The sequence below is a fragment of the Polyodon spathula genome, chromosome 25, assembly GCF_017654505.1.
Source record: "Polyodon spathula isolate WHYD16114869_AA chromosome 25, ASM1765450v1, whole genome shotgun sequence".
NCBI lineage: Eukaryota > Metazoa > Chordata > Actinopteri > Acipenseriformes > Polyodontidae > Polyodon > Polyodon spathula.
The window spans coordinates 2552481-2624246 of record NC_054558.1 but is presented as its reverse complement, the minus strand read 5'-3'; the positions used below and the strand labels follow the sequence as shown (position 1 = coordinate 2624246).

Below are 71766 nucleotides of genomic sequence, written 5' to 3'. Positions count from 1 at the left end.
ATCTGAGTAATTGAACAGAACCCATCCCGACTCCCCCTCATCTCGTGACGGGCAGATCTACAGCAGCTCAGCGCTCACGCACGGAGTGATTAAAAGCAGTCATTACTATGCAGTGTGCGTTTGCTGTCTGCATTCAGACATGGTCACTGTGCTGAGTAACCACTGTACTCATTAACTCTTTGGGCTCCGTTTTTCAGCATTCATGACTACTGAGGTATGCATGCAAGTGTAGAAATTAAAAATATAATAATAATAATATAATAATAATAATAATAATAATAATAATAATAATAATAAATAATAATAATCAACTAGTAAAATCTAACCTTCTAAAAGTAAATGTTAAAGAAAACTATTGGTTTATGGCATTATACATTTTGACCACTAGATGGGGATGTATGCTGTTGGTTCGGTTCAGTTTCCTGCAGATAGAGTGAGAGGAGAGATTGTAAACAAGGTAGTGTGTTGAGGCTTTCGTACTGACACTAATAATCCACTATAATCTTCCTGGAATATTGCTCTTCTGTTAATCCATCGGCATCATGCTGGCAACACGTACCAATGAGACGAGATAAACAAACACACCTTGTTAACTCATTGGATCACCACGGTACCACATGAGCATGTGATTAGGACCTCAGTGCAGCCTGGAGCACTGCTATTAGAGCTGCTGGGGATTCTTCATGGGAATGCTGCTAATATAATGATATCCCAGTGGATTGTTCAAGGGGCTTTTCTGTGAGGGTTACGAGGTTCAGGGTTATTATTACTGCTGATAGTGTTTATTAATCAAGTGTTTAACAATGCAATACACTACACTACAATACAATACACTACAGTACAAGACAATACAATACAGTACAGTCCAATACAGTGAGAGGGCAAGCCAGAACAAGTGAAGGTGAACAGTTTTGTCAGGCAGAGCTGGGAATGTATACAGTAACGTCCCAGGAGAGGGGCAGTGACGTCAGCCAGCGGGCCTCGACTGCGAGCAGCGAGAAGCCAGGGACCCTTTGAAATATGAGCCTGTCTGTCTGCCTGCCTCATTGAGGAAGAGCAGGAGGAAAGAGGAAAGCTTTGCGAAACAAGGGACCTGTCCTGGACCACAGCACTGTGCCTCATTAACAAGCTGGAGGAGTCTGCAGAGGAGTCTGTGCATTGCTCCCACCTCTTTTCTCTACCTTAACGTCAGACACCTTTGAGATTGATCCAAATGCTTGTCTTGTGTAGATGCCTCCAAGGGGTAACTCTGCATGTCCAGGCGATAGATGTTCTAACAGCCTGGAGGTTACAGGAGTGCAGCACTACCCATTCCTTTTATGTATTTGTTGACTGCCTGTAAATTCAGATCGGATTACACATTAAGCACATTGTAACTACACATCATAACATTACAATCGTGTAAGAATGCATGCATTTACTTAGTAACTAGTATGCAAATGCACAGTAATTAGAGACATTATAAAGCGTTAGTTTAAAGTACTCCTGGTCTACAGCATAGACATCACTCAAAATCCATTAAGATGTTTCTGGTTGTAAAACACAGAGGACAACAAAGAACTGAGCCGGGGACTATCATGTGATCCTCCGTTGCCACGGCAATTTATCCCAGCAGTCGACACCAACAAGGCGAGTCACATGATACTTTACCACATACTCGTGTTATGGATAATGCCGACATTATCCCGATCCTTCTGTATAGAAACACGTGGGCTGTATTCAGAAAGCATTAGTTTACTAGTAAGTGTTTAAGGTAGCTGTAACGGTAAAGGATCACATGGTTTAATTTCTATAAATAGCTGTTATGTACATAATGTGTTAAAATATTATGCCAAAATGATTCCAGATTAGGATTAAATAATGTGATGTTTTATAGCTGCATATTTCTTCAATCATTTCTGCGTCGGTTTTTTTGAGTGCTTTTCGTGCTGCTCTGTCTGTCATATTGTGTGTTGGTTAAATTAGATCGAGCTTTTAAAATAAAAAGTATAAGAACTAAATTCGACATGAAAAGCGAATTGTTTTTGGCGTGGTATTTGCACTGAAGCGGGCCTCTGGAAGCCCAGGTAGACTATCTGGTTAGTGCAGAGCATTGGCGCTGTCCACGCTCCCTGGTGCTGAAACCGGAGTTACCGTCAGCTAAACGCTCATACACCGCGTTGATACACCGGGAAATGACTGGGTTATTGACTCGTTAAACTATACCTGAGGGGGGTCGTTTAACAACACTGTAAACAAATACCGTATTTCTACAGTGCATTTACATTAATAAACCTGTATTTGTAGATTCATTCTAGTGTATATTTCCGTATTATTAAAGGTACATCATTTTAAACACATATTTAACATCGAATAACTTTTACCGTAATTAAAATTATGGTATTTTTTTACGTTGCCAAAAAGGGCTGTTTTAAAAAAAAATATATTCTTCTGTTACTAGTGTCTTATAGTTAGATATAGCACAAACCCCAACCTGAACCTTTTCTGACACAATCGTGTACTTTCATATATCGAGCATAAATATTGACACATCTATGTATAATACGATGTATAATAACATTGCGGTTACTTATGAAATAGCTCCTATATAAATGCACAATCATTGGAGTCTCAATGTAGTGTTAGCGGTCAGTTCCGATAGAACTCAGTTCTACGCTGATTTCAGCTCATGATAATGATCAGAGGGAGGGACGTGGGGAGCATCTGTTGGCGCAATGGGGCTCCGGCGAGGTGCCAGCATACCGGGGTCTCTGCGCCACTTCCGACAGACCTGGCTGTGCACAGCAGTGACGTTGTTTGGTTGACATTGTAAGTATTATAAGAACCCCAGAAATCGCGTGTATGTTATATTAATTCAGTCACAACAATCCAAGAATCCCCGGGCGAAGCAAAAAGAAAAACAAATATATTTTGTTGTAAAAAAAATAAAACAATTTTTTATTGACGTGTTATAATAAATATAGAGACTTGTGCTTTGGACTGATTTATTGGGTTGAGCAATGACTTTCTGGAAGCACAGACAAACAATGCGATCAGATTAAAGATTACAACTCTGTCTTCGCTCAGTCACTCACCCCCCTCCCCAACCTCAATGCTAGTCTGCTTGCATTGAAATAAAGGACCTCTGAAATATTATTGAAAAAAGAGGTGCTATCCATTGACGTTTATCTTCAACTGTGAGTCAGCCTTGCGTCAGCCTCTGTGCCGGGTCGAGTAGAACAATTAGTGTTCTCTTACAGAACTATCTTTGTTCTACCATTGAAAAAAATAATAATGACGTACTGTTCTTAAAACACATATATACCTGTATATAAAACACCCTGATTGTATTTCGATTCATTTCGATCGTAATAATAATAAAGACAATTAACGGAAACGTGTTTTCCATGTTAAAAATAAACAATATAGGTGTTTGAAAAGAGTTGTGCTATTATTAGCTTTTAATAATATGAAGCGCGGCCGGGCAGCAATCTTTTGCGTCAGAGAGTGCTAGCGCCGCACACTGCATGTCAATTCCAGTAGAGGGTACATGTGATCCTTGCATCTTGTGCTCAGTCCTGGAAGCCAGGTTTATGGATGCGCTGCGAGTGGGTTTACTACGTTATTACGGCTTCTTCTGCAGCTCATCTAATTGATTCGCAGAATTATTTCTACAAGGAAGCCGGGCTCTCTTTGTAAGCATCGTGTTAAGGTAAGACAGACGAGAGATCGTCTTTATCTACGTCGCTATTGTTTTAGAATCACGGTTGTGTAAGTGTGTGCCACTGCTCGGCTTTGGAGAGAATCGTAGTATAAACAGAGATCATGCTTTAGCTAGGAAAGATCGGGTTGCAATAAATAAACGCTCTCGGTCTGATTTTAAAGTCCAGTACCGTTGCTAGGAAACACAGTTCACCCTCACCTTGAGCACATAAGATGCGTCGGATTTCCAAAAGGACGTACAGAGTATTGCCTAGTGCGTTAGAGAACCTTCCTCTTGGATGCACTGCAGCAGCGTGGTTTATCCAATTGTCAACTGATTACAACGATTGGTTTTATTTTACGAGAGATTAAGTGCAGCTGGAATGGCGCGATGCCTGTGGGGACAGATAAATTAAGCCATCGGCGTGATCGTTCTGTTAACTGTTGATAGGTTGATGTGGCGATCAGATTGCATTTGAATTAACGGTGCAGCAAGATTATTATTATTATTATTATTATTATTATTATTATTATTATTATTATTATTATAACAGAATCCTCACTGTCTACTTTGTTTATGTTGTTGAGTCGCGTCCCCTTTGACCTTGAAGCCTGTGTGGGATTCAAGGCTGAAGCACTACGATTCACTTACGGTTTTCATTGTTAAGATTGCAGTGTAGGTGGGGATTATTGGTGTTTAAAACTGTTTTGATTGGTTGATAATGAACCGTGCCTCTGCCCTGTGCACTCCTACTCCAACGATCGCTGTGTTGTGTTGTGCTATAGTTTCAAAGAAGGCTGGTGTGCCGTTGCTGGCAATGCGATCACCACGTTTCATTCACATGCATTCATGGCGATTTGCTTTGCATTGCAGCTTGTATTTTACTGCAGTCTTGTGGATTCGTTAAAAAGGCGAGTCCCTGGCACGTTTAACACTGAATCCCAGTCAACACCTTTGTTGTGTAAAGAAACAGTCGCTACCTCGCCGGCGCGTTTAATTTGGTTAACGGCTTAGCAAACGGCTATTGCATTACAATTGCAAGTCAATTAAGAGACACCAGTGCTCTGTAACGGAATTAATTTACCTACAGATAGGCCCTGATATCACACGCTTGCTAAATCGCTCCTGCACTGAAGACCCCGAGCTACGAATTTGAGCATTCAAGAAGATTCTCCTGCTAAAATTAGATTTCCCACATCAATATGTTATGCTATAGCTGGCCTTTCAAGACGTGAAGAGATAACCGATCGTTTTTTAAAGGTAGTTTTATTTTTGTCTAAATTTAGCACCTCATTACCGGGCCTAACCCAGTGTGTCCCTTCCAGCCCCTTGTCCCATCCCTGGTCCTAATTCATGAATTGAGTAGACCATTAGAGCATTGATCCAGCCTGGTCTTCATTCTGTAATTAATCTTGGGGTAATTGAGTAATTAAAGCGCTGCTTGGACTGGGTTTGGTTTTGAAGCCCCCGACTTCCACACGGCCCACAACTGACACGCGATGAACACCTTGAACATGCGCGAGCCATTCACACGTCATTCACAGCACGTTTTCAACACGGGACAAAACCTCATTATTTAGGTACTGTCCGTAGAACAAGAGCCCCATTCCTTGATTTACATTGGAAACAAGTGAAAGGTGCGCCCCTTGAGCCTGATAACAGCAACACATCCCTTGCCGTTTAATGCTATCTCACGTTATGGCCTTAATAACAGTTAAGTTAAAGATGCAAGTACAAAAACGACTATATAAAACTCATGTATTTGTCATGTTTAATTTGATATTGTTTGTCAGATAACACCTTTGCAGTGTCGATACAGCTATTGGTTCACTGCATGCATATAGACAACCATGCATTATGAAATTACAAGATGCTGTACACCTTTTTAAATTAGATTTCTTACAAACACGGGCTGTTTAACAGCGAACAGCCTATATTTAGGCTTGTTAATACAGAGACACTTCTCACCAGAACAGATGGTGAGGATGATATTGCGAGTTCTGTACACTGAACCCTGAATTAAATCAAAGCTGTACTTTATAATGGCTATGGTATCACCATCATTTTATTTGAATCCAGGCCTGGCTGAAGAACCATATTCCCATTCCTGGTACAAGAATTCAAGAGCACCTGACTCGTTTGTTAGCATGTCTTACTAGTGTTAGGCTGAAGGTCAGAAAATATATAAACTGGACAGATGTAGAAAGACATTACCACATTGCTTACTAGGGCTGAGTATTGCTCTTATTCAGGGGTGTCCAATCCCAGTCCAGGAGGGACAGAATTCCACTCCAGGTTTTACGGGTACAGTGAACAACTTCAGGGTCTGGATGGAGGTTTAATTGGTTCAATTAAATATAGAACCCGGTTGGAGCGAAGACCAGGAATGGAAGAACCAACATTGGCCACCCCTGCTCTAATTCAATTGAAAGGGTTTTGAATGTGCAAAGGGTTCAGGCTACCCCTTTTCCCTCATTCACAGCAATAGCAGTGACCTTCTTTGAGTCCTTTATTTTCATCTGGTTGTTATGCAAAAGGAAAATGGCTGGTTGAAAGCCGAGGCAATGCTTTGATGTCATGTTTGTAAGTCAGTTTCTTTTCTTATCCCAGTATCTTTTTTTTAACAATACAAAGCACATTTCCCACCTTATTAGGAGAGACGTCCTAGAGCAGTTAACAGTTTAGATAGCTGGAATACTGCTAATGAAATCCAGCACAAGTGTTTTATGGGTTTTCAAGGAAGGGCAGACATCCCAGAGGACAAATACTGAGCAGAATAAACCTATTTTCAATGTAACTCATATATAAATAAATGGAGTCCTCCCTTGTAAAATGATATGGATATGCATACTCTGTGACGGCCGTGTCTCCTGCTTTGTATACCGCTGTGTGTTTTGACGCATGGCTTTCCTCAGGCTGTGTTTATCTCTCTCAGTCGATACATGGAAAGGAATCACAAGTCTAGGAATGGTGACAACTGGACAGGAGGAATACGATTTTTTTTCTTTGCCTTTGCAAGTAGATTCAGCTTTTTTTCCTCAGGTGTGAGCTGCGTATTATTGTCATTTACGTATATTATTATTCTTAATTCTATGGGCTACAAGAAGTTGCCCAGACAAGATTTCCAAACAAAGCATACGCTTTATGATATATAGCATTGCACTGTACAATTATACATGCGCTCACTAAGGGGGGTAATAGCACGTGCAGAATGCCATTTAAACCCCCAGAAACTATGCAACGCTTCCAAGGACTTTCATGCAGGATATTTGGGGGGATTTTGTAATTGATTAGATGTAAACAGCGGCAACTATTGGGAGACAGAAGTCACCTCACATCCCAGCAGTGGATTAGCTGGGAACACACTGGTGTAGAAAGAGAGGGCATCGCTGTGCAGATTAAGCACGGAGCTGAGGGTTTTCAAATGCTGTGTTGCCTAGCAACCTGACAGATAATGCCACCAATGCGTCTCCTAAAAGATATTCTCCTTTTTTTTGGATCAGGGTCTAGTATGTATAATATTAAGGTAGAACAAGAAGGACACCTTAAGACAAGTAAGATGGTGTGTATTTCTTAAGACAATCACTAGAGCCTCTGTTATGTTAATAAGTTTGGAGGATCTGACCCATCGTTCTGTGCATCTCTTGGTTTTTATGTATTGCAAGTTCTAGTGCAGGGATGGAACTAAGACTCCCATTTCATCACTGGCTGATCCATTTCAGCTTTTCCTGTGTTTAATAAGACACACCTGAGCTTGTTACCTATTCACAATGGCTAATGAAGCTACTAGTTAAACCTGGAATGGGTGAGGCTGCTGTGCATTGGGGGGTGACGGGGGTGGGGGGTGTAAAGCAGGTTGCTCTCAGGGCAGGAGTGTGTCGAGGGGGTCCTGGAGTGACAGTGAAAAAGGAAGAGAGATCTCACACTCTCCCTCCTGTCCTTTATCTGCCCTTCTCTTCTCTGCTCTGCGCAACCACTGACATCCTACACTGTAATGAATATTCACATGGAGCATCAGCTCCTCACAGGCACCATCTGGGACTAGCTTTGATGAAATAAGCTGGTGATTAATTTCAGTGAATCATCACACTCTGGTTGGCAGCTCAGTAAACGCCCTGAACCTATACTTAGAGGAGGCACCATCGAAGTTCACAAAGTAATGGATTATCTAATTACAGCCATCTTCATGATCATGAGTGAAAGAGCTATTCATGTAGTACTCTAGCAGATGCATAGAAACTAGAGACACTCAATGTAAAGTGTTTCCCATTGCTGTTACATTGCTGCCTTTGCTAGCTGTTGAGAAGTCTTTATCACGTGCTACGTCTAGAACTCCCCCTGTTTCCTCTCTCTCCTCCTGGGAGCTTGCTTTCCCTGTCATACACAAATACAGAAATCTCAATTAAGAGATTCCCCAGTTGAAAAGTATAATTAGATATGTTGGTACTGGTTGGATCCTGCAGCCTGCAAGCCCTGGGGGTGACAACACTCACTCCAAGAACTAAAACAAATGAAGAAAAATATCAATTCGAATGTAAAAGCAGGAAAGAGTTTAGTTGTGATCTTTTGGTTCTCATGATTGTCCTCCAAATATTGTTTGTTTGTAGCACTAGTAGTACTGCCACTGCTCCTACTAATACTGTAAAGTCTGCTGCACAGTAAACACCTAGAGATTAATGAGCACAGTATCATCAAAGTTCATTTTTATCTTCCTCCTGCAGACGAAAGCCAACAATAAGAACAAAAATAATCCCAGAAAACTCCCTGGAGCTGCCTGTCCTGTTTCAAACCAGCCAGCAAGCCGCCACATCATCCCCGCGTCCCTTGTTGCTGTAGGTTTAGGATCTGGTCGACTGTCCCAAATGCCTAAGAACAGCAAAGTGACGCAGCGCGAGCACAGCAATGAGCACGTCACTGAGTCCGTGGCTGACCTCCTGGCCCTTGAGGAGCCCCTGGATTACAAGAGCAGCGTGCTGAACGTGGGGGGCGTGCCGCCATCTCCACGCAAGAACAAGGCCGTGGAGGAGCCCCAGGACCCGGGGGAGGAGCGGCCAGCCTGGAACAGCAAGCTCCAGTACATCCTGGCCCAGGTGGGCTTCTCTGTGGGGCTCGGCAACGTGTGGCGATTCCCCTACCTGTGTCAGAAGAACGGAGGAGGTGAGAGAGCAGCTGTCTGTACTGGGGGTCATTTATGTTGTGATTCTGAGATCATTTATCTGGTGATCTCAAGCGCTCATTAAGAACGTGGAAGCACATGTCTTATAAGTGTCAGGGATGTGCTTCTCTTGTTTTGAAATCAACACATTAATGAATGGATTTATCCAATACCTGCTGGTAAATATTTCTTAAAGACAATTCCGTCCCAGTCCCAGTCTTAATAAATCTGTTATGTCGAGCTCACAAGATAAATCTCAGGATCTCCAGACAACATTGTAACCCCTTTAAATTAGATCTTGTGACCCTGAATGAGTCATCATACACTTCCTTACAATACATCTAGAACATTGACTTGCTGGAGCAAGTCAGTATCAGAGCCTGCTATATTTTATAATGCAATACTGCATCCCCAGAGCCAGATAATGTCAGTCTGCTGTCAGTTATCTTGGAGACTGTCCCTGCAGTAATGTTAGATTTTAAAAGTATTGTGGTGGTTGAAGAAAACAGCCCCTGTGTTTCTTGTTTTATAAACACTGCAGCAATTACCTTGCGAATGCCATGGTATACAGCAGCCTTCTACCACTAGCGAGGAGATTGTTATCTCTTTCAGTGATCTCTGCACGACTGCCAGCTCTGACCTGCAAGTAAGTAATGGCCAGTGCTGGGATTTCGATGCACTCCGCTCAACTGCTAATTTGCCCCCTTGTCACACAATTAGGAGCAGATTAATGGAAAGTCTAGTTCAAGCGGTTTGCCTGCCCTGAGCATCTCCACTCATCCGTGGGACACAGGCCACGTCCACGCTGGGGAATAGGGAAATAAAATACACACAAGCGCCCCCAAAGCAGGCAGCTCTTAATGGCTCCCTCTGATTGATTGTAATGGAATCTGGGAATGATTGTTAACAGATTGGAAGACAAGTTGGCTGGAGAGCCTGTTCTTTCTTTCTTTCTTTCTTTCTTTCTTTCTTTCTTTCTTTCTTTCTTTCTTTCTACACACATCTTCCTCTTGTAATCTGTATTTTTTTATAGATACCCTTTGAAATACAAGTACAGAGACTGCATGGAATTGCTCTGTATTTATGATTTAACAAAGGCACTGTTCAGATTATATCATGCTGCTGTGTGAATTGTACAGTTTCTCCGTAGCTCAAAGTGTATCTGGAAATCCTTTACTGCATGCATAGCAGATATCTGCTGTAATGATTGCCTTCAATACAAGAGACAGACACTGAGCTCGCTGCACATGTATCCGAAAGACCCATCAATTGCAGCCACTTCCCAAAACAGCTTGGCCGGGGGGGAAATGCTGACAGGGGGTTTAATTAAAAACTGAAATGGATTACAGAGCTAAACCCCGCCGTTCTACAGCATTCCTCACCACCTCCACTGGCCGTGCACAAAGTGAGAGACAGTGGCAGCTAAGCTACAACGTAGGAACCATTGATAGCCAGCTCAGCACACCGCGCTGCTCTATGCTGTGGGTGGCTACGGGTTTGATATCTTTGATATCTTTTGTATACAGGAGTGTAGCTCATCGGTGCCCCGAGTCAGTGCTTTACTGTGTCTGGCTGTGCTGTGATTCATATATTAAATTGGATGGCATGTTTAAAGAAAAAAAAAGAATTTAATGTTTTTTTAATAGATTCCCAACAGCTTATGGCTCAATCTCTTCAGCCCGTGAAGAGCATTATTCAAGGACTGGAAGTGACGCCTGTAGCTGCAGGCAAAGCCTTGATTCCAGAAGTCACGCGGCCCTCAAGACAGACTCCTTCCTCGCTGCTGTTTATCGATGCATTCTGCCAATGCTTTTAAAATGAACCGTTGGGAATGTGTTTTTAATGAAGGAGTATGAGAGTAGCTCAAAGGGGGTGGAGGTCTGAGAATAGAAAAGTGCTTTGCAGTTGATTTGATCAATCTATCCCCTGCATGAATAAGGGCTTTATTACATGGCATTTACAGTACTAGGGAATCACTCCTCTGTGTATAGAGGTTTATCCAGGCAGGTAACAGGCTTCTCATATCAACCCAATTCTCTGTACATTTAATAAGAATTTTTTTTGTCATGTGATGAGTTGGCCCTTCGTCTCCCCGCCTCCTGTTCTTGAGGGACGGGGTGTTGACGATGAATTTGGTAGCTTGTGAAGGTCTCCTGCCTGCACAGTAAGAGAGAGAGTGAGGAGTAATCTGGAACCCGCTTCACCTCCCTGTGGATCTCCCCGCTCGTTGCAGGCGCCTATCTGATCCCGTATTTCATCCTGCTCATCATCATCGGGATCCCGCTCTTCTTCCTGGAGCTGGCGGTGGGGCAGAGGATCCGGCGGGGCAGCATCGGGGTGTGGAACTATGTGTGCCCACGGCTTGGGGGCATCGGCTTCTCCAGCTGCATGGTGAGAGGGTGGCTGGATTCTTCTTCTCCATCTCCTTTTGCTGCTTTACCTCCTCTTTCCATCTCCTTCTTCTGCTTTACCTCCTCTTCTCCTTCTTCCCCTCATTTTTCTTCCCCTCATTCTTCTTCTTCTCCTTCTTCCCCTCATTCTTCTTATTCTTCTCCTTCTTCCCCTCATTCTTCTTCTTCTCCTTCTTCCCCTCATTCTTCTTCTTCTTCTTCTTCTTCTTCTTCTTCTTCTTCTTCTTCTTCTTCTTCTTCTTCTTCTTCTTCACCATATTCTTCTCCTCTTCCTCGCTGCTGTTTATCAATGCATTCTCCCAATGCTTTTAAAATAAACAGTTGGGAATGTGTTTATAATTAAGGAATATGAAAGGAAGTGCTTCAGCGATGTGTCAGAGCCAGTGTCAGCAGTCAAGCTACTGTTTCTAACTCTCTCTCTCTCGCTCTCTCTCTCTGCAATCCACTTCTAAAAATGGAAGTGCCATTTCCTGCACTGCTCTCTCTGGCTTTTCCACAGCTTAATGAAAATCGTGTTAACACAGGTCCAAATTGAAACCCTTTATATAGATCCACCTGTCTGTAAATGAAATGGTGCTCAGTGTACTTAAATACATATAGAACAGTAACCTCTTGTAAACCTGCCCTATCAAAGACCGTTACATCTTCACTGGTCCCCTTCTATTTCTGGTCTGTTCCTGGTACACGTCTACTTCCTGGGTCAGATCCACAGGAAGTGATGTGGTACCAGGAAGAAGGAAGTATACAGCTATGGTCAAAAGTTTTGCATCACCTAGAATTTTAGATTGAGACATAATATATATGTGAACATAATCTATAAGAAACATCTTAGACTGCTGTAGGGATGTGGCAGTCTGGCTATAAGAGACCCATATAGGTGGGTCACACTGCCCTGGCGGAATTGTTTTTGTGTTCTCTGTGTACTGGCTGAGGAAGCAGTGTTATTTTATATATATATATACCCATGGTGCTCTTCAGTCTGGTGGGCAGTAAATAGATGCCACACAGGGGAGCTGAGCAGCTATAAATACATTTTAAAAAGCCCAGCTTCGAAATCCTGAAAAGGACATATTTAAATTATTAACCGCACCCTTCACTGGTGCACAGCATCGAATACGGAATATTCAGGCCAACTGGAACATCTTCATGCATTTAAATGCCTTTGCTTTATATCCAGCCAGTAGAGCACAACATTCAAATATTATTATTTGCTTATTTAGCAGACGCCTTTATCCAAGGCGACTTACAGAGACCAGGGTGTGTGAACTATGCATCAGCTGCAGAGTCACTTACAACAGCATCTGACCCGAAGGAGAACAAGGAGGTTCAGTGACTGACACACAGTGAGTCAGTGGCTGAACCGGGATTTGAACCGGGGACCTTTCTGTAACCACCAGACCACACGTGGGGTAGCCCAGTTAAAATGATTGAGTCAGGCTGGGAGCTCTATAATCTGTGTGAGTAATCAGCCTGCCTCCCTCAACACCGTCTTGGAGTCAAACTGTAGGGACATTAAGAAAGCAGGCTGAAATGTGACGTGTGTGTGTGTGTGTGTGTGTGTGTGTGTGTGTGTGTGTGGGGGGGGGGGGGGGGGGGGGGTGGGGGAGTGTGTGTGGGAGTGTCTGTGTGTGTGTGTAGGCAGCTTGTCAGCCCTGTCCTGGATCTGGTGCAGCTGCACTTCAGTCTAATCCCTCGTCTCCTCCTTGCTCCCCCTGCAGGTGTGCTTCTTTGTGGGTTTGTATTACAACGTGATCATTGGCTGGAGCATCTTCTATTTCTTCAAGTCGTTCCAGTACCCCCTGCCCTGGAGCGAGTGCCCCTTGGTTAAGAATGGATCAGTGAGCAGTAAGTGTGAGAAAGCAGCGGTGCCCTGTATAGGCAATGAGAAAAGGTTTACTGCTTGCTCTGAATGACAGCTGTTCTCTTGTGCGAGAAGCTGCTTCTCCCTGCAGCACCTGACAAACCCAATTCATCACCGGCCCAGTGCTCCCTGGAATAAGCCACACCGCAGGGACTCTATCTTGCAGCCACGGCATGCAGGATGCATTCGCCCGAGAGCTGCTGTGTGTTGACAGTCATTCCCCTGAGGCGTGTGATCGTGTCGGCTCTCGGAACTGAAGCCAGGTTGTTCTGGTCAGCACATGGATGGGTGACCTTCGGGGGAAAGCAAGTGTCACCATGTATGAAAGGGTGCTGGTGGCTTATCAGGGTGGCTCAGCGTAGTGCTGCTATAGAAATGCATTGTCCCTTATTTATCTTGGTCTTTTTGCAAAAATAGATTCGCTATTACCATTTAAACATGCGGCACACACATAATCAGAATTATAAGTAATCCATCAGATTGTTTCTGTTAGTTTTGAAGGGCGCTAACACAACCTAACAAACAATACAATAGGAAAACCGGGATGATTGAATCATTTTGCTTCTGACAAATTCCTTTCTCCGGGACGTCTGGTAACCCTAGCTGTTGCCCCAAATCCCCCCCCCCCTCAAGTGTCCATTCTTCCCACTGTCGTCCTCAGTTGTGGAGCCGGAGTGCGACAAGAGCTCGGCCACCACCTACTTCTGGTACCGCGAGGCGCTGGACATCTCCAACTCCATCTCGGAGAGTGGCGGCCTCAACTGGAGGATGACACTGTGCCTGCTGGCAGCCTGGTTGGTCGTGGGCATGGCTATGATCAAGGGGATCCAGTCCTCGGGGAAGGTGAGCTGGGGGAGCTGCCTGGGATCACTTTGCTTCCAATGCTTGATGTTTTCCCCCCAAAGAAAATAGTTTCACCTAGCATGCTGTCATTCCACACGGTGTGATTTTAACATCAATAAATGGGAACTGCATGCAGGAGGCCTGCATAGCGAATGCAAGTGTTAGAGTTTGTGCAATTATTGGATTGGCTTTAGTCAGGGTTATCTAATCCTTCTGTCTCCCCTCTGCAGGTTATGTATTTCAGCTCTCTGTTCCCTTACGTGGTCCTCCTCTGCTTCCTGATTCGAGGGCTGTTGCTGAGGGGGGCGGTGGACGGCATTGCCCACATGTTCACACCCAGGGTGAGTACACGGATAATCCTTTTCCCACACGACAAGCTCTCCGATTGAAAGTCTCGACCGCACAGACAGTGCGTGGTCGGGCAGTGCTCACAACTGTTGCAAAATCAGACTCGGGTGAAATCAATTGAGATGAATGCCGCTGTGTGACCGCGGCCGGGCTGGGTATCGTTTCAGCTGGAGAAGATGCTGGAGCCGCAGGTGTGGAGGGAGGCAGCCACGCAGGTGTTCTTCGCCCTGGGGCTGGGCTTCGGGGGCGTGATCGCCTTCTCCAGCTACAACAAGCAAGACAACAACTGCCACTTCGATGCAGCCCTCGTCTCCATCATAAACTTCGTCACCTCCGTGCTGGCCACGCTCGTGGTCTTCGCCGTGCTCGGCTTCAAGGCTAACCTCATGAACGAGAAGTGTGTCGTGGAGTGAGTACCGCCGTCCGGGCACCAGGGGGAGCCCTCTCCTCATGCTGGAGATCACACAAGGGCAGAACTGGTCAAGGGAGTTAATCAGAGAGAAAAATAATGTCATACATAAGGATTTAATGAATGTGCAATTAACAGTTTGCTGAAGTTAGTTATGCATAAGAAAAAGGCATATATATATATATATATATATATATATATATATATATATATATATATATATATATATATATAATAGATTTCCATGTCATGATATTTCAATATAACTGACTCTGTAACCATAAATCAGGCTGTAGCTTTACACTGTAACCAGTCCTGGGGTTTTCTCTCTGTTTTATCCAACTCGTTTACACAATAAACACAGATGAAAATGATCTGGAAGAACAGAATTAAAACCACTTGGTATATAACTCCAGTCTTCCCTGGCTCTCTGTAGGAATGCTGAGAAGATCATGGGCTACCTGAACTCCAATGTTCTGAGCCACGACCTCATCCCCCCGCACGTGAACTTCTCTCACCTGACGGCGCAGGATTACACCGAGATGTATGGCGTGATCAGGACGGTGCGTGAGGGCAGCTTCTCTGAGCTGGGGCTGGAGCCCTGCCAACTGGAGGACGAGCTCAACAAGGTCTGCTGGTCTGGCTTCAATAACACCATGGGTGAAGCTGCAATGCAATGGGTCTTATTTCTGTTCTGTAATGATCTAAATAGTGGTGGATCTTAATAATCTGTCTCCCTGTGTCTCTCTCCCTGTTGCTCTCTCTCTCTCTCTCTCTCTCTCTCTCTCTCTCTTTCTCTCGCGCTCTCTCTCACACAGGCTGTCCAGGGGACAGGGCTGGCGTTCATTGCCTTCACAGAAGCCATGACACACTTCCCTGGCTCCCCCTTCTGGTCGGTGATGTTCTTCCTGATGCTCATTAACCTGGGGCTGGGCAGCATGATCGGCACCATGGAGGGCATCATCACACCCATCGTGGACACCTTCAAAGTGCGCAAGGAAATCTTCACGGGTATGACACAGCAGAACACCATCCCAGCTGTAGAGCCTTCGCCTTGTTGTTTGGAACCTGCGTTGACCTTGTTGATCAGTAACTCCCCTCTCTGTCTCCCTGCTCCTCCCACAGTGTGCTGCTGCACCATGGCCTTCCTCATCGGCCTGCTCTTTGTCCAGCGCTCAGGGAACTACTTTGTCACCATGTTCGATGACTACTCTGCAACGCTGCCCCTCACCATCGTCGTCATCCTGGAGAACATCTCCGTCGCCTGGTTCTACGGGACAGAGAAGTACGAGGGTGACATCCGAGCACAGGGCAAACACAGTACCCCTCGACACACACCCCCCGGGCTATTCACAAAGCCTTCAATTCACTAACTCCAGGGGAACACTAGCTGACAGGCCAGTCTTTAACAAGCTCCTAGCTTAACAAACACTAGAGCCAGACTAGATCCAGACTACTTATACAGGTCAGATTACTACTGAAATACCAGATTTCACCAGCAGGTGTCACACGCTGACGATCAGGTCGCTATAGAAGGCCATCTTCTAAAACTAAATACTACACGTTATTTCACACTGTTTGTGGATAACGCGATATGTTTAATATACTGCAGCTTAATGTTTTGTCCTACGGATCATTGTCTTATCCTAACCTAGAAGAAATATCTCATGCAGCCTATAAGGTGGTTGATAAATTCGACTGCACAGTGTAATTGATAGTCAGCCCAGTGCAATCCTGCCGTGTTGAAAGTGAAGGCATATAAATGTGACCGCAGTAGAGGCTGGCCCTGCAGTCGAGTGAGAGCGTGCTGTTTGCATCAAGCTCTTGTCTTGCCTTAATGTGCAGGTTCATGCAGGACTTAACGGAAATGCTGGGGTTTCGGCCGTCCTGCTTCTATTTCTACATGTGGAAGTACGTCTCTCCCCTGTGCCTGGTGGTGCTCATGTTCACCAGCATCATTCAGATGGGCCTCAGCCCTCCTGGGTACAGCGCCTGGAACGAGGAGACGGTGAGCCAGTTTCAAAGCATGCATTAATATGGCAGCCAGTCAGAGCAACAGGGCGGAGCTAGGGTCTGAACCACCGCGCAGAAGTCCCGGGCTCGTCTGGCCTTGTAGTTTTAGAGCTTTTAACCTCTTTCCCTCCCGTCTCTCCCCCCGCAGGCTAGCGAGCGGTTCCTGAGCTACCCCTCCTGGGCGCTGGGGATGTGCTTCACCCTGATCACCCTGGCCATGCTGCCCGTGCCCGTGGTCTTCATCGCCCGCCAGTTCCACCTGCTCTCCGACGGCTCCAACACCCTCTCCGTCTCCTACAAGAAGGGACGCATGATGATGAAGGACATATCCAACCTGGAGGACAACGACGAGACCCGCTTCATCCTCAGCAAGGTGCCCAGCGAAGCCCCTTCCCCTATGCCGAACCACCGCTCCTACCTGGGGCCCGAGGGCCCCTCGTCCCTGGAGACGACCAACACCAGCCCCAACAGCCGCTACGGGACAGGCTACCTGATGCCCACCACGCCAGAGTCCGAGCTATGATCGTTAGGTTAGCAGGTGGCATTTCCCTTACCAACAAAACCAGCTGCAGTATTCTGGACACAGTAACTCGTCAAAGCTGCTCTACAGCCCTTGATTCTGAAAGACTCCTACCAGAGCATCTTTTTAATGATCTGTCTTAGTTCTCTTATTCAAGCTCCTGATTGGTTGATTCCCGTGAATAAGGGGGTCGTTAAACACTGGAGCCCTCACTGGGACTAATCTAGAATGAATGAGACACTGCTTCGATCATTAAAATAGACCTCTTGCTCTTTTAGAAAAGGGTATGGTTATTGCAAGTGTATTTGGACAGGTGGATTCAGATGTTTTCAGATGTTAGTGTTAATGTGCCTGTATCGTATGTTACTAGTTTTGTAACCTTACCAGTTTATGTTTTGTTCCCACAGTACGGTGCACGTGGTTTTTTCTCAAGGTAATCTTGATTAGTCTTTAACACAGGTTTTGTCTGGTACGTTCTTCTTTGGGATTGCTGTGGGAATCTCTTTTGCAGTATTACTGTGTCAGAGTGCTGCCGTACAGAGTTACTGTCTCCAGAATACTGCGCTGTACCACAGTTCACGGGAGACATGCTGTGGTGTTTTTGTAAGGGTTGGTTTGGTGGGAGAGGGAGGGACAGGAGCCCTTCTCCCCAACTTCCATGCCCCGTTGTAATATAATAAATACGTAGCTGCTAGATAGTAGGCGATCAACCATTAATGATACCCCCGTCCATCCGTCCTCTGAAGGGTTAACTCTGTTTGGTGTCTGTCTCGGGATATGTTAGTTACTTAGCTAATATGCTAACCACTCTCACAGGATCCACTGCCACGTGCTGTGCTTTAAGAGTGGAGCAATCCTCACCTTGTTCCTTCTGCAGCTTTCACATTGCAGCCCCTTCATAGCTAGCTAAGCAGTTCATAGCAATGCACAATTTCACCTTAGAGTCAGTTAACTCAGTCCAGAGATGCCTAAAGGATGGGCAGCCCAATTTCAGACCAAAACCTTTAGGCAGGATTGCAATCAGGATGCATGAAGCTCCTGTCAGTGTGCAACATCCTGCAGAATTTAACATTGGTCACCTTGCAGTGTCCCAGTACTTCCAGTGTATGCAGAGTAAAAGCACTTATTTCACAGAGCGATTCGGAGTATCACTCCCATAGCAACAGCTGCAGTGTTCATGTCTTTGATTTGAGGATTGATAATAACAATGCAAATAACAGCAAATCTAAAACATGTGCATTGTCTAGCTTTGGAACCATTAAGAAGGGTTTTGCATTTTTATCACAGCAAGCCCTTTATCGCGATGCACAAGCAATCAAGTTAAAAGCGTGAGCAGAATTCGATGTGTGTGTGTGTGTTTTATTAGGCAAGCTCTCCTACTGCATGGCACCTGTTAAACGCTCCTGTAGCTGTACATTGTGCGGGACTTGTGTAATAAAACATACAGATCACCTGTATACAGTACCGGAGGAAGGGACTGCCACCAATCCAAGATCTCTCCTGTCCTTTTTTATTAAAAGACTGTTGAATTACAGATAATCAGGTGCCCTATATTGAGAGCTAGGTAGTGCAGCACACTCTGTAACGCTTGATGCACAAAGTAAAGCCCTGAACCAGGTGTGGATTTAGCACAGTGCACACCTACAAAACCATTCCATTCGGGAAGCTGGATAGGATCTCGCAGGGCAGCCTCCAGTAACCTGCTTCAGAGGCTGGGCAGGCAGCACATGTGAACTAACCCTCTGGATTAAAGCCAGGGTTAGGACTGCCCTCCTTGTTTAGGTATTGCATTGAATTGGAGCGATCGGGCCCCTGCTTACTCTGCTCTGAACTGATCGCACTTCTCATCTTACCTGAGTGTGCCGGTTAACTGATAGGGTTTGATCTACACTACAGGGGAGCACAGCTTATTAAACACATAGCTGCTTACTCAAACTCCTATAGGCGTGTAGCACAATGTTAGCAAAACCGCCTCCTTCTGAAATTGCACTTCATTTTTTTTAAATGGAAGCCTTTATAATTTAAACCGAAATTATACATTTACATATTGCCCATAACATATTCCTGAGACACCTGCAGTGTATTGAATAGGTTAGGGTTTATCCTTGCAATTACAAGATCTTGCCACCGGGGGGCACTGTGTGTCATTCAAAATACCTATAGAAGCAAACAAATAGTAGAGTGAAACGCCAAATCTCTTGCACAGTCCAAGCCTCTGGGGGCTTTGTTAATGCAATGCAGAGCACATGTTGTGAAGCGCAGTTAAGTGACAATATGTACCTTATTATTTTACTTCACTGGAGCCCAGTGCATTTAATATGATATAGCAGCTTGAAATTATCGTTCCATTTATTAATGGTTAAGTCTGATTAACCAGTTGGTGCACTTTATCAAAGACGGGGGCACTGGAGTTACTATAGAATGAAAATAAATCTAATCCAACTACAGGTACAGAATTTAAAATATTCAGAAAATGTAACTCTCTTAAATATATTAGAGACAATATTCTGCCACCATGGGGCAACTAACATACACATGCTCTTACTGCACAACAGCAATCGCCATGATATCCTGATTGCACACTGATATGTTGTTTTATTAATTTGTAAGATGCTGGCACACAATTGTAATAATACACACTTAGACAAAAGCATTAGCTGAAATATTTCTCGTCTCGGTGCTGTTTGTAACCCTCATGTACCCAAAGCCAGCCCTTTCCCTAGTTGCTAGCAAACCGACAGCACAGATTTATAAGAAAAGCACAAGAATAGCACATCCCTGGAGACCGCACAATCTAGCACAATCGCTACCAGGAGAGGAGAGGAATCCCAAATAACAGGGGAGCCCTGGAGTCAGAAATCCAGCCTGCCAGCTGGGGAAAGGGAGCACCACCCTGGAAGAAATTCCAGACAAGTCGTGGCGTCAGGATTACAGAAACTGGTGGCTTTGACTCAGAGCACAAAGAGATGTAGACGGCAATACCTAACAGAACAATGCCTGATAGACCAAACAGAGATCAGGAATCCATCCGTACTTAACTGAACACAGTAAACTCATCAACAGCCTGCAGTGCACTGCTGAGGACCGCTGTATTCTAGTAATTACAGCTGACAAGAGTACAGCGGTCCTCTGCACAGTGCAATGCTGAAACTGAACGCTGTCTGTCATCCTGGAAGAAATTTAGCAGTTGTAAAATGATGAGATTTTGTATTAGTATAGCAGCTTACTGTTAAAAGACCCGTGCTTTTGCAAAGAAATGAACAGGTACAATGAGGCTAATTCCCATGTGTTTTTCTCCCGTTTGCAGTTGCTGTTCCCGTACTTATTCTATGCATTTGCCATGCATCCTATGGCTTAACAGGAGCTTGCCATAGCTAGTACAGCACTTATGTATTACTAGCTTTTCTCAAGGGTCTTTGTAATCTCTAAGATCACACGCCTTTGACTCAGAAGTACCCACAGTAAACACTCACACACACACACGCACGCACGCACACACACACACACAATGCCTTTAAATGAGACTAATACAATGAACTCCAGTGCCCTTTCCTCTCCTCTTTATCGTGATGCTAGATGCAATGGTAATAGTGAATCAATGAATAGTGTGTATTGTATTTCTGTCATTGTATATTTAAACTGTATATGTCTGTGTACAGTCTGTTAAATTGATGATGAAGACGATCTGTAAAGTGACAAGGTGAATATTTTCGTCCTCTGTGCTTGTACATATATATATGTATATCGTTGTATATTTGGAGATATTTATAGTTTTGTTATTTTTTTGGTGCCCTTCCTTTGTACCCCGAAGCGGGAGAGCAGCTGATGCATCGAGACTCATTCCCATCAGAGGGGAGGAGCAAGGGGCGGGGTGTGGGGCGTGGTTTCCACTGAGGGACTGCTGTGATTGGGTACATTCTCTCAGCTTTTAGACTCTTTTTAAACTTGTGGTTTAAATCCGTTAGGTGGGTCACAGATACACTGTGCGCTTTGGAATTGGTTAGGTTAAGTTTTAGGGGGTGGGGCATAAACACAAGTCGCTGGGTTCCCTCGGTTAAAACCACACCCCCGTGTTTGATTGATTAAACTCCTCAGCAGCTGTTGTATTCGGTGTAAGGCAGGGAATGCACTGAGGAAACAGTGCCCCACTGTGGCCAAAGCGTGTAGTGATTTGTGATGTGTGTGTGTTCCTGCTGAGTTTGTGTGTAGCGCCAGGCATCGTAAAGCACAAGCCTTCAATGAAACCCTGCTGTAACAGTTGAAGCACAGAAGATCTAGTCGGCCTCCTTTCTAATCAACACGAGTATTCTATATCTGCGTCTTTCATTATTCTGATTATTGTTCTTTTACAGTATTTAAACAACGTGTGGACAATTACTTAACAATATCACCAAAATAAAACAAAACAAACAAACAAAAAAAACTGTCAATAAAGAAAATTGCTGTTCTTATATAAATACCCTGTGCTGTGCTCTTTTTTATGATACAAAAGAGAGATGTTGGCTTTCAAATAATAACAACTCACAGCTCTCCAAATCTCTCCAACCGGTCCCAACCGGATCAATCTACATGCAAAATGTTTCTATCGTACATCATGCATGTGAAACCATATCGCCTGAAGACCTGACATCGAACAGTCGTGTTAGTGCTTCTGAAATAGTCTATAATAGTTAGTGTAACTGATACAAATACCTCTGAAAACCAAAGCAATCAAACAGATGTGTGTCCTGCAACACAGAAAGAATCCGGGAGGCTGTACAGCAGCCTGCTCCAGCTGTGGAACCTCTGTTAGGTGATGACGTCTTGAATTAACGTAATGCATTATGAGAACACCAATTAGTTAGGCCTATACGGTACATTCAACGGCAATACACTTCAGACAGCGGATCTGTATCCAGCGATGACAGCTGTCACAAATGCAAACGCATATTCTCCCAATGGAATTTGCAGAAGAGGATTGCTGCAGACGATGCTGTCGCTCAAGATCACCCAGCACCTGGTAGTTTTCTCTTAAACTATGGCAAGCTGCAATCAATGCACAGTGCTGTATAACCATGGGAACACTGCTAAATGAACATGACACATTGTAAGAGATGATAGGAAGCATTGATAACAGTGTCAATGCACTTCTGCTGTATCAGCAGCATGGTGCAATATTGGTACCAAAGACATCACTGGTGGTAATGCTGATGGTTCAGCTTTCCTTTGGGTAATACACTAGGGGTATTTTTCAAAGTTGTCTGTAAGGACAAGTATACAGTCATTATCATTATTATTATTATTATTATTATTATTATTATTATTATTATTATTACAAGTGAACATGTAAGAAAGGTGAGTCTTTTAAAAACCCGGAATCAGTCCAGTGGTGTTGGAGTGGCTAAATTAATGATAAGTCAGTTGATCAGTTTGCGCACCACCTGCTCGCTCTCTCGCTCTCTCTCTCTCTCTCTCTCTCTCTCTCTCTCTCTCTCTCTCTCTCTCTCTCTCTCTCTCTCTCTCTCTCTCTCTCTCTCTCTCTCTCTCTCTCTCATTGTAATCGCAATGGGCGTTCACTGACATTGGTGGAATTGCGCTGCTGTAGTACTGCCCTGTAAAGCACAGTGTAACACACATTGTGACCACTAGATGGCACTTTTGGACCACAACAATGCAATTGTTTTGGAAGCGCGTGGTTTACTGTGCAATGAAAGGTATGCCGGGTGTGCATACAATGAAGGTTTATGTGACTGTTTTAGCTACTGATGGCACCCATCATCCGTGCCAGACTTCTGTGTGAATCGTTTGAGGAGCATGACAGCGATTTCAGGCATGTTCCCTGGCCATCATCTCTGGATCACGGTCCTCTGTCGACCAGTTGCATGAAACATCAAAGACTGAATTAATAAAGCTCCTTCAAGACACCTTCCAGCACCTTGTGGAGTCAGTGCTACGACGTGCCAAGGCTGTGATCAGGGCAAGCACTAGAGCAGGTGTATACCTCACCCTGTCTCAATAAGGTTTTCATCACACATTGATAATGCAGACGCTGTCTGTTGTGCGGGATCAATTCTGTTTACAGCTGCTTCACAGTTTGCAAACCTTTGTTGACCTATTTCATGGTCGCAGTGTTTGGTGGAATGTATCACCCTAGCAACCGATGACAAATAATAATAAAACAGAATTGCTGTATTCAGATCATTGGTGTGACAATGAGGCAGGGCTTCGAAGAACAGGGAGCCGTGCAACAATTCACAGGCAAGAGCAGCACGGGATTTGCACATTAATATGAGAACGAGAAAGACAGCCTGCAAGACTTCACCAGCTTCTTACTCTATCTATCTATCTATCTATCTATCTATCTATCTATCTATCTATCTATCTATCTATCTATCTATCTATCTATATGTATATGTGTGTGTGTATATATATATATATATATATATATATATATATATATATATATACGATTAATCATCCAATCTACGTGATCGATTCGTCTATTGATCCCACCTGTTTGCTAGTGATATGAAATTGTGTTGAAAGACAATTACAAGCGATACAGAGTATTGCTATAATGCTATTTACAGCAAATGTTTCACAATGCCAGCTAATGTTAAATATACACATATTTGCTTGCATGTAATTGGAAGTTTAGCCAAAGTGAGTCATTTCAAATATGAGCCTCTCTTGCTGTGTTTAATACTGTACTGACATGCAGCAAGGGCTACCTGTTAGTCCCCTGTGATAAAAGAGACCATGGTACTTGATCTGCTTCTTAAAAACACAATTGTGACCACAAGCTTCTAAATATAGGAACCCCTCACTAACCCCTCATTAGTAAACCTTTGCAGATTTGACACTTCTCCCCGCTATTAAAAACACCCAGGCATGTGCGTTGCAGCACAGAACTAGAGAGCTGAATCAGCCCAGAGATGGGGACTGGCATGAGACACTGAGACGATGCCTGTCAGCAGGGGCAGGGGTCATACACGCGCTACTGAAGCCCAGGATCTAGAGACAGGGCTCTGTGTTATCTGTCAGGCTGCCATGCGGACTGGAATACAGATGTGACTCTGATTGGCTTAGCTCTTCAGCTCCCTGTAACACACTGCATTTTGAACGGCTAAATGAGGAGGGTACAGCCACTCAATCAGGATGTGCAATCCGACTCCCGTCATGAATACCGATCACTCCGCTGGAGCCCTTAATGCTTCCCTAATGCCAGCCTCCAGCTCTCCCGGGCAATGGGCTGCGCTGGCTTGGCGTGGTTTATCTCCTGGGTGAAGGGGTCATGAAACAAGTTGAATGGGAACTGCAGTCTGCTAGTTACCGGCACAGCCCTCCAAAACAAATCTCTCATTCATAGAAGCCCAGAGACACGGTATGGTTTCAGATTGGTTTCCATTGATAGATCAGGAAGAGCTCATTCAATGGTTTCAGTGGGTCCAATTCACAAAACTGCAAGGACTGTTTTAAGGAATGTTTTCACAAGGACGGTTTTTCAAAGACTGTTTCTAAACATTCTCATGGGTTAAACGGTGCCTTGAAAAAAGCCAAACATATAGAATAATGGATGGGGTGCAGTGAATAACCAGGCTGGAATTGTATCGAGGGGTTTGGGCGACACCACAAACCACGAGAGTTAAATAGCTAAGAGATTTGAACAGGGTTTCAGGAACTACAAACGTAATGAGCACGTTTTTTAATAGGGCCCAGTGTCTTATACGTGCACTTGACATGGAATGATCTTTCCCAGACCTGTGCTCTGGTCTGCGTCTTTGAAAGAGTTAAGGGTGGGTTTGCCGCACCCCAGAGAAGCATGCACAGACGAGCATCAAATGATCTCTGTGATATAGATCAAGCCCTGGATAAAAAACTCTTGTTGTTTTTTTCCTCTCCCTCACATTGCTAGCATGGACCGGCCCCTCCAATCTAGTTCCACAAGCAGAACATCAGAATGCAAGAGAGTTCCATCACCAGCACTCAGACAGGCTGTCGAGAGAGCACTGTGTCTTATTACTCTCCGCGGCTTTTAGAAACATTTCGCGTGGCTTTTAAAAACCAGTGTAATAAATTGCCTTGAATAGGCATCTTTGTCCTCCTGTACAAAATGCATCCTGTCATCTTGCCATCAGACAGTAAGCAGCCTTTGTGAAAATGCCAGACGCCCCGAGGAAAACAGAACTTGCCATGTGAAACAAAGAGCTGCTATCTCAGATTGCTTTTTGAAAGTATCCACACGTACAGAGGAGACATGAGTGTCAACCTTATAAAGCTTAGCTGGAAAAATCATTGTCTTGTCTGTACAATAAACTAGCCATCATCAGAGAATACTTAAAACACAACTCGGAGGATTCTGACTAAAAGTGACGGCCAAGAAGGGAATGTTTACTAGACCTTGTCTATTGCCACAATTCTTTTTGCTATCACATCTGACGCATAATAAAGATGTCCTGTAATGAGTCTAATCATATGTTTTGCTCTATAATAGAAGGGGAACAAAAGGAAGACATTAGGACCAAGGGCCCTATTCACGAAGCTTCAACTCCCCTTCAACACCTGTACAGCCTTCCTTGTAATGAAAAAATACAAATCATAAGTGATTGTAAGTGGGTTAAGTAAATGATTTCATTGTGCGCCTCTTACTCTGTCTTCAGGGACAGAGTGCAAATTTACAACCCAGCTGTCTCAGCTGACAGCCTGAATGCCTGAGAGTAAAGTCACTCTGAAATAGATGAGATGCACAGGAGCGGACGCTCTCAAGTGGAGATGGAACAATGGAGCCTGCTTGATTTACAGGTCCCAGAGCACCAGATCTGTTTTGACCAATTCTCTGTTTTGTTTTTTTTTAAATTTTTTTATATGCAGTCCAGTTTAGCTGGCTTAGTGTCCAGGCTTAATGCCAATGGACATTCATCTGGTCTGAAAACACTGGAAACAATGACGCAATCGAGTTCATTTTTCATTTATCATCTGACATTCTAAAGATGCTCTTTTGGATAATTTTTCATTTTGACGCAATGTTAACAAACTTAGTCTTCTCTACACGACGCTTCATATACCCAGAAAGGTTTTCACTGGATTTTAATAATTATTTTTAAAATTTATTTTCTAGTAAGGTTCAACTCTACTGCGACTAATTGCGGGCAGGGGAAAATATATAACCGGTTTAAAACGTCGAGATCCTGAGTTAATTTATCTTGTGATCTCGATAACGAGATTTTCATTGACGTGTGCATACACCAAAGTTATTGTTATTGTCATTGTAAACACACACACACACTCCGTTTGGCATGCATTTTTCATCCTGTTTTGATCTAGGAGTTTATTTATAAAAACGAGTATAAATAAACCACTGGCCATTCAGTTTGGAGAAAGAACATGCGATGTGCGTTTTTGTTTGCAAGTTTCCATTGTTTTGCGTACAGAGCTGCGTCATTCGTTTTCCCTTGCCTACGGCATGGACCTTCCTGTACGGCGTGCGTGCTTCCCTAAACACTGCTAATCAGTTTGTTTTCCCAGCTTCCAACTCTGAGACAGTTTCCCACCGCCAGAGCACATGCTCTGTAATGGAGTCTGATAAGGTTATTGCTGAAGGCTGAGATTTATTGCTTTCTATTTTAAAAGCCCCGCTGTGCACGATAAAACATATCGTGGAAAATAGATTGCAACAGTAAAATACACAAAGGTACAATCCCTTTTACTGTTACAGGGAAATATGTATATGTACACACTATTCTTTCATAAATGGGAATTTTCATGGGGAACTACATATTACAGGGCAATGGGTACATTTAATGGAAATCCATGATAACTGTGAAAAAGTGACAGCCTTAGATATACCTAGAGACAAGACCTGAAGCCAAGGTCTAATAGTTACAGGCTCGGCAAGAGCACAGGGGTGATGACTGCTGGAAAATAAACCGGGCTTCGGGTCCGCTCAGCTGAACTTTGTGGTTTGAAAGTGACTGGGATGGTTTATTTGAAAAGGTGTGAAGAAAACTAACCACAAATGACGAATGCGTTCTGTTTAACGTCACGATGAGCATGTGATAGAGCCGAGAGAAAGGCATTAACATTCATTCAATCTTCCATTGCTCATATGAGAAATTGGCGATTGCATGTTAAAAGGGCGTCCTTCGTGAGAGAGGTCTACACTGACAGGTTTGTTGTTTTAGTTTTCTCAGAGAAGCCCGGCTCACGCTCCAACCCAGATAGTGCCCTTGTCTGGAACCCGAGAGACAATCAACCTCATCTCTACGTGTTCTGTCTGCAGGGTCATTACAAGCCATCTGCTCCATGTTGAGCTACTTTTGTTTGGACTGTTCTCTGAAAACACTCATAAATGTACCAATAAAGCTTGATTTCCTCTTTTTTCTCATTTAAAAAAACAAACTTTGGCTGGACTGGCTCATTCCCACAGACGCTGTGTTTACAGAAGAGGCCTGAGGGGTCTGGCAGAAACATTCTGTCCAGCAAGATGTTGGATTTCTTCCCCCTGCCCAGACAAACAAGGGAGGGAGTCTGGAACCCGAGACCTTTTTCCTTTTGTCGGGAGCCAAGATCAAGAGCAGCAACTCAGTCCAGCTTTTTATTTCCCCTTCAATTTCTTCACTCTAAATTTGTTAAGTGTGTTTCCTGGAACTGTGGAGCATTGTTCTGACCCCCCCAATGCATTCACAATGTGTGCAGGGTTATCTGTAAGTGTGTGTGTGTGTGTGTCTGTGTGTGTGTGTGTGTGTGTGTGTGTGTGTGTGTGTGTGTGTGTGTGTGTGTGTGTGTGTGTGTGTGTGTGTGTGTGTATGTGTGTGTGAAAAGAAAACTAGACCTTCAGAGACACTGGACAATTAAACAAAGAGAACAGGGACATGCAAGAAGCAATGTTTCCCCTCACGTCATGGTTGGTCCCTGGGAATACCGTGCAGACGTTCCCTTGACAATGTTTCAAGCCTGCTGTGAGCGAGCCACATGTCAATAATCCCCACTGTCCATCAGAGAACCAAACGCTCCCCTAGCAAGCAAAGTGCAATACATTTAAAAGATGCTGCACACTGGACACAGTATGCAGTAGAATTCAGTCCTGGAGGATGACAGGTATTGCGTTTTTGCAGCGCTGATTTCTAGCTGTAACATTTTCTATCAGTAATTTCACAGTGAAGTTGAAAGCACTCCTGTGACCTCCATGAGCTCACAATGTCTAGCCTCCATGCAGCAGCATGACTGTATTTTCACTCTGTATATTCCTGCTTCAAATGAGCAATTCCAGGGCTGCATGAAATGTGTTCTGCCCTTGCAGAAGCCAATTAAAACGTGCTCTTCAGCATGGCACTCGAGATCCAGATCTGATGAGGCTCAGGCACTTTTATTTCGTTAATTTAAAGCAACTCACGTCCACTGCCAGTTTCTATTCAGGATGAAATACTGAGCTGGGTGAACTCCAAGACCAGGGGCTGCATTTATATACCATCTACAGCATTACAGATTCATTCAAAGTTGAAACTCCGTTGTTAATAATAACGCTGTATTTGATTCAGTGGCGGCGAAACTAGATCTCCTTGTATAGTGCTTCAAAAAAGGCTCTTTAGCAGTAAAATGGTATTTGACCTACTGTGCATTCTCATACATTATTTAGGTACATGCATTCAAATATCCCTGCTCTAATAGACCACTGACATGCCACTATGATAACCACTGTATTATCCTGTAGACACTCAGAGCCAATAGCAGACCTCAAAGCAATGGCAATCTGATCAGTGGGACTGTGGGGTTCCAGCACTGTTCACCACACCTGGTTTGCAAGCTGGTGGAGCCCATACAGGATCCACATTGTCACATGATTTCTCTTGAATCAGGAGGCACAGACACAGGCTACAATCTCAAAGCTACTTACCATAAATCATTGGCACAGTTTCTGTCACAAATAAAAACACCATTAATATTCAGGTAACACTTGAACACAATGCTATCATGCATAGTTGCAATGTGCCTAAAGTGCAAATCTTTTTGCACTGTATATGTCAGTACAGCGTTTTAGGGGTTAGGGTTAGAGTATTGTTCTTTGATATGTTTTGATTAATGGTAAGTGTTGCTTCTGTGCTCTGCTGCTATTGCCACCTCTGGGCATGAGTGTTTTTTTATAGTGAAGAATGCTTTCTGTCTTTACCCTCGCCTGAACTTAGTGTTTGTCAGCTTGACAACCACAGAAAGGATGATGATGATTTCAGTTCAAGTAAAGCACCTTTAAAGATCCCCCCCAGAAGAGGCAGTCAGCTAATGCAGGACTGGCAGTAAAATACATCTGAGTGCGTTCAGAGAGGAATACACCCCCCCGAGAGGAATACACGCCCCCCCAGAGAGGAATACGTGGGGGGGTGGGGGTGGGGGGCTCTCCTTATGTGCGGGGGGGTACTCTCAGAGGAATACACCCCCCACCCCAGAGAGGAATACACATCGAACCTGGACTGTCGCATTCTAACTTCCTCAATAGAAAATATATGATTTATTTGATTTCTTAATACAGATAAGATCATAAAAAATACATGAAGTGGAACTAATCATAATCACTTGCGCTAGTGGAGCATAAAAAATGAAATGGCCCATTGATGCCAGAAACGTCGGGTAACTGGAGGAAATGGTCTGGTCGATTGGAAGAGCCAAGCATTCAGATTCTTTGTTGGTTTAATCGTCCTTTTTCTTTTTCTCACTCAGATATTGAAAGGAATGAAAGCAGGGGCTCCAGGGGATGTTATTAAAAGGCTTCTTGGTGAATTGAAAGAATATCCGCTACAGTCACTAAGCACGCTATGAAAAGACTGGAAAGAGAGAGTGGGAGGCAGACAGACAGACTAATAGGCAAGCAAGCAGGCTGGCAGGCAGATATTGAGAAAGCATTAAACACACACACATTGCAGACCTCACAAATAAGAAAAAAAAAAACAATATAAAAACAACAAAACAAAAAGTCATAGTGGTTGTGACTGGGAGGAGCCTGACGCTGGTTCAGCCACTCTGCTGCTTTGGTAAACAGGAAGGCCTGCCCGGAGCGGAGCTGATTGGAAGGTCCTGATTGGCTGTGGGGGCGTGCCTGGGGAGCTTCTGCCTGTTTAAGAAGGCAGCAGCGCCAAAGTTGGGGGCGACTGCAACGCCACGGCTACACAGGCGGACGCCGAGCGAAAGCTTGCTGCTTGCTGACATCGCGGAGGAGAGCGTCCGCTCCCTGGAGAGAACTATGACACTCCAAGACAGAGCTCGTGAAGGCATTGCCCATCCGAGGACCTCTGAAGAGCTGCCGTGAGGATGCCGGGACTCCGGGAGCCCAGAGGCAGTCAGTTTAGGGGGTTTTAATCCTAAACTAAGCACAGCGAGGGTTAAGAGTGTAGCAGGTTCCAGGGGCGGGACGTTCCTTTCAGCGGGACTAGCGCTCGCCATTTGTGGCCAAGCTTTTATTTTGAGCTTTGTTTTGTTTTCTGTATTAAATCCAGCGCTGGGATTTCCATGTTGGTACCCCAGCGTCGGGGCCTGCAGTGTTTTTAAATCTGCACTCCTGAGCGGTGTTTCAACACCCCCTGCTCTGTGTCTGATTCAGTATTTTTCAGTGACGAGCCACGCATGTAACATTGCCCTGTTACAGTGGCGTAATTCTCCTTCTTCTGGCTCTACTCATTGGAGCTGAAACACAGCTTCATCAGACAAGGGGTACAGATAAGCTAGTGTCTGAGATGGCGTCCTGGCCAGTCCTGTCCTGCTGAGCAATGCTTCGGCTGGTAATTGAAAGGGACGGGACTCTGACAGCCTGACAGCATCGGAAAGCAAGGAAAGAGTTTCTGGGAGTGAAACACTGGATACTGGATCTGACACCTCCTGTCAATCAACTCTCCGGAACACAGAGTGTCACTTGAGCACAAAATAATAAAAAGAGAACCGAGAAATGGAACAGCATTAATAAAACAAATCCCCTCTGTAAAAGCAGTGGAAACATGATTGAGGATATATGCAACACAACAGCACTTTCCTGAGGGGAAAAAGGAACCCTGCCTTAGTTGGAGGTTGATTCATTTTGCAGGCTAATACTGTTATAAAAGTCACCGGGTGTTCTGTAATACTATAATCTAAGATACAAACTAAACTACCACTGGGTAAATGACTTTGGTGGGTCTCAGTTTTTAACAGATCCCTTTGGAACAAAGCTTACATTTCTTTCAGGAGTCTTGGCTCCTAAATGCAGCAATACCTGTGTTCAAAACACAGCCACTGTCACCTTTTCCTTGTCTGGATTGCCCACAGTGCTGGTGCCAGCAGATGCCCAGGCATTGCCCGGTAGTGTTTCTACAGCAGCTGTCCTCGCTGGCATTGCTGAAGGCAGCTGGCACGATCTAGCTTGAAAATCCTGCCTTGGCATCTGGGACCAGGCCAGCCAATCCCGGGCTTGGGAGCGAGCGACGAGAAGGAGTATTCTCAGGACCCCACTGAATTTGGTGTCTCTGCTGGTGTAAACACTTAAACAGGAGTATATGGCCAGTGACCCTGTGGGTGATTAGAATCAGGAAGAAGTTACAAAGCCTTCTTTCCCCCTCATTAGTAACGATGTGTTGTAATGGTGAGCAGGCCACTGGTAATTACAATCTCACCGGTCACATTGACTTCAAGCCTGCTTCTTTTGGTGTTGTAATTGGCTGCCAGTCTCCAGGGGGGAAATGCCTCCAGCCCTGGAGAGCTGGGGGAGGTTAACACAGAGCAGGTTTGCGTCCTGGCTGTGCAGAGTCAACACTTCGAAAATATGACCCTAAATTCCTTGTTGTTACTTACAAATAATGCACGAGACAGGAAATGTTGAAAGAAATGCATAAAGATATGCACAGAGGAAGAATGACAAAAGCACGGCATGGTTAAAGCTTGATAATAACGATACTGTGAGGGGCGGTGAAGTCCTGATGTGTTTTCACTTAAATTCCCCGACCTTGCAAATACTCCATTGTCATCACTTCAGCACCTGAGCCCCATCCACATCCACTAATGAGCACTTCATGAGTGTTTTTCTAAACTCAAAAAGGGAAGAAAAATCAAAGACAGGGCAATCAAATGTCAGCTAATGATTGCAGGGCCCATCTGGAATAAAACTGGGCTTCATAATTCATGCATTGCTTAGCGTTTGTTCGGCAGGAGAATCAGCACTGTTTCAACTTTGTCTGTCTAGTAAACAGAGCAGCCACAACCCGGCAGGGCAGGGGTTCAAAAGAGATCTTTTTAAACAATATCTGTAAGGACGCAACTGTGTCAGAAGAAGGGTTAGGGTTAGAGTTCGGGTTATATCATGCAAAAAATGACACACTAAGTAGCTTGTAACTATGCAGAATAAGGGAATTATGTGTAAGTACACGATGTGCTCACTCAGTAACTGTGATGTAAATACACAGTAATCAGAGACACTTCATGTAAAGTGTTACCCGACTTTCTTTCCGCCCGTCTGCGTTCTCTTAATTTAAGGAAGGGTAGCCAAAGCTTTCAAACCCATTCTTTCCTAGCCCTCATGAGCAGTAGCAACCTTCTCCAGGGGACCAGAGGGAATAATAGGGGGTAAGAAATTGCTTCTGAACGCTAACTTTTCCAAGTCAGAATAGACATTGTGGATGTGTGACCTGTGCCCGGGAACGGGTTAATGTCTCATCTGTTTTTCATTTGCTCTCTGTTTATTTTCTTGGCTAGTGTTTGACTGCCATTGTGAAAGATTTGCTAGCAGCTGTGCAGTAGGAGTTGTTCCGCTAGGATATTCATATCTCTGCATCCATCTGTATTCTGAGGACTGACTCATCTGACAGTGATACGTACATTTCAGCACAGTAATTAGGGCTTCACCGGGCCGTACTGTCTGGTCAGTGGCCCTGTCAGGAGCTACTTGCATAATGGAGTTCTGATGGCATCTTTTACATTCTAATTCCTGTGTTCCAAGTTCTGAATTCTCTATTCCATTCTGCATGTAATTAAGAGGTGTGACATTTAGTCTTAGTAAAATATTGAACTGCTTGCTCAGCTTGTTAAACTTGCTTTAGAATTATATTTCAGCGGACCATGTGCCATATCGTGTAACCTATACAGCATTTCATTTGAATATGTCTTAGTTGTGCTTATAACACAGACAAATGCATCAAGAGCCCTTCGCTTATTCACTGCTTTCAATAATTCATGTTTGGAAGAGGGAGTAGCGTCTTGAAAATGTGCACAGGATCACTATCCTAGGGCTAGCCCAGAAACAGAACCAAACTCCAGTCCTGACCTTGCTTTTAATTACGGGACTGTCACCGCGAGCCTCTACACCTGCAGGTGTCAGGGATAGGGGGTTTGCCAGTGATTGCTCATGTGACAGGCAGCCGTTTAAACAGAGATTCTGCACCACAATGTGCATTCACAAAAAGCCTCGGTCTGAACGGCAGGACGAGGCTGGAGACCAAACCCTGTAGAGCGGCATGCTCATGGTCTAGGAATGCTAGTGAATGGCAGCTGCACTCAATGCACACATCTTTAAAAGAAGGGCATATTTCCTATTGAAGTTTAAGGTATTCATGCAAAACACAGGAAGGTGTACTGAAGCTTCAACTGCACAGCTCAAACAAGACAGCTAGGGCAGCTGTGCAAGCAAGCAGCTTATCATTAACCCTGGAGGATACTCATTACTGCAGAACTAGAGAGACTATAACAAGCTGCTGTATTTGATTTGATTTTTTTTTGTTTCTGTCTTGTAAAGCCCCTCGCTGATCGCCTCTTGAAGTAATTAGTCATCTTGTTTATACATGTATTTCTCATGCTTTGCACTGGTACACTGTATTCCTTTTCATCTTATAGAAAAAGAATTGCTGTGAATAAGGCAGCCATGAAAGGGGTAGCTGATTATCATCCTCCCCAACAGCAGTGGCTGTATCACCCCCACGCAGGTCTTTCTTCATCATCTCCCATCTGATTCTTCTTTTTTCTTTTTAATCCCAAGATCTCCTGTTGCCTTTGCTCAGCTACCAGCGATAATTAAGGGCGCATTGAAAGGAAAGCCGTTTGAAAATGTCCATTTATTTAGAGCACTGATGAAACAACTTCAGCCTACTTATTCATCCGGGGTGTGAAAAACTGTGCTAATGATGATTTGGAGTCAGATGTATCCTGTTATTTCTCCCAGAATAACAAACAAGATCACCAGGGTCCATCAACACAAAACTAGCTTGATAGAGCCTCAATTGTTCGTTGGGAATTATGTCATTAGGAGTCCCTGGAAGCCTCTCTTAAATTACTTCACACCTGTGCTATTTGGATAATTGGGTCTGGCTTTCAAACAGCATGGAAATCCAACCCTTTGGTTTTTGGATTTTTGTGACACGGCTCTTGGCTGGGAAGAAACAAGCTAATAATCGTTGTGTAGATTTGAAAAGGAACTGGAACCAGAGCTGTTTTTCCTACAGGGATGGTGCGTTCACTGGCTACGTGGTGCAGTGCATTAATGCACTGGTCTTATTCCTCGAGAATCTGCCCTCTCTCAACTGTGGACAGCCCAGCAGACCATCACTCACAATTTATGAGCACCTGTATTCAAAATAATATCAAAGCACCTTTTCCTTTTCACAGCAAGCCTTTTTCTTCCTCAAAATGCAGTCCTGTAATCGAAGTCTCTTCAGTGGTGGAGGTGGGGGGGTCATTATACAATACATGCTTGGTTTTTCTGGGTTTTATTCACCTTTCTTTCACCTTTCTTCCACGTCTTACTGGACCAAGGCAAGTTTCCATGGAAACCAGACTAGCCAGACTGTTTCATTATTGCTCGATGCTGAAGAAAAGACAACAAACATGGAGGCATAAATGAAGGTTCTGGATTTCCTTTCATGTCACCAGAATACGGCAGGGTGTGTGTGTGAGTGTGAGTGTGTGTGTGTGTGTGTGTGTGTGTGTGGCTTTGTAACCCTGGAAACGCGCTCATCTGAAGATACATGACAGCGACATGAGGCTCAAGTGTACCCTGGCCAAGGGCAGTCTGCGTGTGCGTTTCCGGGCTGGTCAGTCTTCTGCTTTTCATTCTCCAATCAAGGTCGTTATGGAACCTATGCCATGCCCCCTCCCCTCCACCTCTCCCCCTGCTTTGAATGTAATTGAACGCTGCGTCTCTGAGATGATGACTGATCCTGTCTCTGCTGTGGAGCAGTTCTGAAGTGACGCTTCTGGTCTAGTACTCTCACAGGACATGTTTTAAAGGCGGGGGGGGGGTCAAAAATATTGCAGAGTGATCTTTTCCTGCCATCAAAATAGGACCGGGCAGTTGCCTTTGTTCTTCCTAAAAATGTACCGAACAAACAACCCCTTAGTGAGGCACGTTTATGTCCATTACCGCAGTTCAATACGATGCAAATTAGCCATCAATACTGATCACCAGCCCTTCAACTCCATTACAGTAAAACAGGAATCACACTTAAAGAGGAAAGGAATTCCAGCCTATGGCAGATTTAAATAGCTGAGTAAGACCTTCCCCGCTGCGCTGCTAGATGCTTGGTAAACAAGTTGAATTATCTCAGTTAAGAGTAAGAGTCTAATATTAGCTCACAGCCAAGCAGATCATAGCAACACAAACCTCATCTATGGTCAGTGACCACACTACTGTACATGTTATTAAAATACATCACAAGTCAAAAGCAGCGCCTTGAATTCGCCAAGGGAATCAGTGCCGCCCAACAACAACATTCACTTGAACATAGCCGGTGTGTGGAAATGTTTCGATGCAACACGTAAACGATTAGCAGGCTGGATAGGGAGCCAGCCAGCAACAGGGTTAGCAACTTCAGCCTACTTATTCATCCGGGGTGCGAAAAACTGTGCTGAATTTGAAATTGAAGCAAAGAGCCAGTCGCTCACATGAAGGCTACCAGAGGCGTGACAGGCAAGTGAGCGAGCGAGCGTGTTCTGTCGGGCGGGAATAATGACCCAAAATGAGAATACAGAAAGACTGTAGGCATTGGAGCCTGAGAGCAACCGTCACACCTTCTTCAGAGGAAGGAGAAGCAGACAGGTGTGGTAAGAACCCTTCCCACAGGCTTGGACTGCAAGCAAGGCAGATTATTATACAGGCAGCCTGATATGGTAGCACACTGACACAGAACGTTCATGGACTGTTCTGTTTATCTATCAAGTACAGTGTAAGGAATGTATTTTGAAACTTAAACAGCTGCATTCAGAGGATTACTTACCGTAGATCAAGTGTCAGTTGGTAACACCTGAGGAAATACGATGCATTCCTCCTGCGGGCATCGACACAGACACCAACACCAACTGATCAGACCACAACGTCAGCCCACCATTTTACAAACAGGTCCTTCCCAAGGCTATTTTAGCTCAGAGCTAAAAATAAGAGGGGGTTAATACAATCTCTGTGAGTTTAATTCAATACAGTTTATTGAATGAATATCGCATGGTGTTCTGGAAAGTGAGCAGCAGCAAATCCACTGATCCAAGACATCACATTATACTCAGATTACACACACACACACACACACACACACACACACACACACACACACACACACACACACACATATATATATATCCTGTAGTGAAACTGAAATATTAGACGCTGCGCTTTCTTGTCACCTGTTTGGATGCGGTATGACAAGACATGCTGTCACCATGGAGCCACGTCTCCATGGCAACTGGCTCCTGAGTCTTTTTTTTTTCTCCTTTCATTTTTATTTCAGAGAAGCTGAATGGAAAAATTGTTGGAAGGAGAGAATTGCACTAGAATACAAATTCATTCTTTGCTAGAGCTCTAATAGATTGTTAAAGAACACACACACACACACACACACGCACGCACGCACGCACACATGCATGCACACACACACGCACGCACACAAGCACGCACGCACACGCATGCATGCACACGCATGCACACACACACACAGTTTAAACACCTTGCAAACACAAGAGGAAGAAAACCAACACAAGAATCAAATCAGCCAGGCCATTTTTTCAGGAAGAACAATTTAATCTTGGAGTCTCTCTCCATATGCCTTTCCCCCTTTGAAGCAGTAATAGTCCCGGGAAATGGCAGTTAATTGAGCCGCTCCCTGGGGTTGCTGAATCCTGGCTCCCCTCAGACTCGAGATGTTTGACCCCAGACACCTAGTCTGTGTTCCTCAAGCCCGGGCCCTTGATCCTGCAGATTTCACAATAAACTGAAGACTTGCTGCAACTTCTGGTTGTCTGTCTGCTTCTTATGAGCCTCCATACACCCTCCATAGTCGCTTCACTCCATGGACCGTAGCTTTATAATGTAACCCCTCCCCCCAAAGCCAGCAAGAATCCAGATATCAGAAATTCTATTCAGTGGGACATTAATGAGTAATAAACAGCTGCCCGCTCCCTTTGATCCTCCAGAAGCCTCTCAAAGCCTTCCACTGCTCTGCAGTTACCAGGCAAACTGCTGGGAGTCCGCCGGCAGTGCTGGGAATTCATGAGGGGGGGGTTGATGGACACGCTTGCTTACTTGATCTTGCGATGAGGAGGGGTTCAAGGGGACCTGGCGGCACGTGGAGTCAACCAGCAGCAGGAAAACAGAAGACCTTTTTGTTTAGTAAAACGTGCAATGCAAGATAGCAATACCGCCCGATGCACTGCGGTGCACGCTGAAGTTAGCATGTGCGCAGTGCAAATGATTCAATGATTAGCATAACATGCCCACCCTATTCCAATAAGGACCGCCCGGCGGCAGGGTTAATTGAATCCACGAGCGGGTCTCATTTTTCAGGGCTGATGCCAATGCTGAGCCAGCTTGCCGTCTTCCTTCCTTTGGTACAGGAGAGCGCGGCGGCTAATTGGGAATCTTCGGCCCACCTACTATTTAGGATATCTGAAGGTCAGCTTGGATCTGCCTGGCGTGTTGGACAGCGGTACAGAATCAATGAAAGGGCACCGTGAAGCACAGCGTCGCAACTCTCCATCTGAAGGCAAAACTACAAGAAACTAAAAGGAGCAGACGCGACCCCACACACCGCAAACGAGCACCTTAACCTCCGTGCACATCGGCACTCAAGGGTACAGAGCTTTATCCTGATTGCATTTCACGGGACAGAATCCGTAATGGCAGTTTTCAATTTGATCCGTCTCTGTGAGGGACAGCCCGTTTGCACAGATATCATTTGCAGTTATTTCTTCATCCAAGCCCCCGTCTGTGGATAATGACAGTGTTCTTGAAATGAACATTAGCCACACCCACTTTGATACTGTAACGAGGTCACGTGTGCAGAGGAAAGATGCCGAACTCATGTCAAATTACACACTGCTGGTTTACACACTGAAAAGTTTTCACAGCGTGTTTTCCTTGTGCAGTGACACAACGCGTTCATTATTCTCCAATTCACTGGGTAAAAACACCCCAACAGACTAGTTCTGTTTTGGAGTCTGAGATTGTCTTGGTTTTTTCTATTTTTTATTCAAGTGCGTTGCCATGGTGATACTGAACACAGTTTCCATGGCGAAATGTTCCTCAAGCCGGATCTCACAACAGATTGGTTTAACACTTCTCATCCCAGGCCAATGAGATACTGGAGAGCTTGGGATAAACTACAGGGGGGGAGATAAGACTCCAGACTTCCCCTCTTTATAAATATACAGCGTGACCCAGAAACCAGGGAATGAAAAAAACTGCCAACATTGTTTAAACACATCTAAAAATGTGCATTCTGCTTAAAGTGATTACATTTAAAAATGTGCCACTATAGGCTCAAAGAGTCATCGCTGCTGAGACTTTCCCACAACATTCTTAGCTCAAGAGACACCCTGCTGTCTGGCCAGTCCTGACTGAAACCGACTCAGATGCGTGTTTATTCCCCTCTTAGCGGACCGTTGAGGATGGTGCTTCGCTGTCCTTCAGATGGTTGTGATGTCACAAAGCTTGTCAATCAGAAGGCCTCTTGCCGCTGCTGCGGGACCCTGACCCATGCTAAGAGGCATTCTAGTGCTCTGAATAGCTGCCCCTCTTGTGTTAAGGTTGATGAGTAGAGGAGGGTAGTGCTGGAAACACAAGTGCTATAAAAGGATTTCTATTATCATTTGTGACTCATTTCAAAGGACTGAATAGGAAAGTTGAATAAGAAAATGTTGATATGCATTGCATTCAAAATCTGTTTTAAGTTCTCTATCTATACATCTATACATCACCAAAATGAACTGCTAAAAATTCCCCTGCCAAGACTGAAAGACATATATGCATTCTAAACATCTATGCATTGTACATATCTATCTATCTATCTATCTGCTGTGCCGCTGCAGCTTCTCCTGGTTCAGAATCCCACTGAAGCGCTATCCACTTGCCCCACAGTGCACTTCTTCCTCACGGGTAGCGCAGTGTTTTTCTGATCGCTTATGTGTGTTTTGTCTCCTAAGAGAAGAGCCGAGTTGTTTGCCGCTGTGTGCTTTCACTCTGTCTCTGTCTCGCCCCGTCTCTCCAAATCCCTCGTCTCAAAGGGACCTGTCGAAAGAGCCTGGGAGCAGTTCATCTCCCATGGCAACGAGGCCCGGCTATGATTACCCTGCTCTCCTTACCTGTGTGATGATGTGCTCCGTCGAGGGGAGGCTGTAATGAGCACGACAGAGCCTGTGCTTTCAACTCTCTGTGGGGGGACACGACGAGCAACAGCGTAAAAAACAAACCACGCAACCACCAATACAGCATCCCGCCGGCTGGACGCGTTTTTCTGTGTAGAAAGGAGGGACCGCCATAAGCGGCTACAAATCATTTCTGCATGTTTGTTACTGAAGATTGAGTCCTTCCCTATTTAAAAAGCAATGTACCTGCTCAATGTGAAACAACAAGGTGTAACAGTGTACAGCCAGGACATAAAACAACCACCCATCAGATACAATGACAATGGAAATCTCTTTATTGGTTTTCCAGCAGAAAGACACAAGGTAGTAACGGTATTGCCGTAGACACACGTGAGACGTAACAGAGTCAGTACAATTCACCCAGAGCAGAGAGTACACATTTTAATAGGAGGACCGCTTCTACTGTAGCATCTCTATTCAATGCCTTCTCTCTGAATAGATTTTGCAGCTGGCTTCTTGTTATTGCTAAAAAAAAACAAAACAAAAAAAAACAAAGAAACACAACAGTAAAAACTACAATGTAATAAATGGAAGTGTAATTGCGACAGAGCAGAGGAATCAACGTGCTCAGGTGCGCATCGATCCAATGTGCTCAGGTGCGCATCGATCCAATGCGCTCAGGTGCGCATCGATCCAATGTGCTCAGGTGCGCATCGATCCAATGCGCTCAGGTGCGCATCGATCCAATGCGCTCAGGTGCGCATCGATCCAATGCGCTCAGGTGCGCATCGATCCAATGCGCTCAGGTGCGCATCGATCCAATGTGCTCAGGTGCGCATCGATCCAATGCGCTCAGGTGCGCATCGATCCAATGTGCTCAGGTGCGCATCGATCCAATGTGCTCAGGTGCGCATCGATCCAATGTGCTCAGGTGCGCATCGATCCAATGTGCTCAGGTGCGCATCGATCCAATGTGCTCAGGTGCGCATCGATCCAATGTGCTCAGGTGCGCATCGATCCAATGTGCTCAGGTGCGCATCGATCCAATGTGCTCAGGTGCGCATCGATCCAATGTGCTCAGGTGCGCATCGATCCAATGCGCTCAGGTGCGCATCGATCCAATGCGCTCAGGTGCGCATCGATCCAATGTGCTCAGGTGCGCATCGATCCGCAGCGTTCTGTGCAATTAAGACTGAAAAGGATTTTCGAAGCCGAAGCCAAGATGATTTGGACAAAAAAAAAAAAAAAAAAAAAAACACTGCACGGCAAATGAATTGCAACTGGGCGATTAAAAAAAAAAAAAAACATATATTTTACTGTTATGTTTTTATTCAAGCAAAGTCCTGCATCTAAATGAAACGATCTCTTTCCTGCCAGAGAACTTGAGACAGAGGATCCAGGATTTGAGTTTAGCTTCACACTCACAAACTCCACTGTAATATTTAGACACGTATTCCGTTGTATTGTATGCTCATCACATGTGCTTGATGGATGACAGGCTGTCTTTCACTGACATGCCATCTTCACAACACCTTTGAAAAATAAAGATCAAGGATCACCGGTTGGTCCATATTACATCGATTAGACAGTATCAAATACCACATGTGCAGTACAGTACAGTACATTATGTATAGCAGTTGGGTGTAGTGTTTTTTTTTAAAGCCTAATGCTGAGTTACTTCCACTTATGAGAGAAGTTCACATAGATACTTTATAATACCCCTAGTTTGAGGTTAACTAAACATTAATTTCACAGAAGACGTGCGCTGTTTTTCCTGGGATCGTGATACATATTATACAGTGTCAATCATGCAACGCGTGTATTATGGCCGAAGAGTGTGTGTTTGTACAGTATGATGTCTTCAGAAGCATGTATAGGGTCGGCAGGATAGTCCTTCAAAGTGAGAATTCAAATTCCCTCGGTTTGGTGGAAGGACCCCCCCCCCCCCCACCTCCCAAGGCACTTCATTTCTGTGCCTGTAGGGGGCTCCAGCAGACCCCAGTACCGCTCCCTCTCGTTCAGCAGCCGTGAGCAAAACCCACCCCAGTCAGTGTCGACCTCTGCTGGCTTATATTGAGAAGAAGCGAGGGCGTTTTTGCAGTTTATCTGCATTTAAAAAATAGAATCGTTAAGAAAAATAAAAATGTGTTTATGTTACAGCCCTTGCTATTGTACATACGAGGAGAATACAAATAAACATTGATATATGCTGTATCTATCTATCTATCTATATATATATATATATAGATATATATATAATTATATATATATATAGATATATATATATTTGCGCGCAAATCACATTTCCCTTTACACATATCACTCTGTCACCCCCCCGTCACCCCCTCAGTGTAATGAAACCTGTTTGAAACCAATGTGCCCCGCCTATCACTTTGGGCTGGATTCACAAAGCATATACAGCACAGCGGTCAGATGCGAATGCTTCGTGAATGGCGCCCTTAGCCCGTGAGAGTCCTCAAGCCTGCCTGCAATGATCTTGTTACCGCGCAGGAAGCTGTTAGGAGCTGTCCAGTGAAAATTTCACTCGTGATTATTTAATGGGATGTGCTATTCCAGCGCTTACAATGTGCAGTCATAACGCAGTTGCGATTACATTGCAAGATGCGAGACTAGCTGCAAGCCTGCGTTGTTCTGTTCAGTCCTGGGTTTTGCATTAGGAAAGCTGTTTCCTTTGCTACATTTTGCACGGCCTATTTATGAAACGGGATTTAAATGACCCCTTAGATCTACAAGTACATAAATCCTGCTCGTACCAGCAATTGCATGGATCGTGTCTTTGAGGGGGTGAGATTAAAAATCCAATTGCATTTATTGATTGTGTAACCGTCAATCACCACCGAAACACCTCAATCTGCTTATGACAAGAAGTCAAATTTCCCATCTCGTTAGGTTCAGAATTTAAATTGGACTCATCTCAATGGGCAGGATTTATATTTTACATGAAGTTTAAAATGCTGCTTTAGATATTTCTTACTTCATGTCGGCTCTGATTATCAAGAGCTCTTCTAGTCAAAATTTAAGAGCTGCAATCACTGTGTCCGGTAGATGGCGTAGCGGTATATACATTATATACACAATGGGATTTATCAAAAGATATACCGCAATATAAAACTGGATACATCTGTATTTAAGCAACATTTTCAGCATTTTCACAGAATTCTTGAACATACATTGTTGTCTACACTAATATGTGCAGCAGATCTTCTAAACAGATATTTTTTTATTCTTTTCTACATGCTTCATAACACAGGGTTTTCTGTATCCCATAGCTGCTAATGCTATCATCACACAGGGTTTTCTGTATCTCATAGCTGCTAATGCTATGATCACACAGAGTTTTCTGTATCTCATAGCTGCTAATGCTATCATCACACAGGGTTTTCTGTATCTCATAGCTGCTAATGCTATGATCACACAGGGTTTTCTGTATCTCATAGCTGCTAATGCTATGATCACACAGGGTTTTCTGTATCTCATAGCTGCTAATGCTATGATCACACATGGTTTTCTGTATCTCATAGCTGCTAATGCTATGATCACACATGGTTTTCTGTATCTCATAGCTGCTAATGCTATGATCACACATGGTTTTCTGTATCTCATAGCTGCTAATGCTATGATCACACAGGGTTTTCTGTATCTCATAGCTGCTAATGCTATGATCACACAGGGTTTTCTGTATCTCATAGCTGCTAATGCTATGATCACACATGGTTTTCTGTATCTCATAGCTGCTAATGCTATGATCACACAGGGTTTTCTGTATCTCATAGCTGCTAATGCTATGATCACACAGGGTTTTCTGTATCCCATAGCTGCTAATGCTATGATCACACAGAGTTTTCTGTATCCCATAGCTGCTAATGCTAGATCACACAGGGTTTTCTGTATCTCATAGCTGCTAATGCTATCATCACACATGGTTTTCTGTATCTCATAGCTGCTAATGCTATCATCACACAGGGTTTTCTGTATCTCATAGCTGCTAATGCTATGATCACACAGGGTTTTCTGTATCTCATAGCTGCTAATGCTATGATCACACATGGTTTTCTGTATCTCATAGCTGCTAATGCTATGATCACACAGGGTTTTCTGTATCTCATAGCTGCTAATGCTATCATCACACAGAGTTTTCTGTATCTCATAGCTGCTAATGCTATGATCACACATGGTTTTCTGTATCTCATAGCTGCTAATGCTATGATCACACAGGGTTTTCTGTATCTCATAGCTGCTAATGCTATCATCACACATGGTTTTCTGTATCTCATAGCTGCTAATGCTATGATCACACAGGGTTTTCTGTATCTCATAGCTGCTAATGCTATGATCACACAGGGTTTTCTGTATCTCATAGCTGCTAATGCTATGATCACACAGGGTTTTCTGTATCTCATAGCTGCTAATGCTATGATCACACAGGGTTTTCTGTATCTCATAGCTGCTAATGCTATCATCACACAGGGTTTTCTGTATCTCATAGCTGCTAATGCTATCATCACACGTTTTGTTTTTTGTTTTTTTTCCCTCAGGTGGTGTGTTTTTTAAAACAGCTGGAAACCTGGGGAGGCAGGAAGCTGCCCAAGGCTGTGTGCTCTTGTTATCCCATCCTAGTTCGTTTAAGAACCAAATGACAATTTTCAGCATCGCAAGCTGCCTTTGCTATTGATTTTGGTGCAGCTCCATCAGAGCAAAATAAGAGAGTACAGAGAGAAGGGGAGGAATAGACTCCCTCTATAGCTTAAAGGTCATCTAGTCTTTCTTTAGAAGCATAATAAATAAGGACAAAAAGCAGCGATAGATAAGTCAGATCTGTGAATGCAGTGAAGGCAGGGCCCACTGAATTCTTTAAAGTTGCTATTTTATTGGAATTCATGTTCTCTTTGGCAGTCAGAATTACTCTCATTATTGTTAAACACTGAGGATTCAGCACAGTTCAGTTTCTTCTGTTATTCATTATTTTATTCGTTTTTTGGTGCCAATTCATAAAGCTGATGGTTTTTGTTTTTTTCTCCTGCAATAATAATCTGATGGGGGGGGGGGGGGGGGTGGGGGGGGGGGGGGGGGGGGGGGGGGGGGGGGGGTGACATGTTTTTATCCTTTCTCCTTTCTAAGTGGAATTTGCACTCATTTTAAAAGGTGCCAGGGTTCTGAAGTCCTCTAAAGTCGGCCTCTCATTTGGGGGTGGATCCAGGGGGGGCAGCAATCCTATTACAGCGCGTCATAAGGAAAATCTATTAAAGTCAATCGCTGACTTTGCTGGCATGTTTTTTAAACCTCAAAAAAAAAAAAAAAAAAGAAATCAGTATTGGAATTTATCCAAAAAAAAACAAAAATCATAAACCGTTTGGCACAGCTCATCACAAGTGAGAAGCTTCTTTCATTCGTAATACTGGTTTGGATTTCTACCAGGAACCCTTCACAGCGAAGGCCAGGCAATTCGTTATGAGATCGTTCGTCCAGAATCATGGCTAATAAATCATTATGAAACACTGAACACATGTTGTGGGTTTAACTTATATGTCTGTGCTTGGACTTTTGGGAATGTAATCTGCAAATGTAGCAACACCACTTCTACATGTATTCATCTGCATTGTTTTAGCATAACGCGCTACACTGCCCCCCCCCCATTATAAAGCATCTGTCAGGAGCCAAAGTTAAGAGATTACTTCTGTACAACTTCCCCATATAACAGTGAAATGAGAGCCACAACCACAGTGCAAGAGTTTGAAAATGGGGGCAGCGCTGCACAGCGAGTGTTAAAATGGGGGCAGCGCTGCACAGCGCGTGTTAAAATGGGGGGAGCGCTGCACAGTGCGTGTTAAAATGGGGGCAGCGCTGCACAGCGAGTGTTAAAATGGGGGCAGCGCTGCACAGCACGTGTTAAAATGGGGGGAGCGCTGCACAGCGCGTGTTAAAGCTATCCCTGATGTTGTGCAGGGGCCATAGCCAGGCTCTAAACCACACGTTCTGGGGCTCCCCGCTAATGGGAAACACCAGCAGACCTTTTGGCTCACAGGAAGTTTTCCTTTCCGTTCCTCTCCCGGCTGCCTGTATCTGTTCGGACGGTGGAGTCAATGGCGCAGGAGAAATCTCCTGCTGTCAGCAGGAAGCAGGTGGCTTCTTTCTTGCTCTTTCCCCTGGAGCCGGTGCGGATTGGCCACTTGTTGTCAGGCGACAGGGGCTTGCTCACCTCTCCAGACTCTTCGTCTGACAGCACCACGCTGGCGTCGCCATTCTGCTTTGAATCTGAGAAACAAAATGCAAAGTGCAGTTTGGTGGCGTGGTACAGGACAGCCCTAACCAGGGTGCGGGTCGTTAGAAGGGTTTTGCTGGGGATTAAGGGGCAGGCTTCCTCTTAATGGGCACTTTCTAGTAATAAATGTAGCAAGGTTAATTAGATATATTATTCAAAAAAGGACTGTTTCAAAAATGCCTTAAAAAAAAATGACAAACCCATTTCGCTGATATGAACTGGAGTCGCTAAAGTCCACATAAGGAACCCCCACATTCTACATCTTCACTGAAGTGTAACCAGACCAGACATGACACATCCTTGACCCCAAAACAGTCAACATTTTCTGATAACTCCCTCTGTGCTCAACTCTGGTCAACTAGGAATATGGCTGGCCAGACGGTCTGATCTAAGTAAGTCGAACAGCAACAACAACCTTTGATCACACCTGTGCCAAAATCTAACCAGCAACCAAGCCGACCAAACCAAGGTTTTCCTTGTAATAACAGCAGTCACACACTCAATGTGTGGAGGGGAAGGAAGCTGTTTTTTCTTGTCGGTTTCTTTCCTGCCCTGTCAGTCTTACTGAAAGCAGGTACCTCTTTTTTGCCAGTTTTTCCGAGAGGTGCCAATGTTTATAGATACAGTCCTGGCCAGCTGGCATGGGCAGCAAGATGTTTATGAACTGTAAATCTCGTCGCATTCCTTACATTCGTGTAGCATTGTCTCCCATGGTCTTCTTGCACTGCGAATCCCGCATTTAACATGGTGTTTATATGACTGTTGTAAGGATGTTTTTTAATTGTTTTTAATTCAAATCAAGCCAGCAGTTTGCAAACCCCTTTTTCACCAGCTTAGGGTGGTTTTAATAGTTAATCTCATTTATGAGTTCATCTCAAAACACTACCTTGTCCTACAAGAATCTTTAACAAACAAAATTGCTTAAAAACCAAACAGCACTTTTGTGCAAAGACTCCGAAGTTCTAAGCCTGGCACATAAGAGCTGGAACTTCTATTCACTTTATTGAACCCGTGCTTTGCAATGAATGATGTTCAGTTTGTCTCTCCCCCATTTATTATTTGAGGAAACTAAAGCAGAAAGGCTTTGAAGTGCTTTCTTATCCCCAGAGCCAGCGGGCTCTCATTGCACTTCAGAAGACCAGAGGGCTCTGAACTGGAAAAAAAAACTAAACAACTTTAAGGTTTTAAAAATCTATTTCCCAGCCCTTTTCAATCTACCATCTTCTGTGCCATTTTCAGATATCCTTAATTTTCTCAACACTATAAATTTTGTCTCAACACTATAAAGCAGCCCTGTGCTTTTGAATTTCAACTGAAATGTAATGTTTGGTTTTGTTCACTGAAGTAGGGTATGTAAAGATGCTATAATGTCTCTTTGCTGTATTAGTTTCAGAGCTTCACTATCTGCTAAACATAAGCTACCAGGCTTTGAAAAGCAGAGTGCTATGCATAGAAATTGTACAGCTATGACCAAAAGTTTTGCATCCCTATAGAATGAACACATTTTGCTTCACAAAGTCGAATGAAACCTGCTGAATAATGTTGCATTAACATATTGACTTACATACTGCTTTTGGTAGTTTTCCATAAACTTAATGAAAAAATTGACAAAAACAGAATAATGTGATATTTCAAAATCTAACATCAAATACTCTCAATCCTCAATCCTGTCTCAAATCTAAAACTGTAGGTGATGATGAGCCTTTGGCCCTGGCTGTCAAGCATGATTCCTCCCTACCTGACCGGTTCCTCCCAACAGCTTCCTCAGTCGCCAGTGGGAAGGTGTCGCTCTGGGTGCTGTTCCGAGGGGAGCTGATCTCTGATTTCTCCAGCTGGACGTTGGGGTTGTGTTTCTTCTTCTTGGGCAGCTTCTGCTTGGCCATGGCCAGTGAGTAGTACATCCCAAAATTATTCACGATGACAGGCACGGGCATGGCAATGGTCAGCACTCCTGACAGGGCACACACAGCCCCGACCAGCATGCCAGACCAGGTCTGGGGGTACATGTCTCCATAGCCCAGGGTGGTCATGGTTACTACCGCCCACCAGAAACTGATGGGGATGTTCTTGAAGGTAGTGTGCTCACTGGCTGTGGGGTCGTTGGGGTCGGCACCCAATCTCTCGGCGTAATAGATCATGGTGGCGAATATAAGGACGCCCAGAACCAGGAAGATGATAAGGAGACAGAACTCGTTGATGCTGGCCCTCAAAGTGTGACCAAGCACTCGCAGCCCCACGAAGTGGCGGGTCAGCTTGAAGATCCTGAGGATGCGTACGAAGCGTACCACCCGCAGGAAGCCCAGCACATCCTTGGCCGCCTTCGACGACAGTCCACTGAGTCCCAGCTCCAGGTAGAAAGGCAGGATGGCCACGAAGTCGATGACGTTCAGCAGGTTCTTGATGAAGACCAGCTTGCTCGGGCAGCAGATGATGCGGATGAAGAACTCGAAGGTGAACCAGACCACGCAGACGCCCTCCACCACGGTCAGCATGGGCTCCGTCTCCACTTCCAGGTAGGTCAGCGTGTATGTGCTGTTCACGTACTCTGTCCGGTTAACGATGCGGTTGAATGCCTCGTGCGTCTCCAGGCAGAACGTGGTGATGGAAACCACGATGAAGAACAAGGAGACGAAAGCAATGACCTGGAAGAGGCAGAGAGGGATAGAGGAGATTCTAGTAAGCATCTGCTTTTATGAATGGCCGCTCGGTTAATACTGACTAATAGACAACTCTGCTCTTAATGATAACAGACAGGCAATGATCATGTGTGGCTTATCCATGATAAATGTAGCCAGATTTTAACCTGTTCACAGGCCAAATCACACACTTTTCTAAACAACATGGACAGATCTCTGTCATGCATTGGTAATCCATAGTTATTGACCAGGAATTAGTTATTATGAACAGGTCAAAGAACTGGAAGGATCGTGGGTAGCTATGAACATTTGAGTGGCGATCCTTCGGGAGGCACAAATTGAAGCCGTCACGTTGACAGCGAGATAAATGTGTTTATTTTACAGACAGGGTGTGATTATGATATAAGTTCTGTGCTATGTTTTTTTTTTTCTTTTGATAGGGATTTTACCTTAGCGCACAGTGCCACCAGATGGCCAAATGGAGAAATGATCAAAAAAGAGCAGTAATGGGGGTAAAGCTAACAGGGAAGTGGCTGTCACCCGGTTGAAATTATCCAGATGCACGGCTAGGTGATTAGGCTCTAATTGACACTATGTTCTCTGTCCTTGTGCAATTAAAAGTTAACTGGTTTATATCAATACTTAATGGAAAGGGAGTTACATACTAGCGTGAAGAGCAAGCAAAGTTTCTCTATACCAGCGTTCCCATCATACACACACCAAATGACCAATGTGAGGAAATTCAGGGCTTAAGAGCCACAATACCTAATGAAGTGGACAGCTTTCAGGAGAACTAGAATTCCTTGTATCAAGCAGGATGGTTTCAGCATCTGCTAGCTGGCCCGTTATTATCCCCAAGCATCACTATTCCACCCTCCCCCTTGTGCCATTTGTACTGATCTAACGTTATATCTGTCTTCTATTCTATATCTATTTGTAGTGCTCCTTTGGTTGTCTTTGTGACGATGGCTGGTCCACATCATCTCACTGAGAGAGGTCAGAACCCCCTGTAACCATGGCGATCGGCTGCAGCCTCTCTAAGCACCAATGTAATGGGTCAAACCCTGCCTGTTACTTCACTGCTGAAGAACAAGACATATTGATATTCTATTGCCCCTATATTTAGAGAAAGAGAGCAGGGCTCATGCAACACTGCTAGAGACACACTGCCAGTAACTTGACACAGCTTTGTGCTGATGTGCCCTGTTCCTTAAGCTTTGTAGAGAGAGCCTAGTATTGTCATTATTTCTGTTGCTGTTTGCTTGGGGGAGCAGAGAGAACCCACAGTGAAGCAATAAGGGAATGCCTCTGTAATTCCAAATGAATTCATCACTGTTTGTTAGTGCCATCTGAACTTAGAACGGCAAGAAGACAGATGATTATATACTTAGAGGCTCTGCACCAATCATCCAACACAGTCTTTCTTACATCGGGGATATGGAATTTCAGATCCTGTGGCTAAAATCACTCCCCTTCGTTTAAAAAGTAATTGTAGGATTCTAATTCAGGTTTTTTACCAGTGCCCCTGTTGCTAAGTGCTTTAGAATTGCTGTAGAAAGCGTTGCATGTGTATATAAACCACCACTGCCCCAATCAAAGCAGACAATAGTTATACAAATCTTTCTATAGCTGGACTATTTTAAACGCTCTTTTTTTAGCACTGGAGCTGGTGTTTAGACTCTTAGCTGCCCCGCTGTCTGAATCCACACTGGAGATCAGGCTTGTCTTCTGGGCAGTGAGAGGAGAGAGGGGGCCTGTGGAGAGGCAGGTCAAATGAGTTTGATGATCTCCAATATGCAAACCTTTCGGGTCAGGCTGGGATTCCTGGTGCGCAACAGGAGCCCTAGCTGCGCCACATCGCCACCTGCCACTGGGCCAGACCATGCAAGTGACCCACACTTCACAGGTCTGACCCACAAAATGACATTAAAACGGGCAGACCCGCGACAGTCATTGCACAACCTGCAAAATAAAACTCATAGGTAAGATCCCATTTGAGGTTAATCTTGGCTGGTTTCCAGCCTCAGTGCGCAGCGCCAGACTAGAGTCTGAATAAGCAGATGAGTGTACATTGTTTGGGTGATTGGAAAAACAATGTTGCTATTATCTTTTTTTTTTATTGATTCAAAATTAATTGTAATAATTTGGGTCAGATTATAATATTGATTGTGTTATAAATATTGATTGGGTATAATATTGATTGTGTTATAAATATTGATTGTTCTTAAAGTCTTTAAGCAAAGAGGAATCAATTTGGATCGTTTTGATGTGTGGTGCTGATGATCAATGGAGTGTAGCTGTCTGATTTAACAGAGCTTAATCGCATAATTGCCTATGATGCTTGACTTATGGGGCTAAATTATTGAATATAACGGTACACAGCCTTTCAGTTTGAGTCAAGAGGTTGTGATTTAAAGAATGAGTTTAGCTTTATTCAACATCTTCTAGGATATCCTTGAAGAAGGCTTGACCTCCTGTAGCCTTCAATTTCCCCGGAATCTAAACACAAGCCGCCCGAGCCTCATTGCTGGATTGAAAGCTAATTCAAGTTAGTAACAGACATTCCCCGGGCTGCTGAAATGAGAAGGATCGCTGAGGGCTGCTCACAGACTGATCTGCTACAGGACTGGAATGAATCTCTCTGTGGATATTCATCTTCATCGCTGTCATCATCATTACCACCTGCATCGTCCTCCAGCCAGCTAGTACAGAACCAGTCCAGTCAACTCACAATAGGATCTGTGCCACAAAAAATACAGCAGCTCTGTTTTGCCACGTAGCTCGTAAATCTTTTATTGATTTGCCCAGTGTGTGTTTTTTTTCAGTCGGAGCAGTGGCGCTTTCTGAAGTTAACTAAGCTGTTAAGTGGGAGAAATGGATCTAATCCATTATCCCATATGAAACAACAATATGACATTGATAATTGTAAAGTCTTTTGTCTGATACAGTGAAACCTACACAAATCAAAAGTCATACAATGGATACTAATTATTACAGTCAAATTGTTAATATGGCATTCCCAAACACGAAATTATCATAAAACATCAATAGTGCCCCTGACTTTCCAAAACCAATAGAGCGGTCAAACCCTCCTGCAAAAACGGCTTAAAAAGGGAACGCTCAGCTGGGCAGCTGTACCGCAGTGCAGCCCTGCGCCAGGCTTGCATGCAATACTGCACTGGCATCCTGACGAGCACCAAGGCAATTTGGTATCACACCCTGAGGAGAAACACTTGAAACTGCTCGAGATCTCACTCCAGTCTGCAGCCCCTGACCACTTCACACCCGTCAATAGATGTCCATCACTTGAGATAATCAGGAGCAGTGCAGAAAGTGTGTGTGTGTGTCTGAATGAGTGAGTGTGTGTGTCTGAATGGGTTTGTGTGTGTCACTATTTAAGTATGTCTTTGTTTTCGTGGATATTATGTCTGTGTTTATATGTGCATGCCACTGTTGCTGTGTCTGACTGTCTTTCTGTCTGTGTGTCTCCTTGCAGATTTGTGTCCTCTCTTGAGTTCTCCTGGGTTTCAGCACACTGCATCGCCCCGAGCTGTCACCAATCTGCAAGTGCATACAAATGCATAGTGACAAAGAGCTCCAACTTTTCAAACGTATAAACTCAGGAGAAAGTAAAACAATTGTCACGTACAAGATCTGCAAATAACGGCTTTTAGCACAGTGGCAACACCATGGTACTCAAGATGGTATGGCTTCAGAGACCATGCACAGAGCTCCGAGGAAAACAAGCAATAAACATTAATAACACAAGCAAAAAATATTAGCTTTGGGTTCAGCTATCCTGACTGCAGTATTTATTAGGAGACTGGCTGGCAATATCCTCTCAGTGCAGCTCAGATTACACCTTAAAGGGAAGTCATTTTATCCATAATGTTCTGCACTGTTATCAGCTGCAGGATAGAAACCAAAAGCACGTCCCATATAAAACGGCCAGAGGTTCTTGATAATAAAAGGACTCTGCACTTTAACAAGCTTAGCCAGCTGTTATATTAGCTGGCGGGAGCATAACAAATGCTAAAGGCCTTCAAAGAGCTAGTTCAGTCAGACTTGAAAGAGTTTGCTCTATGAGTGTTGACCTGGGACCCTGTTCAGCATCTCTCTCCCTGAGCGCGGTGGTTTGACAGGGGCCTGTAGTTCCAATAGCAACCCCCACATTGCTTTCTTGTGTTATTTCTCTTCGAGCTGCGGTGCTTGCTAATTTTAGGGACAATGTGACTAAAGTCAGGCTGGGGAAGGACAGCCTGGGCTCTGCCCTTCTATCTCAGTCATCCAGACCAAAGCAACCAATCCTTGCTGCCAGTCAGACCTGGGCTCTGCCCTTCTATCTCAGTCATCCAGACCAAAGCAACCAATCCTTGCTGCCAGTCAGTCCTGGGCTCTGCCCTTCTATCATCGGTCAGCCAAACCAAAGCAAACAATCCTCGCTGCCAGTCAGTCCTGGGCCTCTCTCAAGTAGAGATGAGCCAAAGTGCTGTGCTTTGTTTTATAAAGGGCTCTCTGGGATGATTCCTCTTGAAGGAGGATAGGCTCTGTGTAAACCTCAGACTGCTGTGGTGTGAAGCACTGTCCACTCTGGGCTAAGGACTGTGCAAACTGTATATAAACAACCAATTATAAAAACAAACAACTTAATTCTTTATTACTGTATTATCAGAGCCAACAAGTCCCTCTCCGAATTCTTTGCTTGTAAACATATGCAATGGGTAATGCTATATACAGCACACTGTGGTGCAGTGACAACTCTACAGCATGATACCAAGGGGTATTAACACTGAATGAAATAACAGCAGAGTGCAATTATGTACTAATGCAGTCATAGGGTAATTGTAGCACTCTGCATTTATAATTTGATTATCCTCCTTGAGTTATAGTTGCGTAACTGCTGTCCTTGCACAGACAGGGAAAGAGTACATTATAAATGGTACAATGGAAAACACTTGGAGTACTATAAAATAATTGCAAATGTGCATACAAGTCAAGCCCCCATTCCACAGGACAAACACTACCTGGAAAGTGGACTTGTAACCATTTGTGAACTGGTACGTGCGGCTGCACAGGGCGGATTGAAGGAGAAAAGCTACCTTTTGCATTGTGGGAAAACGTTTGTGTTGTAGTTTGGGCAGCGTTATTTAACAGCCACACCGAACCCTCTGAGCTCCCCTGGGTTTAATGCTATTGAACAGAGAGCAGGCTGGGTCTTTACAGCAGACTGCACTCCACTCTGATGCAGGCTCCTGACCCTGGGCACTGTGCTGTGATGCAGGCTCCTGACCCTGGGCACTGTGCTGTGATGCAGGCTCCTGACCCTGGGCACTCCACTCTGATGCAGGCTCCTGACCCTGGGCACTGTGCTGTGATGCAGGCTCCTGACCCTGGGCACTGTGCTGTGATGCAGGCTCCTGACCCTGGGCACTGTGCTGTGATGCAGGCTCCTGACCCTGGGCACTGTGCTGTGATGCAGGCTCCTGTGCTGTGATGCAGGCTCCCACTGTGCTGTGATGCAGGCTCCTGACCCTAATGCAGGCTCCTGACCCTGGGACTGTGCTGTGATGCAGGCTCCTGACCCTGTGCTGTGATGCAGGCTCCTGACCCACTGTGCTGTGATGCAGGCTCCTGACCCTGGGCACTGTGCTGTGATGCAGGCTCCTGACCCTGGGCACTGTGCTGTGATGCAGGCTCCTGACCCTGGGCACAGTGCTGTGATGCAGGCTCCTGACCCTGGGCACTGTGCATGCCGCTCCCCTCTTAAAGGCGACGGCTGCTGTGGGCACAACATACTGGCCGAGAAGCTGCTATTAATAATTAATTGCATCCAAGCAGTAGGCAACACTCCTGCCGAGCACACCTCCCGCTGAAAGCGGTTTTCCTCAAAGGAAATTGTACAGCAGCTGGGCTTAATGAAAGTGTGCACCTGTCATCTGGCTAATTATACAGGCAGAAGCAGGTTCTGGAAAATATTACACCGTGCTGTAAAATATAAGCCATTGAAAAACGGTGAGCTGGGGAGATGGAACACCTGCTTAATATAACAGTATGGGGGTCTGTATATCTGCTCTGCACAAAAACACACACACACACACACACACACACACACACACACACACACACACACACACACACACACACACACACACACACACACACACATCTCTTCTTCTCATGCCATCTATCTTAACTGCCCTGGGTTCTCAGATAGAGAGGTACATGTGCTAGCTGTCCTAATTTGGATTTGCAAGGTATTCACTGCGGACAGGAATTCTGCTGCTGACACACCAGCAGTCTCAATTGAAATGTTTACACACACACACACACACACAGCTCATTCATTACAAACCTGCTGGTTCAGTGATGGTTTTGTCAGAACAAAAAGGTGAGCCATCCATCAAAACAAGCAACAAATTCTTCATTATGTTTTTACAACCCTGTCTATGAGAGCTGATAAGCCATTGCTCAGGTAAATTTTGTTCACAGTCACTGTTGGGACTTTACAGCACACTACGGTGCAGAGACACTGCTACAACACGAAGCCAAAGGGTATTAACACTGAATTAAACAACCACACAGTGGAATTAAGCTGCATGTTTTAACTGCACCACAGCAGCAGAATACAGAACTCCTAATAATAACGCAGTCCTGGGGATATTATGGCAACAGTGTGATCAAAGCGCTCTTAATTAGCATTTATAATTTCATTATCATCCTCAGGTTTAAAAAAATTGCCCATGTACTTATAGGGAATAATAGAATAACACAGCAGAAAATGCAAATCTGCATACAATTTAAGGCATGCTTTTGCAGCAACCCCAAACGCTATAATAACCCTTAACCCTGCCTCTGGAGATCCTAACCTAACCCAGCCTAACAGTTATTACTGTGCAACAGAGAGAGTTCCAGGTCAATGCATTTCATACAGGGCAAAGCCTGCTCTGTCACAATTACTGTCTAAACCTTACGCTCAGGTGATTTGATGCTTGACACACATTCACCACAGCTACTTCTCATAAGAAAAAAACCGTCAGATAGCTTTGAATCTTCAGATCTCTTTATAGCCCACTGCTTTGACTTGATGGAGTTGTTTTTGTTTGGTTTTGCTCTGTGACATTAGCATGAGAAAGCCTGCAAGCCCAGATCCTGCTCTCTGATAAATGAAAGCAGCTCAGTTGCTATACTGTGATCAGCCCCCTGGAATACAAATAGGGCAGACGGCTCTTTAAAGACATGCCGTGCGCGAGGCCTGACCTTTACTGTTCCTCTGAAATCAGGAGAGAACCTTCATTTAGAATTCTGTTCTAGTGTTCCACTGAACCGATCGAAACAGCAGTGGATCTAATTGCTGTTTACATAATTAATCTGATCACACGTGTACATTGACATTTTTTTTATTTTTTTTTGTGGAATTTAATTTATGTGAACCAATAAAAACAGACCTTTAAAAAAAAAAAAGATTCTTATTGTATTTAAAGAAAGAGAATGCGAGACACTGGGGCTTAACATATTTTAAAATACTTTATTTCAGAAGGTGGTAACCTTACAAGCCCACAGTTAAATAGAAACACAGGATCTGTCTGCATTTCCTGTTTTGATCACAGAGCTGCACAGACCTTCCATTGGTATTTAGAGGGCCGAAAAAGATTGTGCTGTGTCGTTCTCTCTGAGTGAAGAGAAGGGCAAGCAGGGTTATACCGGCCGAGAGAAAGCTTCGACAAAGAGGCTGCCCTTCTGCTCTAGCTGAACTGCAGTCTGAACTATGGAAGGATGTAGTGTGCAGGAATATCAGCGGGACAGGGTTTTAGGACGCAGCTGTGATAATCCCATTTAGGCACAATGCATTGGTTCACATAATTTCATAAAGAGCCATTGTGATAGTTCATTGAAGTCTGCCAGTCTGTCAAGAGTACAGTAACCCTATTCAGCTCTGCTATGTTACAGTAAAAGCCTGAATCTGGTTAATCTTAAGAATTACCAGCAACTGCCTTTACCAAGTAAGCTGGAAAACGTCTGGAATTATAAAGGAGTGTAGTGTAATGTATTGTGCCACACGGTAACAAGGGTCCCGCTTTGACTTCTTGTTGTTTTTAATGTACGTTTAACCACGCCACCCTGCAGAAAACAGTTTGCAAGAACTCCATGCAAAACAAAGTCTAGACCAAATAACTAAACCCAATTAATGACGCACCACCAGCCTGTTGATGTGGGAGGTTGGGTGCTTAAAGTCTAAAGACGAAACTACCCTGGACCTGAGATGCTCTTATCTGACCCCATATAGGCCTGAACGCTGAGGGGCGCCATACACCAAAAAACAAACAGGCACAGCAAACTGAAATAAATCTCAAACTGGATGCTCTTCCCGTCCCTAGCTCCTGAGAGTTGTTTTCTAGTGTGCTGCTGATTCGATTGGCTCTGCAATGGGTGGTCTTCTTTTGGCTTGCTGTCAGAAAGCCTCTATAAAAGCAGAGCTCTGAATAGCTCTGTGGCACGGGGTACCCCGCCTCTCGTACAGAGCCTGAACTCACCTCCCACCGGGCTCCCTGTAGAGGAGACACGGCTGCTTCCGACGGTGGCTGCTGCTTGCTTGATAAATATCAGACGAAGCTCTGGAGACATGTCTGGGCGTGGTGTGGGCACACGAGTGTGTGCGCTTCTCTAGCTTCAAAACCAAGCATATTCGCACGTTGGAGTACACAGCGTGTTGGAGTCAGCTTCTTGGAGTGTGCATCTGCTCCCATGCTGCCGGTCCCTTGCAGCGCCATGGTGCCCTATTGCCACCAGTTGTGCCGCATCAGGACCGCTGTGGCATATTTGCTTCAGTGACATTGCTGGTAATTCTGCTTTTGTACCATCGGAATGCTCCAGTAATGTTTGCAAAACTAGTATTTATATTTAGCTTTGATGTTCCAAAAAAAAATACTTTGGGCCTGATTTTCTACTGTGGGCAAAATACCAATGTAACACATTTACTATGGTGAGGGCAATTTGCCAGTGATTTTCCCATAGGAGGAAATACAAGTGTGAGGCTTTAGATGGAAACACCTAAATATAGCCTGATATAGCTGATGAGATTTTGCAGGCAGCTGCAGTAGCCCAAGCCCTCCTGCCCTCAAAAGAACAAGACCAGGGACCAGCTGATGCCAGCTGCCCGCAGTGCTGCGCCTGTCACCATTGCCCACACGTCTCACGCCTCAACGGTGACAGATGACCTCCGACTTCCTGCCTGTCTGCTCATTACCGATTCATTCCAGGGGGACGCCAGTCATATTTGCTCTGAAATCTCAATTTACATGTGAATGTTCTAGAACACGATGACAGTTCTGAGGTGGAGTTCCAATCCTAAAGGGATGCATTGTCTTCCAGGATCAACCCGTGAGGAAATAAGATCTTAGATCTGTGAGTCCAGGTGTTTTTACCTTTTCTCTAACATGTCAAGACTGTACACTTATTCTGTTGGAAGAATCTTAATAGCAGCAAGACTATGATGTTGAGAGTCGTGTTAGGAGAATACTAGGAACCGGATAAGCACTGGGGGCCCAATGTCTCTGCAACACTAAACCATCCATGCACACTCTGGCCCCCCCCACCTCCCCCACCTTGCAGCAGGCACAACCGTCACACCTCTCGTGATAGCAGAGCCTGGAGGCTGTGTACAGCGGTGCACAACTCACACAAGCAGAGTGAAGGTCCGTTTGTTTGCTCCGAAAGAAAACCCATAATGAAAAAGGTCACAGATTATGAGAGACTATTGCCTGCTGCAGCCCAGGGATGAATAGGATCGATTGGTTCTAGAGATCAAAGCTGGGGATAAAGCAAATATCTTTAAAAAAAGAATGCAGTCGACACATAGATATACTGCAGATCTTATATACTGCACAACAGAGAATATTTACACTAGACACATAGACTTGCATACAGGAGGCATGTTTATCACGTGTTTAGATGTGACTAAGATTTACACACATAGGCCTTTCAGCAAGACATGACTAAATGTGAATGAGCATCACAAATACAAGTATGCATGCAGGACACAAGGCATAGATGCATGTGAAAGTGCTTTGAGTCAAAATAAAGCCCCACGCATAGAAGATAAATGTGCTGCCTGAATACAGACAATATTTTTTGTTTCTATAGTACAGTCACGGCAGCATATTTTGTTTCAGCATTATTTAATATTCCAAGCATTCTAAGGGCAAATCCTAGTGATTATATCCCTCTAGCTCAGCCAATCAGAGTGCAGAGAATCTTCCCACTGAACTGAGCAGCGATGGAAGGGCACGGTGACCAGGCAAAGTGGATGTGAGGAGAAGCAGCTTGCCAGGAGAGCTCCATGGAGGGGGCCCAGCCAGCAGCCAGTACTGCAATATGAACCCGCCGATCGCCACACAGGCATGCAGAACCCCTAATTGTCACCAATGAAGCCCATTTCAGTTAAGCAAGGTTGACAAACATTTTGTGAGTGGCATGAAACTGTCATTAAATATGCCTGTCAGTCTCACGCAGCATGAAGGCATTACCCATGATCCCAGCTGGGCTGTCAGGAAGACAAGGATGCTTTCAACACCTAACGACTGGACTGCAGCAAAATGTACCAATGGGGGTGGCCATGTGTCCCAGCAACGCTCTCGTCTGGTTCCTAGGAACTGCTTGATGGATTTTGGTCAAGTAGACTCTTAAAGGATCCCAATAATCCGGATTCAACAACATCGCTGGGTAACCATTCCTTACCACGCTCTGCGCCAGCGTCTCCCACCCTCTGCCAACATTTAAATATTTTCCAACACTGTCCAGGTTTCAATGCTGCGCTTCAGGTATATAGAGTTAAGTTCAACTCCTCTTAGGATCTGAAAAGCTTCAGTCAAGCCCCTCTCCCAATTCTTCTTTGCTCTAGGCTAAATAGATTCAGTCTCCTGAACCTTTCCTCCTTTAAACCCAGGGATTCTCCAAGAACATGGGATCCAAGAACAGAGTATTCTACATGCCATCCTGCCAGTGCATTACAGATCCTATACAGCACCTATATGGGATTAATATACTCCCTCCCGTCTCACCTATACACATATACCTAATCAAAGCACTGTCCTTTATGGGCAATGGAAAAAGATGTAGATGTAGCCCAGTTCTGGTTTATTAAGCTCACTGTAAAACCTTTAACTGCTCTACAATGGGATTCATATCCTCATCTCTTCAGTACATGTCCAGATGCTTGTTTTCTTCTATAATTTGAATGAGATGGAATTATTAATGTCAGCTGTTCTCAAAGCACTGTCATGCCTCGTTTTAAATAGCGGGGTTGTATTTTAAGACATGCACATGGTTTGAGTGGAGATCAATGCAATCAGATCTCCATTCACTGTCTCTTCTGCCCTTTACTCCCACTCATCATTAACTTCCTCAGTGAGTCATTGATACCCCTGTACACGTTTACACAGAGAGAGACACTCACACAGACACACACAGACACACACAGAGAGACACACACAAGACACTCACACACACACTCACACAGATACATGGTCTCTCCCTCACTGTGTAGTTAGTGCTGGGATGGCAGCTAACAGCCCCTGTCTGCAGCAACAATAACAGCAAGCCTAGTTTTCCAACCAGAGTTTGAGAAACGGCAATGCTTGCCAATCGTTCCATCTGCAGAAAATCCCCCAAAGCTGTTTGAGATTGCAAGCCGCTGAAGGGCCAACCCTTCAGAAGGGTGTTATCCCTTCTGAGAGGATCTGTCGTTTTCATTAATGGGATGATTATCCAGTCACTGAATGGCTTGTGGAATGACACTGAAGACACCTAATATGCACATCTGTTCTGTAATGTATTATCACATTTATATAGGCATTGTGGCAATAGCTCCTAATTGGACTATAATGCCATTCCACTAGCAGGGAAGGGGGGAGGGATTGATATTGTGTATCACTGACATTATATTTCATTTTATGTAACGTGTGTTGAAATGCTTTGGCAACACTGGATCACTCCTGTCATGCTAAACAAGCCAGTTTGAATTTGAGAGAGAGAGAGAGAGAGAGAGAGAGAGAGAGAGAGAGAGAGAGAGAGAGAGAGAGAGAGAGAGAGAGAGATGCAATCAGTTTGAACCTGAAATAGAGCTGCTGTGTTATTTAATGTGTCTGAGACTAAAGCAGGTGGGCAAACATTAATAATCAGAAATCAATTGAGACGCTAAGAGATCCTGTTTCTGATCAGCTGCTAAATTACCATCACAATACAAGGTAACCCTTATTAAATTATTATTATAGTAAGGTAAATAAATAAAACAAAAAACTCCAGAGCTGCCCTATTCCTTGAAACATTGTTTTGTGCTGTAAGTAAAAAGACGACAATGGGATATAATAGCATGTCTGTATAACAAAACATCAAAGACGCATGAAGATCTCAATAAACACCATACGGGCGTGTCTCTTTAATTAACTCCTATTTTTTGAAAGGAAAAAAAAAAACTGTTCGTTTAGTAAAAAAAACAAACCAAAAAAAAAAAAAAAAAACTGGAACCAAACAGTTGAGTAATACAATGCGAAGCTGCTAAAGGGCGCTGCACAGGCTCATACCCTAACATTAAACATTGTTTTCACCTTTCCAAAAAATAGGAGTTAATAAAAGACTGCCGTTCAAAAAGGGACTTTCGGAGTACTGCTGTTATCTAAAAGGTCAGTTTAAATGGGATTTTATCCCCCACACCTATCCACCTCGGCTATATCTGATCATAGTATTTAAGTCAATTGGTTTAAAAAAAAAAGTTTGAAAAAAGTCCGCGCGCAGTAGTCAAAGCATAATATACAAACTATAATATACAGAAACATACCGTGGCTGCTCGATGTGTACCTAATGAGAGCTAATAAAGGTGGGGTCCAGCCGAACAGATAACAACATTGAATAGCATTTACAAATAATCCACTATTTTCAAATAGGAAATTCATGAGGCTTCAAATGCTTAATCAGCTGTTGAAAAGCGAGTAAGAGCAAGCCTATGCGCGTCCAATTCCAATACACACCTGTAGAGTCGCCTCCCCTGCTTGTACAGAACTGTCTGGGGAGGTGGTACAGGACAGGGAAAGATGTTGCACTCGTGTTTAATCAAATATTTTGCTTACCCTGGCTGCCATAGACGAGTATGGGTCTTCAAAAAGGGCCCATATTTTAGGCTGCCAGACCTCCCAACAGCCTCGTGATCGATCTGGGCATCCGTCAATAGCCAGGCTCCTTGGCACGTCCTTGCTATCATTGGCATCGTCCAGGTCTGGAGGCTCGAATATATCCAGCGCCTCTTCAGCGTCCCTGTGCTGCCGGTACGTCATCCAGCAGCAGGGTTCCACGTCGGTCTCGTCTATCCCCCAAAAGGCCAGCTCTTCCTCGAACAAGGGTCCGCAGACGTCGGCCGGGCAGTGGAGTTTGCCAGTCCGGTAGTAGTTTAAAACATAGGCAAATATCCCCGGGTGCCGGTCGAAAAATAACTCTCTGTGGCTAGCGTCGAAATCCAAATTGCGCTGAGGGTCCGGGTCCGCCAGTCTTGCCAGCCTGGTGCCTGGCAGCGTCCGAAGGGTGCTCTTGTATGTTTCGTGTCGGGTACCCCCGACGTTGATGATAATCTTTTCTGAATCTTCTCCCCGGCCCATTTCTTCTTTCAGACATGTTTTGGACGGAGGCTTGTTGCCAGACTTGCGCCCTCGGTAAGATGAGACACACACCGAGCTGATCATAGATTTAGATGGATCGGTCGCCCTGTCCCTCTGCTGTATGAAATGTCCCTTCCTTTAACTCAAAGACAATCGGAGTCGAGTGGGCTACCTGGGATAATCTGTCCTTGTGTCATTGAGAATTGATCCTTATGGCGACTGCAATAAATATCTGTCCTGTTCGATATCAAACAGAAAAGTCTATTGATAAACAAGGAGGTAAATGATCCTCACTGCACAGGAGGAGTGTATTAAAATATATATTCTCTCAAATAACCGCTGGTTCTAAAATATATATTAAATGTACTTAGATTTTGTTTTCTTTTAAAACAAATAGCAGCAACAGGCTATGGATTGATATAATAAAATAAAGCTGTTCTAATCGATAGCCAGTTGTCTGTATTATTAAATTAAACTTGGTTAAAATGATTAGTGATGAAATAATAATAAAATAATACGATTTTAATAGCTTTGATGAAAGATTTGGCAAAATGGCAGAATAGTTGGTAATCACAAGGTCTTGTTGTTTACCTCGAATTTCTCAGCTGCGCTGAAGAATGAACAGTTAGTCACGCCTACAGCCTACAGATTTCCTTTCCTTAATAAAAAAAACATTCCTGTGTCTACAGTACAGTCTCTATATTATATTAGTATACGCCTTGATATCAGAACGGAGCTCCAGGTCTGTAGTCTTCTGTACAGGCGGTTATCATCCTTCTTTCCTTGTAATTTCCAGTCTGTTCGTTATCTCTCACCTTTCTCCGCTTGTGTTGTTGATATCCACCAATATCGATCGAAGAGGCAAACTCTATTTTAATTCAAAACCAGTATTACTTTTACAGCCCGTTATCGTTGCAATAGCAATCCGAGTGAAATCTCGTTATCTGGGTGACTTCGCCCTTGTAGAATTTCGTTATAGTCTTGCCTCACCCGTGCATAGATCTTGCCAAAGGAAAAAATGACCTGTTGCTTTCTCTTCAAATCTGCCTTCCCATATGTACCCAGGCGAGACGATCCAGACGGAGGCTTCGCTAGACAGCTGCAATTACCTATTCTATTCCTGCGGCTTTGTTTGAATGGACACAGGCACACCACGCTTCTCTTTTCGGTGTTTTAAAGCAGCCCCAGCACTATCGCTGACTTATTTTTGATTCAGTCACAGCTGAAACGCGACCCTCCTCTTGATATGTTCCGCCTGATTTCCAGTTGTACAAATTGAACCCCCCTCTCTCTCTCTCTCTCTCTCTCTCTCTCTCTCTCTCTCTCTCTCTCTCTCTCTCTCTCTCTCTCTCTCTCTCTCTCTCTCTCCCTCTCTCTCTCTCTTTTTCCTGGCAACAGCAACCTGATGAATGGGCGTGTTGCTCTGGAGCCCTCAGGAGAGGACAGCATTCGATATTTACTAACTGGAAAGACCAGCACTCATCTGCGCTTCAACTAGCGCGCCGGTGGTGGTTCACTCCCTTCGGAAGATGCGCTGGTTTTGTCTTATTGTCGAGTTACGCACGGCGCCTGGCTGTTTTCTGTGTTGTCACTGCTTTCCCTTTACAGACCCGTTGATAAGTATCACAGTGTATTTGTTGCATGCAGTCAGTAGCCTATCGTAACCGAGGAAGCAGGCGTGCTGCAGAAAGTATTTCGTAGACATGGGTGTTGGCACGGAGCATCTCAAAGTCTGTCTCCACCGTACAGTCCTACATGTTATAATGACAATATACACACGATGCGATGTTTTGCGGGTTGCTTTCTTAACAAAATGCAATGTATAACCAAGTGTTTATTTAGCTATGGGGTTCAAAGCGTAGCTGGTTTATCACCCAGAGGCTACAGAAAGGCACGTGGTTAGACAGGCTGATACAGGGAGTTATAATGTGTAGACGCATAGACAGCTACACATTTTTACATCAAAAATTGTATTGGAGTCCAGGGCTTGTAACGAGGAGGTCACCAGTTCAAATCCCACCTCTGCCACTGACTGACTCACTGTGTGTGACCCTGAGCAATCATTAGCTGATTAATCAATTTATAGAACATGAAATCCACTTTAATCCATCAGTCACGAACACTTTAAATACAGGCATTACATCAATAATGAATACCCCCTTTACTAGCTGAATAATAGATAGATAGATGAATGTGCTTAGATGGGAGAGAGGTTTGTTGAAGTGATGATATATCTATTCAGATAATGTAATCTATTTGTTTTAAGGAGGCGCTGGTAATTAGCGCTCTTTCCTACCCTTACTCCAGTCCCCAATGAGACGGAACATTATGGAAACACACGCCTCGTCACTTAGCGTGACCGTTTCCTTGCTAAGTGCCTATAGTGTTCTTCCCTCGGATAACTGTAAGCAAGCCTCCAATTACATTTCCATGGAGTTGGGTTGTAGTCTGCTATTAAATGTCAAGCCCTCACCCTCAGAGGCAGTGTGAATCAAATATGATCATGCATAGGATTCCTACAGGGTTCTCATCAAGCACAGAAACACCAGAACAGCCAATAATCTTAAAAAGGCTGGATCAAGCTTGCGGATTTCTTAATAGCTGCTGTTTTGCCAACTGCAGTCACTGATGCTCAAAATCCTTTTGAGTTGCAGAAGTGCATTGAAAGATTATATGTATTATTGTGCCCTCAGGCTTACCATTCACATCTTAGTTTTGCTGAGATACAATTTTAAAAGTAAAACTTTTATCTTTCAATTGCATTGTAAATGGAATGAAGAAACACACACACACACACACACACACACACACACACATACATATACACATATATATATATATATATATATATATATATATATATATATATAATATATATATATCTCAGTCTCAGAAACCGGAGATGGAATTGTTTTTTCCTGTAACTCACTTATTATTATTATTATTATTATTATTATTATTATTATTATTATTATTATTATTATTAATTTATTTTTATAAAACCCTTGTGATACTAATATTAAAGAAGTCGAGGTTCAGCGGTACAGTTAGGTTTATTTTAAGCGTCGTGTTTCAGGGCTGTACAGACGTTCTGCCTCGTTATCCGTTAGGCTTCAGCTTTATTTGGATGATTGCCTCTGCCTTGTTTTAATTTCCCGTTCCTCTGTAGTTTCTCTGAGATACGAATGCGTCTGTACTGCATGAATGCCAATGCACCTTACAAGTTTATACAGACGTCAACAAACTGTGGTCCGCTGTCTCCCTCTGACGGTCACATCGTTGAATGTTTTAGCTGCGTGTTAATGTCCACTTCAGCGATCAGAAATTAGAAGAATTAGAAATGGGAATTCTAGAATGTGCAATGTTATTTATTTAGTTACAATAAAAGATTTGCAATAACAGCGTTATAGACTTGGGTTTGGACCGGATTGGACCGTTGCAAATGAGCAGAAGAGTCCCGTCCTGCACGGAGATGGGTGAGAGTGGCCCGATCCAGTAACCTTAGCTCGGGAGTGACACACCAGCTTCAGTCGCGTCGTTCAATTTACACGAGGCACAATACTGGCACAGCAAAACACTATTTATTTATTTATTTTTCCCGCCTGCACTGTGTTGTCTTCGTTTAAAAGGAGAAACACGTTTACACTGCCAAGTAATTCATTTAGTATCGTCGAAAGGACGTTTATTATTGTCGGGTTTGTTTATTTATTTATTTTGGCGAGAGAATGCTGTTTTTTTTTGTATTTTCAAAGTGTATTTCAGTTTATCAGCAAGCTCACCTCTTGTTGATAAACAGTTGAAATAAATACGTAAACCAGTTTAGACAAAACCCCCCAACCCCCCTTTATAACCCCCCCCCCGTATGCAGAATGATCGACACTGCAATCCACCCAATCAGATTCTTTAGCAGCTAGTAAAAGAAGACGCCGAGCTACCTCCCTCTTGTGATCAAAGTGCAAATCACTAGAATGCATCTTTTTTATGTCTAAAAAAAAAAAAAAAAAAAACCATCATACAGCTAGAAATGAAATAAAACACGCGAGGTAATTAGCAAGAACAATTAAGATTATAAAGTACCCCTCGTTTTGCCCATGCATTTGCGTGTTCAGTTACCATAGATACGATTTCACTATGTGCTCCGGGTCGAGTTTGCAACCTTGTGAAAGTGCACCCCGCGTGTGGTCATGTTGGCTCTAGTTTCTATGAGAGTGAAGCATCATGACGCCTCGCTGTAGAGCCAACATGGGGCCACATGGGACAAACCCCACCCACCCGTTCCCAACCACCACCCCGCAAGCTCCCCTTCACTGCCTGCACCAGCCCCCCCCCCGACCTGTTTCGGGGTGTCCCGTGTCCATTGGTTGGTGGGTGGTTGGTGCTGAGGAGGGTGGGGGGGAAGGAGGACGCCGACGCGGGTGTCTTTAAAAACCCCCTTGTGGGTGCAAATCACTGGCCTAAATGAAAGGGGATCATAGGGGGACGTTCCTTTCTTTATAATTAATGTATAATTTTTTTAAAAAAATTTCCATTGTCGCTCTCCCTGGTCGGCGCTGGTGACCAGTAAGAAGCTGATGAAATGAAATAAAACGTGGTCGATGTGGCGCACACCAAATGGCGTAATTAAGATTATAAAGTGCCCCTCGTTTTGCCCCATTTGCGTGTTCCCATAGATACCACTAGGTGCTCCCGAGTTTGCAACCTTGTGAAAGTGCACCCCGCGTGTGGTCACGTTGGCTCTAGTTTCTATGAGAGTGAAGCATCATGACGCCTCGCTGTAGAGCCAACATGGGGCCAGTTTCACCCGTCCCGTCCCCCCGTCTGCACCAGCCCCCGCTCCACAGGACAAACCGCACCGAGCGACGGGCTTCTCAACCAATGGGGCGCTCTCCCTGGGCGCGCTGTGACCAGTAAGAAGCTGGGGCGGGCATTCTTTGATGTTGCCCCAAAATGGCGTATGCGGTTTCTTCGCTGGAGGAACATTGAGTGGGGGAAAAAAAAAAAAAGAAAACACACCGTGATTTCGATTAGGAACCGAGTTTAAATTTGCGTGCTTTTGTGTGTGTGGGTCCTTAAAATAAGACTGCGAAAATGAAAGGCAAAGAGCGGTCGCCGGCGAAGAAACGCTCAAGGGCCTTGGATGAGATCCGAGACAGAGGAGGAAGCCACCCGACCAGCAAGAAAATGGCTCTTTCTGTGTCCGGTGGCAACAGCAACGGCAACAGCTCGGCAAAGAGCGAAGGGAGCTCGACCAGGAGGAGCCTGCTCGCCGACAAAAGGGGAGAAAGTCGGGATTTCGAGAGGCACGCAGCCGGCAGTGCCAGCAGCAACCACGGCTACGCTGCGCTCGCAAGCTCCTGCAGCAAGAACCACGATAATAACTTAAACCCGGAGCCCGCCAGGATCAACACCCGCGGGGAGCCTCGGCCGCCGCCGCCGCCGCCGCCTCTCAACAGCGAGAGTGAGTACAAGACCCTTAAAATAAGCGAGCTGGGCTCCCAGCTCAGCGACGAAGAGATAGAAGACGGGCTTTTCCACGAGTTTAAGAAATTTGGGGACGTGAGTGTTAAAATTAGCCGGATTAGCGACGAGAGGGTGGCGTTTGTCAATTTCAGGAGGCCCGAGGATGCCAGGGCGGCCAAGCACGCGAGGGGGAGACTGGTGCTGTACGATCGCCCCCTGAAAATCGAGGCCGTGCATATGAACAGGAGGAGAAGCCGCTCCCCTATTGAAAAGGACACTTATGCAGTGCTGGCAGGGCGGCACCCACACGTCCAGAGACCTTTATCCCCCACTGGACTGGGATACAGAGATTACAGGCTGCAGCAGCTTGCCTTGGGGCGTCTCCCCCCTCCTCCACCGCCCCCCCTGCCCAGAGATCTGCAGAGGGTAAGGGAATATGCCTTTTTCGACGCCCGGGCGCGCCCAGCTTACAATAGGACTGCTTTCCGAGAAGAGGAAGTCCTTTCCCCTGAAGATGATGAAAGAGCTAACAGGACGTTGTTTCTTGGGAACCTGGATATCACTGCCACGCAGAGCGACCTGAGGAGGGCCTTTGACAGGTTCGGGGTGGTCACTGAAGTGGACATTAAGAGACCCACCCAGGGCCAGACCAGCACCTATGGTTTCCTCAAGTATGAGAACCTGGACATGGCTCACCGTGCCATGATCGCAATGTCTGGCAAGGTGATCTGCCGAAAACCCATCAAGATCGGCTACGGCAAAGCCACCCCCAGCACTCGCCTCTGGGTGGGGGGCTTAGGGCCCTGGGTTCCCTTGGCAGCTCTTGCCAGGGAGTTTGACCGTTTTGGCACCATAAGAACTATTGACTACAGAAAAGGGGACACCTGGGCCTACATTCAATATGAAAGTCTGGATGCCGCCCAGGCAGCTTGCAGCCACATGAGAGGCTTCGCTTTGGGGGGCCCGGATCGCAGACTCCGAGTGGATTTTGCAGACACAGAGCAGAGATACCAGCAGCAATACTTGCAGCCCCTGCCTTTGCCTCACTATGACTTGGTGGCAGAAAGCTTTGTTCACCGCGCAGCACCAGAGCCATTAAGGGCCAGGGAAAGGACTCCCCCGCCTTTGCACTTCAGAGAGAGGGAGCTGTACCCGGCTCCCGAATGGGCCCCTGTCAGAGACCGAGTGAGAGCAGGCTACGATCCGCTAGAACACCTGGACAGGGAACGCAGGCCGCGAGAGAGCTGGTCCCTGGACCGGGAAAGAGAGCTACAGAACCGGGAACAAACCCGAAAGCGCCGGCTGTTGGAGGAAAGCCGAATCCTGGAGCGCTCCCCAGACAGCACTGAGCGTGCCAGGAGGCGCCACTGCCTTTCCTTGGAGCGCAGTCCAGGGGAGAGCAGCAGAGACGGCGGCCGTTATAGTGACTCAGAGCGGCCCCTGCGCACAGAGAGGCCCTCCCCGCCCCTCAGGGACAGGCGCGCCAGCTTAGAAAAGGGCCAAGGTGACAAACGAGGAGGAGAGCGCCTAAAAAACATCAGCCTCTCTGACGCTGGCATCGGGGGCGGTGGAGAGAGGGAGCGCAAACGCAAGATCGGCGACGCCTGCAAGAGCCCGGTCAAGAAAGATGAGAGATTGGAAGTCAGCTCCTCCAAGCCCTCCCAGCAGCAGAAGCAGGAAGGCAGCCAGAAACTCACCCTGGCCTGGCAAGGCATGCTTCTCCTGAAAAACAGCAATTTCCCTTCCAACATGCACCTCCTGGACGGGGACCTCAACGTGGCCACCAGCCTGCTGATCGACGGCTCCACGGGAGGCAAGGTGGCTCAGCTGAAGATCACCCAGCGCCTGCGTCTGGACCAGCCCAAGCTCGACGAGGTCACGCGCCGCATCAAAGCTGCAGGACCCAAAGGCTACTCCGTCCTCCTCGCAGTACCGGGAGACGATGGCACTTCCGAGTCGGATCAAGCTTCATCCACCCAGAGACCCCTGAAGAACCTGGTGTCTTACTTGAAACAAAAGCAGGCTGCCGGTGTCATCAGCCTGCCCATCGGAGGCAGCAAAGACAAGGACAACGCTGGAGTCCTCCACGCTTTCCCTCCCTGCGATTTCTCCCAACAGTTCTTGGATTCCTCCGCAAAAGCGCTTGCCAAAACCGAAGAGGACTACCTGGTGATGATCATAGTGCGTGGGGCGTCCTAAAAATTTTTGTAAGGTTGCAGATCAACAGCACTGCATGCATGCGCCTGGCTTTGTATTATGGGATACATCAATGTATTTAGTTTGGATTTTGGCAACACATTTTGCCAAACAAAATAACCCTTTTTTTAGGCAAAAAAAAGAAAATCCACGAATCCAGTTCTTGGGGTCCAAAAACGTAACTTTATCAAAAGGTTTGCAAGCCTGTCTTGCATTATCAGAGCTATTCCTTTTTAGTTTAATTTTTACTTTTTTTTTTAACAGATTTACCTGTTTGTGTTCTGTATACTGTTCCAATCCATATACTGGTGTTCAGGCTCAATATTATGAGGAGGAGGGTAGGGGGGGTTAAAGAAGGCAGGCTTGCTAAGAAATGAAATACATCAAATTTCTAGAGGTGTGAAAATGAATGGCACTGTCTTGTAATTCAGTAGGCCTGTACGAGCCCACAGTGAGCTTGGTTGCAGTTAATCCAAATGATTAAATACATAAATAAATTTGTATGACATACTGAGCAGCCTGCAGCAGGGCACACGAGAAGCACTTGGTCTTATTTTTCCATTGCATGTAATTGAGAGGTACAGGCGTCGCCAGATCGGACACCTCTCAGTTTCTTTACAATTGGCTATTGATAAAACAAGCAGCTGTTTCAGTTGCCTGAACTGCAGCTGTGGGTGCTCGGGGGTCACATTTTCCCAGTGTGTTACAGAGAATCCCCTCTTACTGTGTAAGAAGACCAATAGAAATTCCCTCAGGGCTGCTGAGCTGTGCTCTGCTGTAGTGTCCCTCCCTGTGATTTTCTTTGAACAGATGTGGGTAAACTGGGCCTGCCTTTTATGTCTCTTCCCCTCTTTGCTGTTTGGTGTTTCCCTGTCGCTGATCAGATTCAAGGTTTGCATTTGCAAAGCTTTAATTGCCTCCTCCTGCTGAAGGGCAGAGTGTGTTTTGGGTTCTGTTAAATGTAAAATAATTCTTTGAAGACCCGAACGAGGCTCCTCGGGATTGATAGATACTTCAAGTAAAATGCAGACCTTGTGCAGCGAAAGTGGTATGGGATCTGATGAGTATCTTCTGACAGACCCGTTCATTATTGTCAATCTGCTCACATGGTGCTTTCCTTTTTATCTTAAGGTACCTTCTTGTGTTTTTATGTTAATAACAGATTTAGTATCCCATAATGCAAAATCCGACAGTAACAGTGTTGACTTGGTGGGGGGGGGATCTACAAAGCTGAATGTTTATGCTTGCATTAACCCAAAATAATGGTAGGGGTTTAGTGTTGATTAAACTCCTGCCATGTACTTGGTAGGAGTTTAGTAGTTTATTTCCTTTTTTAGAAACACAAGTACAGTCCAGTTACTGGTTTATATAACAAAGGTGGAGATTCTAAATGCAGAAATGTTGTTTTGTGTTATTAGTGTGTACACGACAGTAGAGAACAGATATTTGGTTACTGTTTAAAAAGCACTTTTACTGTTGTGCAGAAAAAGAAAAAAAAAAAAAACAGGTAATGTTAGGTTGTTTATCCGTGGAGCATTGGCTGGGCTGTCGGCTTCTGCAGTGCATGAAATCCCCAAAGATCAGTATGATTTGACATGGTGTTTTCAGCACAGGTCTGAGACACTAGCTGCACAAATCCTGGCTAGGTATTTAATCCTACTGGTTCCCTTCTAAATGCTAAAGTAAATGCACATTGTGAAACAAAGCCGTCTATTTAGCCTAATCACTGAAAGAAAGTGTGGCTTATCACTGAAAGAAAGT

The 71766-nt window shown here is 44.7% G+C and overlaps 3 protein-coding genes across 6 annotated transcripts; 2 read left to right on the top strand and 1 right to left on the bottom strand.

Moving 5' to 3' along the window:
- The first annotated feature begins 3342 nt into the window (after nucleotides 1–3342).
- LOC121299982 (sodium-dependent neutral amino acid transporter SLC6A17-like) lies at nucleotides 3343–17685 on the top strand. The gene is made up of 12 exons (XM_041228288.1): nucleotides 3343–3691; nucleotides 8404–8839; nucleotides 11071–11228; nucleotides 12967–13093; nucleotides 13771–13952; nucleotides 14183–14293; nucleotides 14468–14709; nucleotides 15146–15338; nucleotides 15528–15720; nucleotides 15835–15994; nucleotides 16555–16717; nucleotides 16871–17685. The coding sequence occupies exons 2-12, from the start codon at nucleotides 8545–8547 to the stop codon at nucleotides 17243–17245; spliced, it is 2199 nt and encodes a 732-aa protein (XP_041084222.1). The 5' UTR covers nucleotides 3343–3691; nucleotides 8404–8544; the 3' UTR covers nucleotides 17246–17685.
- Nucleotides 17686–40107: 22422 nt separating this feature from the next.
- Nucleotides 40108–63979, bottom strand: LOC121299902 (potassium voltage-gated channel subfamily C member 4-like). 4 transcript variants are annotated; one of them, XM_041228124.1, is made up of 4 exons: nucleotides 61828–63979; nucleotides 47809–48712; nucleotides 45832–46063; nucleotides 40108–41322 (listed from the first exon to the last, which is right to left on the bottom strand). In XM_041228124.1, exons 1-4 carry the CDS (start codon nucleotides 62431–62433, stop codon nucleotides 41265–41267), a joined length of 1800 nt encoding a protein of 599 aa, XP_041084058.1. In that variant the 5' UTR covers nucleotides 62434–63979; the 3' UTR covers nucleotides 40108–41264. The 4 variants fall into 4 exon arrangements, with proteins under 4 accessions (XP_041084058.1, XP_041084060.1, XP_041084061.1 ...); XM_041228126.1 differs by having other exon boundaries at nucleotides 45820–46063; nucleotides 61828–63978; XM_041228127.1 differs by having other exon boundaries at nucleotides 40108–40315; nucleotides 45820–46063; nucleotides 61828–63978.
- Nucleotides 63980–67269: 3290 nt separating this feature from the next.
- On the top strand, nucleotides 67270–71214 carry LOC121299901 (RNA-binding protein 15-like). Its single transcript, XM_041228123.1, has one exon. It carries the CDS (start codon nucleotides 67438–67440, stop codon nucleotides 70006–70008), a length of 2571 nt encoding a protein of 856 aa, XP_041084057.1. The 5' UTR covers nucleotides 67270–67437; the 3' UTR covers nucleotides 70009–71214.
- Nucleotides 71215–71766: the final 552 nt, after the last annotated feature.

What these genes read in the sequence shown, in the direction of transcription:
- LOC121299982 (XM_041228288.1), top strand. Translation starts at nt 8,545, where the DNA reads ATGCCTAAGAACAGCAAAGTGACGCAGCGCGAGCACAGCAATGAGCAC. An exon ending in TGGAGGACGAGCTCAACAAG is followed by an intron (nt 15,339 to 15,527) that starts GTCTGCTGGTCT and finishes TCTCTCACACAG; the next exon opens with GCTGTCCAGGGGACAGGGCT. An exon ending in TGGTTCTACGGGACAGAGAA is followed by an intron (nt 15,995 to 16,554) that starts GTACGAGGGTGA and finishes CTTAATGTGCAG; the next exon opens with GTTCATGCAGGACTTAACGG.
- LOC121299902 (XM_041228124.1), bottom strand. Translation starts at nt 62,433, where the DNA reads ATGATCAGCTCGGTGTGTGTCTCATCTTACCGAGGGCGCAAGTCTGGC. An exon ending in TGTTGGGAGGAACCGGTCAG is followed by an intron (nt 46,064 to 47,808) that starts GTAGGGAGGAAT and finishes TTTGTTTCTCAG; the next exon opens with ATTCAAAGCAGAATGGCGAC. An exon ending in AACGGAAAGGAAAACTTCCT is followed by an intron (nt 41,323 to 45,831) that starts GTGAGCCAAAAG and finishes TATTTTTCAAAG; the next exon opens with GTGTTGTGAAGATGGCATGT.
- LOC121299901 (XM_041228123.1), top strand. Translation starts at nt 67,438, where the DNA reads ATGAAAGGCAAAGAGCGGTCGCCGGCGAAGAAACGCTCAAGGGCCTTG.